The 72,089-nt window shown below is 40.9% G+C and overlaps 1 protein-coding gene across 1 annotated transcript; it reads right to left on the reverse strand.

Annotated features, from left to right (window-relative positions):
• Positions 1–4,312: 4,312 nt before the first annotated feature.
• LOC308087513 (uncharacterized protein) lies at positions 4,313–31,125 on the reverse strand. The gene is made up of 6 exons (XM_080431435.1): positions 30,986–31,125; positions 15,426–15,521; positions 13,087–13,386; positions 7,832–8,155; positions 6,358–6,538; positions 4,313–5,915 (listed from the first exon to the last, which is right to left on the reverse strand). The coding sequence occupies exons 2-6, from the start codon at positions 15,511–15,513 to the stop codon at positions 5,891–5,893; spliced, it is 918 nt and encodes a 305-aa protein (XP_080287561.1). The 5' UTR covers positions 15,514–15,521; positions 30,986–31,125; the 3' UTR covers positions 4,313–5,890.
• Positions 31,126–72,089: the final 40,964 nt, after the last annotated feature.

Below are 72,089 nucleotides of genomic sequence, written 5' to 3' on the forward strand. Positions count from 1 at the left end.
TGAAATGGACCTCTGCGACCCCTAGTGGGCCCTCAGAGTTACTACAGGAGGCAGTTAATTCTGTTTCTGATGCTGTATCTGTGTCTGAGTCTGCAGTTGTGTTGATGGATGTAAACATCAATTGTTTACATTGATATTGTTCTCAATTTTGTTCTTCTGACAAATTAGTTTAATTATCATGAATGTAGAATGTAAACAAAACCAGGCCTCTGATACATTATGACTAGAAATACATTACATTGAAAACTAAAGAGATATGGCTGGTTTGCAATATCTTGTCTCTGTGCTCCAAGTGCTATTGATACTCAGAAATGTAATCTGTCTGCAAATGCTCACACCACTGTATGCTCCATGTAGCCTATTTCATAGCATCTTATTTCATAATTAAATGTCTGCACAAAGTACATTAAGGGTCAAATTGGACGCTTTAGTCAAGCTTTGGGTGTGCGTAATGGTGTATCAGCGTGTTACGCACAGAGCTCATCACAGGTAACGGAATAGCCTGCACTGCAGACAGTGATTCATACCTGGTACATTTTGGGGTGCTGGTGCATGATGGATTATCGGCAGCTCTGTCAGATGGTCGGCTGAAATTGACGTTCAACCATTTTTGTGTCTCAACATTTTTCCTGGACATATCCCTCCACTGGTTTGGTGGAACCTCCTCCTCGGTGCGTCTCTGTCCTGACATCTCAACTTGATCTTGGAATTGGAAATAGTCAAGTAAAGTACAAATACCTCAAATGCACTTAAGTGCAGTACTTAAGTAAATGTACTTACTTTACTTAGTTACTTTAGTTTACACCACTGATTTTGAATGCCCCTGATATGACCAGGAGCATGATCAAATAACATGAGGATTGCAAAATTAGGATGATATCATTCAATGACTTAAACATTATAGGCATAATGCTATTATATACAAATAAAAGACAAACAGATCCAACTATGAAATATAATTTTTATTGAGTAAACAAGATTTTACAAACAAACATAATTTAATCTACTTTGATTAAACCCGGTGACCATTTTTTATAAAAGTAGATTTGACCAGAGCTGCTATAGTTCGTCCGTACAACTGGGTTGCGCAGTGAGCATAGCCGATCTAAAAGCCCTCAAAGCCCTGAGGATGCGTCGCGTTGTGGGCTTGTAGATCGGCTAAGTTTACTTTGTGACACTGTCGGACGGACAAAGTACAAACCAGGTTTTACCGTAATTCCTCCAACAATCGTGCATGGTTCTTTACCGTATATGAAACCCACAGCCCCTCTTACACCAGCAAGCAACCCTGGCTGTGGCAACCAGATTCTTTGTAGCCACAAATCACAGTATAAAAATAGAAAGGATTGCCAAGCCATTTCAACAGCAATAATAATAACTAGAAAATATTGTTCCTATAAAGAAACAATGTGGGCTCGCTTTAAAGCCAAAAAAATGTAGTTATAAAAAGTACAAATTCAGTTTGACCTGTTATCTCTGTCTTTGTGTTGTGTGTGGGTGCAGACGTGCCTACGGTTGATCAGATCGGGAGCACCTGTTATCATTCTCCTAATTGTCATCAGTTAAACACCTGCTTGCATAGCTGATGGTAGTAAGGGGATGGAGGGGTATAGTCCATATTCACACGGTGGCCATTTTGGAATTTAACATTGTGTTGCTGTGGCAACTGGGGTGGCAACTGGGGTGGCAACTGGGGTGGCATTTCATTGACTAAATGGCAATATGGCCGCCATGTGAATATGGTCTATAGGGGGCAGGAGTGATGGGTGTGGGGTGCTCCCCCTGGCTCCAGTGAGCTTGTGATTGATTGATTGATTGAATACTTTATTTGGAAAGACATGGAAACAGTACATGGAAGTACAATTCACAATGGTCACAAGGTCCTCTAAACTGGATCGCTCATAAAAGCACAATGGCTTATTTAAAATTAGATCCCCGTGCACTCAAATCATGATGACATTTAAGAACATAGACAGATATACACTACTATGCAGAACGTCATACAATCAGCTTACTGGTATGAAAAACAAGAAATATGTACAATAGACAGTTTTAGGAGGAGGGGGGGGGGGGGGGTCGGTTAAGACTTAGACAGGGGCCAGTTTGGAATGTCAGCCTCCTGAAAGTGATTCTTTAGGGCAGTTTTGAAAGTGAGTAGGGTTTTACACTCCTTTACTCCTTTGGGATTGGCATTCCATTCCATTCATTGTAGATATTATATATAGCTATAGCTTTTTCCGATGGTTTACTGTGTGTGTGTGTGTGTGTGTGTGTGTGTGTGTGTGTGTGTGTGTGTGTGTGTGTGTGTGTGTGTGTGTGTGTGTGTGTGTGTGTGTGTGTGTGTGTGTGTGTGTGTGTGTGTGTGTGTGTGTGTATGTATGTATGTATGTATGTATATATATATATATATATATATATATATATATATATATATATATATATATATATATATGTATATGTGTGTGTGTGTGTGTGTGTGTGTGTGTGTGTGTGGGGGGTATGGGGGTGGGGGGTAGTTGTGTCGGGTTATGTTGACCAATACAGGAGGAAACCATGCAAGGCACCTGCTCATTGAAGCAATTAGGGGTTCAGTAATCTTGTGTGGCCAGACTGTTGCCTCCCACAATGTTCAAATGTTTCCGGTCATACAGTCTACTCCCTACATTACAGATCGGCTGTATGGGATTATTGTAGGTTTTGAATTAATAATACAATCTGCAAAGTAACAAGTAACTAAAGCTGTCAAATGCTGTCATTGTAGTGGAGTAGAAGTAACAAAAATGGAAAGTAAAGTAAAAGTACCTCAAAATTGTACTGTGCATTGTAAACATTTGTATAGTACTTGAGTAAATGTACTTAATTACTTTGCAGCTTCATTGAGCAGCCAATGACTGACAGGTTAGTATCCCCACCTGCACTGATTGCTAGAGTGTACAGAGAAATGGGTGTGGAATAATCCATGATTATGAAAGATAACTGTGTATTATTATTGGTGTTACAATAAGGTGCTGTTATTGTTCCTGCAGGAAGTTACCGAAATGTTCTATTTAAGTTGGGCCTAGTGTGACAAAATAGGCAGCAGTAGAGTGTCTGCACCGAGACGACACCCTGCTGCTCAAAGGAACCTCGCATTCTTAGGCGGGGGTAGGGTCCTAGATAAGAGACAAAAGCTTTGTGTGAGAACAAAGCAACTGGTTTAACTGCATAATGCAGTCTGGGCTACTGGCAACAGGAAATGGCAGCAAAAGCTAGGCTTTGTGGGTAATCAGAACTTCCTGTTGCAGTCTCCTCCTTGAAGGAGGACTTAATCCAAGAAACTGATAAAGGAGCCTGTCTAGGAACAGACTTCAGATTCTAATAAGTAACTGGCCGTGGGTTGTTCCTCGAATATGGGTTCTTGAGTGACTCACTGATCATCTGGAAGAGAGTGAGAGATCAATAGTAAGTAACATTGTAAATGATTGTATATCTTATGTGTTCATAATGGAGTGAAGTCATATCCTTAATACTATGTATGTTCTTTGCTTGTTTTCTCTCTTACCAGGTTTTATTACCTAACCTTTAAATGTGTTGTATGTGTTATTAGTAAAATAAATCACCTTAAAAGACATTTGGTTCGAGTAATGCCTTAGACTCACTCCTCTCTCTACCCTTTCATTTGGGTTTAGTAACCGTTGTTTAACTCTGCACAAAGCAGAAAACTACGGATAGCTATAAAAGTGAACAATGGGTTTATATTAATGGTCTTATCTCAAAATGTATATGTCACAGGTAAATTGGCATTCCAGGGAAATTGGAAGGGGGGCGCTTGTTTTTAGGCGCGGGGCGGGGCTGCGAGGCGGGGCTTTGATGCGAGGACGACGACGACGACGACATGTATATACATACATACTGGCCTCAGTGGCGCACTTCGATAATCATTGGACTCCCCATCCACTATCACTGGGAGTCTGGGTTTGACTCCCGCTTGGGACATTACTTTTTCAAACAACCGTGGACTACTTTTTTTCCGCCGATAAAGTATAGTTTTGGACCATGACGGAGGCGCGCCGACTTAGCAGACCTTGAGGCCGAGGAGTCGCGCCCGAGCGCCTCCAGGCGCGAGTGCCCGCAACGACCGGCCGATGGTCTGCTAGTCGACTAAGCGCCGTCCGAGTTATGTACCGATAGGCACAGAATCGTAAATGATGTTGTGGGGACTGCGTTTGCCCCTCTATGGTTTGCCCCAACTGCCACTCACTGCACTAACATAGCCCGCCATCCCCGCCTCCTCAGGCTCGCCCCCTTGTGCTTCAACTGCATGGAATAAGGCTGTTCGTGGGTGTGTGTGTGTGTGTGTGTGTGTGTGTGTGTGTGTGTGTGTGTGTGTGTGTGTGTGTGTGTGTGTGTGTGTGTGTGTGTGTGTGTGTGTGTGTGTGTGCGCGCGCACATGCGTGTGTGCGTGCATGCGTGCGTGTGTGGTGTGGGACTCATGTCTGGCTTGCATTGCCCTCTAGCGTTGGTTCTACAGAATTGCCTGGGGGGCGGTGAAAACAAGCGCTTCTTTTCCAATTTACCTGGAATGCCAATTTACCTGTAACATATACACAAGTAAGACACGCGAACGCTGGAAGCGAACGCAGCTCGAAAATATTGTGTATTTACGGACTTGTAATCCGTGTTATTTCACTGTGATGGGGAGAGAACATTGACTGTGTGTGTGTGTGTGTGTGTGTGTGTGTGTGTGTGTGTGTGTGTGTGTGTGTGTGTGTGTGTGTGTGTGTTTTGCAGGCTCACACAGCTTAGATCTTTGTATTAAATCGGAGAGCAGACCCATGCGATCTTGGTGATGTAAAAAACATATCCCCCACTTCCAAAATTAGCACTACAACACTGTATAGCGCCACCTTTTGAGGACGTGCGATTCGAATTCGGTGCCGATCGGATCCCGCGTTCGTGACACGTGCTGTTTTGATTTGAGGAAATAGGCCCCTCCCACTAAAGAAACAGGCCCCTCCCACGAATGTAGCGGGCCAATGACATCGTCATGTCACTCCTGAGATCACTTGCTTTTCTTTTGGAGAGAACTGATCCCCCCAAAAATCATGTTTTTGCATCAAACGGTTACATTTTGCGCATTTGTGGCGCCTCCTATGGATCAAAGTGGAAATGCTTTGAGGATTCGTTGAGTAAACCACCCTCGAAATTTTCGTACGTTTCGTTCGTGATCTTTGGCATTCTTTGTAAAACGGGCCCCTCCCACTAACTTTGGAAGCCTATTACGGACGAACGGTAAGGACTATCAAAATGCCGTCTGGATATGTTTATCGCTAGGGTGCAGAGATCATGTGTTCCGAGAATCCAGGGAAAAAGATCTTTTGATTCTACGACCTACGGTTCAAAAGTTATAGACCAAAAGGTAAAGTGGGCTGTTATAGCGCCACCATGTGGCTGACTTGTGTAATTATTGTTTTAATAATTTGGCAATAAACTATGAACCTTCCCTCAAAGTCCTGTAACTCTAGCCCTTACGGTTTCCGAGAAAAGAATACTTGAATGGGAGTTTTTTCATTTTCCCATTAAAGTGGATGGGTACATTGTATGCACTAATAAATCAATATCAATTAAAGTATGTAACTAATCTCTAAGCAAAGTACAAGCAGTCGGTGTCCGGTGAAGCCGGTCAATTTGACATATGGCACGAGTGTGGGAAAAATAAACTGTGGGAGAAATAGCGTGCCAAAATAAAGTTTATCTAGAATAAAGATTAAGAAGAATAAAGTCGGAAGATTGTGTGGTTGCCCTGTTCGGGCAACCACACTAATGAGTAATCTAATAGCATTGTAGCAGACAGAGAGCAGTGCAGCAGGAAGACAGGACTTCAGGTGAAGAGTTTCATCAACTTCAGACTTCAGATCATCTCATTGGGGTTAGATCTGGACAGATGATAGAGGGGATGGTGGTGAGGGGGGGGGGACAGAAAGATTGTATTAACACATTAAAAGTATCTGTGTCATTAGATTTAGTTATTTTCGTTAGATGTCGTTAGATTTTAACCACTTTGAACACTATTTCGTAACATTTTTGAATATATATCTTTGAACATTTTTAAATCAAATCTTTGCTTCAGGGGGTCCCTGGATCAACATATTTTCAGATGGGGGTCCGCGGACCTTGACAAGTGTGAGAACCACTAATATAGAAACATACGTTTTTCAGGAAACAGTTAGGATTTAGAAGACATTTGTAGAATCAGCCTCAGGTCTTAATGGGTTAAAGTGTAGAATAATTCAACCTTTTATTATAATGTGATGAAAGATTGATTGTAAATAACAGTGAGATGAGTTGATATGAAATAAAACATGAAACATTCTGTACCTGTTCTTATCATCAGGTGGAATTGTATTCATCAGGTGGAACCTTATGTAAAGGAGGATGCTTCGTCTCTTATAAAACAGGACACTGATGATGATGATGATGGTGATGATGATGATGATGATGTTGATGATAATCCATCCCCACCAGGGTAAAGGTTCAACTGAAGAAGACTCTAGAAAGACTAGAATAAAAGAAGAAGAGGAGGAAAGAGAGAGAGAGAGAGTGAAATAGGAAGTAGATTCCGTTCAGATTGACTCCTTACAACTATTGTTACAACTCAATAATCAATATCTTTTATAGATCAGTGATTTACCACTCAACATGATACACAAGTACATACGTTCATTCCTGAATAAAAATACATGTTTAAAACTTTTCACCAACAATAGTTTCACCATTTAGAGGAGAACATCTACCAAATAACATGTATTGATCAACAACAGACATATTTTTGCAGGTGTCAATAACGTTAATCTTTTATAATAATCTTTTGTGCTGTTTTTGTAACACTAAAAACTTGGTCACCATTTTTTCAATTGTTTTGAATATCTGTGTATTCAATTCATCAAGATTTGTTAAATGACTCATTTATGTATGTATGCTGTTGACTCCTCAGTAACAACACAGCTATCAGTATATCATATAATATTATTATATTATATTTATATATTATTAATATAACCCTCAGTAACAACAGAGCTACACTATCAGTATATCATATAATATTATTAGATTATTTATATATTATTAGTATAACCCTCAGTAACAACAGAGCTACTCTATCAGTATATCATATAATATTATTAGATTATTTATATATTATTAGTATAACCCTCAGTAACAACAGAGCTACTCTATCAGTATATCATATAATATTATTAGATTATTTATATATTATTAGTATAACCCTCAGTAACAACAGAGCTACTTTATCAGTATATCGTTGTCAGGTAGAAACCTTGTATAAAAAATGTATATGTCACAGGTAAATTGGCATTCCAGGGAAATTGGAAGGGGGGCGCTTGTTTTTAGGCGCGGGGCGGGGCTGCGAGGCGGGGCTTTGATGCGAGGACGACGACGACAACATGTATATACATACATACTGGCCTCAGTGGCGCACTTCGATAATCATTGGACTCCCCATCCACTATCACTGGGAGTCTGGGTTTGACCTTGTAAGTCCAAAACTCGTACTTTTTAAAGAGAAAAAGAATCTGTGTTCCAATGCATTTAATATAGTTATTATTAATTATTATTCATATAATAATCTGTGTTCCAATGCATTTAATATAGTTATATTTAGTCACAAGCTCTTATTGATACTTTTCATTGGTTCCATATTTATAAAAAACAAAGACACACTTAACCTCTTAAACTTTCATTTAAATGCTAAAATATAGCAGATAATGCATTGCATTTATCACAGCAACACTTCTTTTTACACAATTATACTTTCTCAGAACAATTGTCTTACCAACAGTGAGATGAACAGTGGATTCCTTGTTGAATTCAGGAAGGTTGCAGATGTAGATTCCTTCATCAGATGGTTTCACTCTGGTCAGTTTCAGGGACACGTTGCCTTTCTTCACTTCATCCTGGAAGAGAGAAGTTCTTCTCACGTAGGAAGGACCTTTAGCCTCAACAAGTTCCCCCCCGTTCCTCTGGTAGTAGACATATTGATCATCTGGTCTGGTCCACTTTATGGTCAGGTCAGTGAGGTCGATGGTGGGATCAGTGGTAGGATCAACCTCACATGGTAGAACAACATCCTCTCCAACTGCTTTCACCAGAATATGTCCTGATAAGAAAAGAAAAAGAAAAATATGTATTGATCCTAGAGGGACATACTGGTGTCACAGCAGCAATATGAAACACAGCAGATGTACAGGTTAGACAAGAACCAAAGAACCAAAATACAGTAATTATTCTACTGCGTGAGCTGAGCGATTCATCACGTTTAATACACTTAATCAGGATATAATATGAAAAATCGGACAGATAGAGACTATAGAGATACTGTGTACCGATGTGCGTGATGTTTGGACTAAATCTGTAGGAGTAATATAAAAAAAGTTTGTTTTAGTGCAGCGGCTAAAAGCAATATTTTGGGAGAATCGTTCACTTGGTGATACAAGCGTGAAACTTGGTACAGATCATCTTTAGAGGTCATTTATCGATTTTTTTAATCGAGCCACTTGAAAATCAAAGATGGCGGCCATTTTTCAAGATGGCCGACATCTTAGTGGGCAGTTAAGTGATATGATGGTTTATTTGGTGATACAAGCATGAAAATTGGCATGAGCAGTCTCTGTGGGTCACTTGACAATAGGCCACCCACAGCTACTTGAAATTTGAAGATGGCGGCCATTTTTCAAGATGGCCAACACTTTAGTGGAGCAATTAAGTTATATAATGGTTTATTTGGTGATACAAGCATGAACATTGGCATGATCAGTCTCTGTGGGTCACTTGACAATAGGCCACCCACAGCTACTTGAAATTTCAAGATGGCGGCCATTTTTCAAGATGGCCAACACTTTAGTGGAGCAATTAAGTTATATAATGGTTTATTTGGTGATACAAGCATTACATTTGGCATGAGCAGTCTCTAAGGGTTGCTTGACAAGAAAACACTCCCAGCCACTTTACATTTCTATTTTCAAGATGGCCACCCCCTGGATCCTCAAAAGATACATTTTCTCATAGAAATGTATGTTTTTTTTTCATTAAGGACGATTATTATTATTATGCTAAAGAACAACTTTTAACACATCACAATATAGTTGTGTTGATTTGTTGATCATAGATAGATTAGATAAGAGTGAATATCTGCACTACCAGGGCACACTGGTGATATATCACTGGGGTTCAATGTCAGCTAATTGAAAGTTGGTATCCCAAATGCTGTCTAATTTACCCCAAAACAGTTAGATAGCCGCACCTGAATTGACAGGTTGTGCCAGCACGGGAGAGCCGAGCCAAGGTTAATGGGGTTTTAGTTAACCGGATGGTGTACAGATCGCTCAGGATTTAAATGGCATTGGATGAACGATCGAACTAAGTGTAGGGTTAAGGCACGAACTTAGTTGTATCCCATACATCAAAGTGCTTGGTAAAAGGTGGTAAAAGGATAAACCCTCGGCCTCTGCCTATGCTGCAGACATGGCAGAAGCCATCATAACAGTTGTGAAAACTAACTGGGACAGATGTTTAATTTGTCAGCAGGTCACCAAGGAAAAACTCATTCAGCCGAGTTTATTCAACAGAGAGCACGATCGTACTGGTTATGATACCATTGCAAGAAATGTTCCATTATTTCATAAGATCAATGCTCTGCCTATCTTACTTAGTCCAACCCGACTAGATGAAGGTGATGGCATAGAAAGCACATCGACAAGAAACAGAGCAAAATATAATTCAAGCTGTAAACTTAGGTTCAACAACACAGAGCTGGAAAGGACCCAAAAGAGAGCATCTACATCTGCTGAAGACACTGAAGATACCAAAGATATCCATGTCAAGAGGCCAAGAAGATCTAATGTATGACCGGTCCAGCGATGTCACAACTGTGAACGAGGCCAGGCTTGATCTCTTTGCCAGAAAGCAAAGACAATATGACTTGATCCCACCAACTCAAGCAGCACTCAAAGAGCATGCCAAACATGCTTCTTATGAGGCTGGATACGTGTGGGGACAGGCATTGAAGCGACATCCACAAATGCCGAGCCCATCTGACTGGGGATGGGTGGAACAGGACGAGAAGTGGAAAGTCTTCTGGACTCCACTTCCACCTATTGCGGAGAGTTGTTGGGAGTTGACCAAATGTGGGTGCTCCAAGGCATGTACTGGAAGGTGTAACTGCTTCAGATATGGACTCAGTTTCACATGCCTATGTAGTTGCCCCTGCTAGAACCTATTTGCATGTTTATTTTGCCAGAGTTATTCCCTGTTGTCCTCTGTGTTTTCAAGTGGAGGCCTATGGCTCGGCTTCCCCTCGTCACATCGACGCATCATGTTTTACTTTTTATCTAGTCTATTACTGTGTAATTTTCAGTTGTTACTTTGTAACATTGCTTCCACTGCCTTCCACTGCCATATCTAACAGTGAAGCACATTTTCAGTTTAGTTCCTTAGTATCGTTTGTCATGGTTCCGTGGCTATTGCCATTCAGTATTAGCCATTACTCATAATTTTGGAGCACTGTCCGTTCAGCACCACAACTGTGCTTATCAGCACCACAACTGTGATAATTTATTCATCTTATTTTTTGTTTCCCCACCCCTTAGTATTTATTTGACACATGTAATGGCTGTTAGTTTAAAAAAAACAATATATATATATATACATATATATATATATATATATATATATATATATATATATATATATATCCTCCCTTGTGACTGTTACCTTGTCGTGGTAAGGGAGCTTGTTTAGGCCTACCTCAGTGAACCCTGAGAGCTATGCCGGTGGGAGGCAACTCCTGACAGGTCTTACCAAACTGGACAGGTCGTGGGCGAGGAGTCAGACAAAACACAGTCAAACAACCTCTCTTGACAGAGCTTTTTGAGGAACCCAATACATTTCTATGAGAAAAGGTATCATTTAAAGATTGTCAAATGACCTTTTGAGACGGCTCATGGCAATTTTCATGCTTGTATCACCAACTAAATGATTTCTTAAGCTTAACTAGTCCACTAAGGTGGTGGCCATCTTGAAAAATGGCCGCCATCTTGACATTTCAAGTAGCTGTGGGTGGCTTATTGTCAAGTGACCCACAGAGACTGCTCATGCCAATTTTCATGCTTGTATCACCAAATGAACCATTATATAACTTAAATGCTCCACTAAAGTGTTGGCCATCTTGAAAAATGGCCGCCATCTTGAAATTTCAAGTAGCTGTGGGTGGCCTATTGTCAAGTGACCCACAGAGACTGCTCATGCCAATTTTCATGCTTGTATCACCAAATAAACCATCATATCACTTAACTGCCCACTAAGGTATCGGCCATCTTGAAAAATGGCCGCCATCTTGGATTTTTGAGTGGCTCGATTAAAAAAGTCAAAGAGTTGACCTAAAGGAATGTTCATGCCAATTTTCACGCTTGTATCACAAAGTGAACGATTGTTCCTACTATCCGCTCTACTATTTAGCAAAAATCTGCCTCCTGATGGCACTATAACAGGACAATGTGAAAAGGGTGGCATGTGTTCCTCGGCCTAGTGGGAATGTGCGTGCAAAGTTTAACGGCAATCGCATGCTGTGTTGATGATTTGAGGCATTTTGTTCAGAACGGGCCACTCCTGCAAACTTTGGATGGCAATCTTAGCCAATCAGGATGGAATATGAAGAATCGGACAGATCCGTGTTGATCACATGACTATAGAGATCATGTTTACCGATTTGCATTATGTTTGGTGGCGCTATAAAAGGCCAATGTGCAAAATGCAGGCCAGGTTTTTCCTTGGCCTCTAAGGAGTTTCACGCGGATCGGTCCATTTATAGGTAAAAACACAAATCGGCCTGTTATAGCGCCACCATAAGGCCGATTTCACAGCAATCTCATGCTGCTGTTGATTGTACTACTTGAAGATCCGTGGATCCAGTCCAGGTTTTCTTCCACACAACTGAATGTATCAGACGTTTTTTTGTTTTTTGACATTATTTTAGCTAAAGCGTGTCTTGCTCAAGGACACTTCGACATTAACCCAAAGGGGGCCAAAAGGTAGAGCGAATGCGTAGAAATCGGAAGGTTACCGGTTCAATAACCACCATAAAGTGCTGGGAAATAGTCAACTTTGATGAGAATTTGTCAAGCGGACAGCATTTTTTTTAAAAGGGTGATATTTTCAAATATAATGAGGCCCTGAATCTTATTTTGTAACTCCCCCCGATGTTTCAGGATACTCCATACCAAATGTCATAGCTATTTATGCCCTTGTAGTATCTTAATATTAGCATTTACATAATTTTGCCAAAAACGTACTCCAAAAAAGGGGTTTTGGGGTCCCGAGACCAAAACAGCCCAGAGTTGGGGGTGTTCCCTATCAACTAGTGGTGGCCCAAGGTATGGACTAACAGGAAATAATTGTGGGAAAAAGGTAGCAGAAAACATCCTGAGAGGTGGACCAGGCTCCCGGACTAATAATGTGAATTAACATGACCGGGATGGTTTACCAGGCTAATTTTGTTCGATAATGATAATTATCATTAATAATAATAATAATAATAGGGAAAATGTAATAATACAAAAGTGTATTATTACATTTTTCCCGTTGACCCCCCCCATTTTTGTACATATATATATTTGTTTAATTATGCTTTTTTGTTTTGTTTGTAAACATAGTGTTATTTTCATGTTGATATTTGAACTGTTTGGTTGCTACTATATATATGTCTATGAAATGAATACCAAGGACCTCAATGGAAACAAGACCGCAAGGACTTTTTTGGACGGACCTTTTAGACAAAGTATTATAAAGGTAATTGTGATGTTTACATTTTTGCCTGATATAATCAATCAATGAATCGAACAACATTTTGGGGACGGATTACATTCATTTTGGGTTAAATGTGTATTGTGGGACCGTTCTGGGACGGGGGTGAACAAAGTTAGTCTATAGACTGGCTGTAGACTAGATATGTGTATTGAAAAATGTGGATATTATGATAAAAGTGCAACACATAACTATAACATTAATTGTTCACAGTACACAAAGCATACTTACTGATCACTTTAATGTAATGAGTCTTGCTCTGCCGTCGGCCGTTTATCTCCACAGAATATATTCCACCGTCTCTTATGGTCACATTGTTGATGACCAACTCTCCAGTGCCTTTATTCAATGTAGTGCAGTGTTTAAATGTCCCGTAGTAATCCACATCAGGACCAAAGACCTGATCCCATTCTGCAACCTTATTGAGGCCATGTTTCCAAAGGATTCCAGTGATGGTTTCATTAACAGAAGTAGTATCTGGAAGCAAATCAAGGATTCCTCCCAGTGGAATGTGTTTCACATATTGTTGGTCTGTGTGAAGAAAATAAAGTTTAACAGTTAAAACATAGATAAATGACCCAAAAGAACAACCTATTTCAGTGAACATGACATTAAATGTTATTGTCTTGCATGTTTTTGGCATATTTAGTCTTTTACACACAAAAACACATGGAACCCCTCACAAACATACTGTAATATTTAAACACACAATAACACAAACATACTGTAATATTTAAACACACAATAACACAAACATACTGTAATATTTAAACACACAATAACACAAACATACTGTAATATGTAAACACACAATAACACAAACATACTGTAATATGTAAACACACAATAACACAAACATACTGTAATATTTAAACACACAATAACACAAACATACTGTAATATGTAAACACACAATAAGACAAACATACTGTAATATGTAAACACACAATAAGACAAACATACTGTAATATGTAAACACACAATAACACAAACATACTGTAATATGTAAACACACAATAAGACAAACATACTGTAATATGTAAACACACAATAAGACAAACATACTGTAATATGTAAACACACAATAACACAAACATACTGTAATATTTAAACACACAATAACACAAACATACTGTAATATGTAAACACACAATAAGACAAACATACTGTAATATGTAAACACACAATAACACAAACATACTGTAATATGTAAACACACAATAACACATGGCCCTCTCAAACATACTGTAATATGTAAACACACAATAACACATGGCCCTTTCAAACATACTGTAATATGTAAACACACAATAGCACAAACATACTGTAATATGTAAACACACAATAACACATGGCCCTCTCAAACATACTGCAATATTTAAACATGCAGCAGAGGCTCCATCATTGGGGCAAAAGTTGGGGGACTTTAGTGGTGGGCGTGGCCAGACTATGATGTCATGAGGTTCACTGTCAGTTTTGGTGTAGCTCTAAAGAAGAATAGACCTCCTCTGAATTTAATGAACTAACTTAAACTATAACTAACTATAAGAACTTTAATGTGTTTTTAAATGACAATTGTAGTTCTGGATAAAGACCAGATTGTACATTTTAAAGCATTTTTCTGACTTTCTATTTAGGGAAATTCCATTTTAACTCCATTAAACTTTGCATTTCAATAAAAAAATATTTAATAAGGAAGGCAGAAGGAAGTGAGAATAAAAAATGAATATAATACATAGCCTATTATATATTATATATTATATTATACACCACTAGAGCTCTTCATGGGTCCAAAATGACCCTAACCCTAAAGGACCGTGGAATGTGTTTCTAGATCCAAGTGGACAAGACTTTTTTTTCTTTCTCTTTTTTTTTAAGACGGACCCGGACCCGTGAGGTTCGTTTCAAGATGATGATTAATGATTAATTTAATGATTCATTTATTAAATAATAATAATAATAATAATAATAATAATAATAATAATAATAATAATAATAATAATAATAATAATAATAATAATAATAATAATAATATTAGGTCAACGATTTAGCTATTTGTATTAATTGTCTGATGAAGTCCAATGTGACAAAGTAGATGTTACATCTTTTAAACACAAGGGGGCAATATTAGACAATGTAAGTAGTGTATGTGTAATGTTAGCAGCAAATCACATGTAGAAATCTCTCTGCCTTTCTTTATCTCTATCTTTGTTTATGTTTATGTTTATGTTTATCTCTGACAGGCCAGAAGGCAGACATTATCATTTAATACATATACAATGTTCAAAGCCGTTCAGTTTTCTGCACCAAACTACAAACTATTTGTTTTGTTGTGAATTTTGATGAACTAAAAACAGTTTGTGATAAAAGGTGAGTGATGAGCCCTGCAGTTATCACTATTGATTCATTTCACAGTGTTTACTATAGATTATTCACTGTTAGGGGCCTTCCATGCATCTGGGCAGACAGTCACTAGACTAGACTACTGTACTTTAGTTCTTGTGTGTGTGTGTGTGTGTGAACATGAACATGAACATGAACAGTAGGTTAGTTACAGTGTAAGGATTTACCTCCAGTGATGCAGAGATGATACAGAACTAACAGCAGAAGGAGACGTGATGAATGTCTCTGAGAGTAGATCACATGTGAGATCACCATGTTCACAACTAGAAACAATAAGAAAGAAAGAAAGAAAGAAAGACGTTTAGTCCCATGTATATCAATAAGATGATCATGGAAAATACTCAATTCTGATTGGCCAAAAGAAGATTATTTCCAGATAATTGCACAGCTTGGATGTAGTGACCTCATCACTGAGATAAACGAATAATGCATTATGAAAATGTTACTGTATCTAATTAACTATCCTTAAAAACAACATTACCTTATGTTATGGTGGAACATAATTTATATGTTTACAGACAGACAGACAGAGTAATAGTATGATAATTACATGGTAGGTTTGTCTGTTGCACAGCTTTGGTCCTGCCTGACATCTCACTTGTAAAATGTGAAATGTCAGACGTCTGGTTTAAATAAAGGTCACATGGTATCTGTGACCACAAGGTATCACTTTGAAGAATGTCAGTGCAGAGGTGGAACAATTACTATCGCTGGCACTATGGGCAATTCTTTTTTTTATTTACTTGGCACTGAATGAGTTAATAAACGCTACCAGTCTGTTTTGGTCTTGCATGTCAAAGTACATGCTTATTTCCTACTGAAGCCTGATCTACAAGCCTGATCTACAAGCCTACAACGTGGCGCGGATGCAACACGTCATAGTCTTGGAGATCTGTTATGTTCTGCGTGTGACAGTCATACGTCATAAATCAGGCATGAGATCCAAGACTCAGCAGCGTTTACATTGAACTACCAGTGGAGAGAGAGTTGAACAGATCCATGGACATGAAACAAGTGTCAAAGTGAACTCATTCTGTCCTCCAAAGGTGAGGAGATTGTTGACAAAATGTTAAACAACGTCCAATCGTCCATCATATTGAAGTGGTTTGTTTGGATTTCTCAAAAGTGACACAGCACAGTAAACAGACAGAAAGAATGCTGTCGGTCGGTGCAACAAAACTTGAGAAACACAACACATGTTTTGCATTACTGGCTTTACTTAACAGTTTCCCATCGACGTAGGTAGTATTTAAATGTGGATACAATATCCAACATGTGCCAGCCTAGCAAGGCTGTACCAAAACAATCACATCGTCTTTTGAATGATGCATCTATGGAAAGTGAGCGCAGTTTCACCCTTTATAACAGAATCAATACACAATCCCTCAGTACAGCAGAGAAAGACTTCTCTAGACTCCAGGTATGAACTCAAACTGTCTGCACTGTCTGTGAAGAGTGCTGTGGAAAAGCTGCACAATGATTCACTCGTCTTTGAGTTAACAATCATCATAGCATCACAGCTATCATCTCCCTCCACCTCTAGCCTTTTGTGTTTACATTTAGATGTTTCAATATATTATTTTTAGGGATGTGCGATATATCGGCAAACACATCGACATCGGCCGATGATAGATGTTTTTTAATGAATCGGTCTGATATTAAAATGGCCCCGACGTGAACAACCGATGATTGCTTCTGTGTCTCGCTGCTGCAGGAGTAGTGTGTGTGTGTGTGTGTGTGTGTGTGTGTGTGTTTGTGTGTGTGTGTGTGTGTGTGTGTACCTTGAAGTGGGTAGGGTCTAACTCCGAGGCGATGGCTGTCTCGGAGGAATTTATATCTGACCCCAGTATCTCTGTCAGAGCATCTATGACTGTGTGTGGAACAGAACACCAACTCCCACTGACTAATGCCCGAGGCCGCCTCTTATGGGCACAACATCACAGGCAGCGGCAGCATTGGACTGAGCTGAGACTGCAAGGGAAGACTGCATGTCTCCCCGCTGTGGACCATTCATGTCTCACCTCTGTGTTCAAAAATGTTGCTTTAGACGAATGCATTGTTGTCTTTACTCTGAAAGCGAGGTTGCAGGTTTTACCATCTAAACTTAACCTCTCCATCTGGTTTCCAGGCAACCATGCTCCTCACTGTATACATCATGGTCATGAACAAATAGCTGAAACCATGTCCCACATCTTAAATGGGTGCCATGTATACAGGGGACTCTACATAAGTAGGCATGACAAAATAATGGATTTGATATCTAAAGATATCACTTCTATTTTCAGGTCCTCCATCATGCTGTATAAGCATTCTACTGTGAAGCCGAGCATGTTTAACCTGTGTAACGATGATTCTGTGTTCTCTAACATTTCAGCTAACACCCCTGATGTCATTGTTGTTAATGAAAACCATAGGGAGGTGTTAATTCTCGAGGTCGGCTGTACTTTTGATTACAGCTTAGAGGAAGCCTTCCAAACCAAAGTGCTAAAATATCATCAGCTAGAGCAGACCATCTCTCAGCTAGGCTACATGTAAACTTTTGGTTTTTATCTTTGGTAGTCTAGGACACGTGCACAAGTTGGTTGTGAGGGGCCTGCAAATGGCCGGCCTCTCCAAAAGGAGGGCTAAACAATTAGCAAGGTAATGCTCAATATCAGCTATTATAGGAAGCCGCTCAATTTGGAGGAGGCGTTGCCTTCTTTACCCATGATTGTTGTCCGCTGTGTTCGACAGGTATGCCATCTTTTGTTTTGTATGTAACAATGCTCTGCTTTACATGCACTTTGTAACTGGCTGTTTTCCCTTCATCTGACTGCACTGGCATTGTTTATGTCCTTTGTACATCCTGTACTTCTTATAATGTGGACATGAATAAATATTTCAAATGTGTGACATTGCAGTCATACAGTCTTTTTATGACAATAAATGTAAAGATCACGGGCATAATGGTGATCTCCCCCCCCTCACCTTGGCACAGGGATGTGCCACCACCTGAACCTACATTCCTCCCTCACACAGAGCACTTTACAGTTGAACAGGTACAGGCTGTTTTACATGACCTCTCTAACAGTAAAGACAGTGTTATAGATGTAGAGGTACAGGCTGTTTTACATGACCTCTCTAACAGTAAAGACAGTGTTATAGATGTAGAGGTACAGGCTGTTTTACATGACCTCTCTAACAGTAAAGACAGTGTTATAGATGTAGAGGTACAGGCTGTTTTACATGACCTCTCTAACAGTAAAGACGGTGTTATAGATGGAGAGGTACAGGCTGTTTTACATGACCTCTCTAACAGTAAAGACGGTGTTATAGATGCAGAGGTACAGGCTGTTTTACATGACCTCTCTAACAGTAAAGACAGTGTTATAGATGCAGAGGTACAGGCTGTTTTACATGACCTCTCTAACAGTAAAGACGGTGTTATAGATGGAGAGGTACAGGCTGTTTTACATGACCTCTCTAACAGTAAAGACAGTGTTATAGATGCAGAGGTACAGGCTGTTTTACATGACCTCTCTAACAGTAAAGACGGTGTTATAGATGCAGAGGTACAGGCTGTTTTACATGACCTCTCTAACAGTAAAGACAGTGTTATAGATGTAGAGGTACAGGCTGTTTTACATGACCTCTCTAACAGTAAAGACAGTGTTATAGATGTAGAGGTACAGGCTGTTTTACATGACCTCTCTAACAGTAAAGACGGTGTTATAGATGTAGAGGTACAGGCTGTTTTACATGACCTCTCTAACAGTAAAGACAGTGTTATAGATGTAGAGGTACAGGCTGTTTTACATGACCTCTCTAACAGTAAAGACAGTGTTATAGATGCAGAGGTACAGGCTGTTTTACATGACCGTGTTATAGATGTAGAGGTAGAGGCTGTTTTACATGACCTCTCTAACAGTAAAGACAGTGTTATAGATGTAGAGGTAGAGGCTGTTTTACATGACCTCTCTAACAGTAAAGACGGTGTTATAGATGTAGAGGTACAGGCTGTTTTACATGACCTCTCTAACAGTAAAGACGGTGTTATAGATGTAGAGGTACAGGCTGTTTTACATGACCTCTCTAACAGTAAAGACAGTGTTATAGATGCAGAGGTACAGGCTGTTTTACATGACCGTGTTATAGATGTAGAGGTAGAGGCTGTTTTACATGACCTCTCTAACAGTAAAGACAGTGTTATAGATGTAGAGGTAGAGGCTGTTTTACATGACCTCTCTAACAGTAAAGACGGTGTTATAGATGTAGAGGTACAGGCTGTTTTACATGACCTCTCTAACAGTAAAGACGGTGTTATAGATGTAGAGGTACAGGCTGTTTTACATGACCTCTCTAACAGTAAAGACGGTGTTATAGATGTAGAGGTACAGGCTGTTTTACATGACCTCTCTAACAGTAAAGACAGTGTTATAGATGTAGAGGTACAGGCTGTTTTACATGACCTCTCTAACAGTAAAGACGGTGTTATAGATGTAGAGGTAGAGGCTGTTTTACATGACCTCTCTAACAGTAAAGACGGTGTTATAGATGTAGAGGTAGAGGCTGTTTTACATGACCTCTCTAACAGTAAAGACGGTGTTATAGATGCAGAGGTACAGGCTGTTTTACATGACCTCTCTAACAGTAAAGACAGTGTTATAGATGCAGAGGTACAGGCTGTTTTACATGACCTCTCTAACAGTAAAGACAGTGTTATAGATGCAGAGGTACAGGCTGTTTTACATGACCTCTCTAACAGTAAAGACAGTGTTATAGATGCAGAGGTACAGGCTGTTTTACATGACCTCTCTAACAGTAAAGACAGTGTTATAGATGTAGAGGTACAGGCTGTTTTACATGACCTCTCTAACAGTAAAGACAGTGTTATAGATGTAGAGGTACAGGCTGTTTTACATGACCTCTCTAACAGTAAAGACGGTGTTATAGATGTAGAGGTACAGGCTGTTTTACATGACCTCTCTAACAGTAAAGACGGTGTTATAGATGTAGAGGTAGAGGCTGTTTTACATGACCTCTCTAACAGTAAAGACGGTGTTATAGATGCAGAGGTACAGGCTGTTTTACATGACCTCTCTAACAGTAAAGACGGTGTTATAGATGCAGAGGTACAGGCTGTTTTACATGACCTCTCTAACAGTAAAGACGGTGTTATAGATGTAGAGGTACAGGCTGTTTTACATGACCTCTCTAACAGTAAAGACGGTGTTATAGATGTAGAGGTACAGGCTGTTTTACATGACCTCTCTAACAGTAAAGACGGTGTTATAGATGTAGAGGTACAGGCTGTTTTACATGACCTCTCTAACAGTAAAGACGGTTATAGATGCAGAGGTACAGGCTGTTTTACATGACCTCTCTAACAGTAAAGACAGTGTTATAGATGTAGAGGTACAGGCTGTTTTACATGACCTCTCTAACAGTAAAGACGGTGTTATAGATGTAGAGGTACAGGCTGTTTTACATGACCTCTCTAACAGTAAAGACGGTGTTATAGATGTAGAGGTAGAGGCTGTTTTACATGACCTCTCTAACATTAAAGACGGTGTTATAGATGTAGAGGTAGAGGCTGTTTTACATGACCTCTCTAACAGTAAAGACGGTGTTATAGATGTAGAGGTACAGGCTGTTTTACATGACCTCTCTAACAGTAAAGACAGTGTTATAGATGCAGAGGTACAGGCTGTTTTACATGACCTCTCTAACAGTAAAGACGGTGTTATAGATGTAGAGGTACAGGCTGTTTTACATGACCTCTCTAACAGTAAAGACAGTGTTATAGATGTAGAGGTACAGGCTGTTTTACATGACCTCTCTAACAGTAAAGACAGTGTTATAGATGCAGAGGTACAGGCTGTTTTACATGACCTCTCTAACAGTAAAGACAGTGTTATAGATGCAGAGGTACAGGCTGTTTTACATGACCTCTCTAACAGTAAAGACAGTGTTATAGATGTAGAGGTACAGGCTGTTTTACATGACCTCTCTAACAGTAAAGACAGTGTTATAGATGTAGAGGTACAGGCTGTTTTACATGACCTCTCTAACAGTAAAGACGGTGTTATAGATGGGGTGACATACAAGACCCTTAAAACCACACAGTCATGTCAGATTTTAACATCAATCTTTAATGTCTGTGTAAGGTATACAAGTATTCTTACAAGCTTTTATTTTGAAGACTTGCATTGTCCTACGGGGGCAGTGTTATGTCAGACTGACCTGTCAGATTGCGAGAAGAAAGAGGAAGAGGCGTATGCAGGAGGAGAAAGGGAGGAAGAGGAAGAGAGAAAAGAAAGCGAGGGAATCCACGTTTGATCTGGGTGGCAGTAAGCTGTTAATGTGTTACAGTAAGATACCTAAAAACGAGAGGTTAAGCTGCATAATGATGACAGACTGAGATGCGCTTTACTGACGAGCACGGGTGATTAAATAATACCGCCGAACGTGCATTTATTGGAGCGGGCTCGTATCCCGTCGGAGAGACAGCAAGAGACTGTTTGTGTAACTATTGGAAGCGGTGCGGCTGTATCGCGTGTTGAAGTAAGATTCCAGTCGGAAGAAGTTTCGGGGATAATATTCAGAACGTTATTGCGTCTGAGACAGAGACATTGGTCATGTGAGGAGGTGAATGGAGTTCGTTGTGGACCAGGGAAGAGTTCTAGACAGTGAGGTCTTCACGTCAGGCGAGTGTGACCGTGATTGACAGGCAGACAGCTGTCGTGAGGATTTAGTTTGGGAATTGAACAGAAGTATTTCCCTGCCAACCAGACTACACTCTCCTTGTGACTCATCTCATCTACCCCTGCTCATCCCAGCAGACTGGTATTTCGTTTGTTTTCCATGATACATATGTTCTGCTGAACTTGACAGTAGTGATTCAGTCGAGCTCTCACTAAGTGGATAATTGCTACTGTGCATACACACGTTCTGGACTAAGATAAGATTCTATTCTACCGTTAAACTACGGTTGAAGTGTGCGTTCATTTTTCGGACTATTTTTGCACTCTATTTTTGTGGAAACTTTTGAAGGATTATTTTTGACTCAATTTTGGAACTTTATTTCAGGACTCTAGCTTTTGGATCCGTTGGATTAGGTAGAGACTAAATAAGGGTCATCTTGATTAATGTGAAGTATTGAATATCCTTTGGTTGTGTCACAGAGTGAACTGTGAAGAAGGTGAATTACAATTATTCATTTTGTTTATTGTGTTTTTGGAGTTTTTGTATTTTTTGGAGTTGTATTAGAATAGTAGTGAAGACAAATGTGACATTTCAATTTATTTATTTTTTTATTTTATTTCATTTTTGTCATGATTAAATCACTGGAGGAAATACAGCTGCCCCAGATATTTATTGATATTGTGAAAAATGTGTACAAGGGCTCCTTTATACAAGTAATCTGTGGAAAAGAGCAAACCCAGCCAACAGCTCTACAGATAGGCATTAAAACTGGCTGTCCATGAAGCACAGTTAATTTTATAATTGCCACCAATCAGTGGATAAAGTGGATGTGTCAGTGTGCTCCCCATGGTGTAATCTCCCCCAACCCGGTACAGGGCTACACGGATGATATTTTATTAGCCTCTAGGGAAGAGAGCACAATAAAGAACATGCTCTCCAGGACAGACCTTTTTTTAGAATGGTCAGGCCTAGAGGTTAAGAATACAAAATGTGCTGTCTTGTATGAGAGGAGGAGTGTAGGGAACCGGTGCTAACTGACACACCCCCAGTGTTCACCATAGCATCTGAACCCCTGTGTGTATACGCTCTCCATGAGACATACAACTACCTTGGACATAAAATCAACATCGCAGGAGAATGGAAGGAGCAGGTCAACAACATCCTGTCTGATTTGACATCTCGGCTGGACCTGATTGACAGATGTCCACTGTCTGCCTCTGACTATGTTGGAAGCTGTCAGACAGGGGGCGCTCTCTAAGATCCAACACCTGTTCTCCAATGTCCACATCCAACAGAAAGTACTGTGTGAGATGAATAACTAAACAGTGAGCCTGGTGCGAAAATGGTTTGGACTCAACTCACACAGCACCCGTGACATCATCTATCATCCACAGTGGGAGGGAGGGCTGGGGGGGCCAAACGTGGAATGGATTCACACCAGCATGAGGATTTCCCACCTCCCCAAAATGCTGAACAACGACGACAAGGATGTTCGGGAGCTGGCTCGATCCTCCCTGTTTCTGGACATAAGGAGGCGTATGGTCCCACTGGACAGGGAGTCAGAGCCACACTTTCTCTGATTTAGGAGGAAACCCAGAGGGAAACTTGACACCCGTTCCGCTGGTTTTGGGGTGTGGTCAGATTGGCCAGATCTGAACGACCTCTGTACCCGCACTGGAGTGTCCTTGGAGTGGGTGTGGTCTGACTCTGGGACTGTGAGGGTCTCAGAGGACATTACAACTGACCCCCTCATCCAGGTCAGGGCAACAGTCACCTTTGCTGGTCACAGTCACCTGCTAACAACTACAGGTGCCAGACGAGTCCTTATGGATCTACAGCAACATCAACAAGGTCGCAGCACAATTTACGGTACACTAATTTCACATAATAAGCCTTTATTACAAATAATGTGTTTCTTATTAGCAATAATGTTTTGTTATTAGAAAGAAACAAACGTTGTTATACCCTTATTTTCCACTATTATCCCTTAATTATGTTCTAATTAGAAATTGAATGAAACGTAACAAAAGGCGTTATTAGAAATGGTGTTCTCCGCTATTCGACAGATTCCTAGAGGCTAACAAACCCTAATAAGAACTAACAAAGCCCAATAAGACCTAACGAAGCCTAATAAGAAATAAAAGTTCTTTATAATGCCTAATTATTTCCACTTACTTGACCGTCACATTACAACCCCGCAACTACTAACGACATGATGTGATGTTAGGCTACCATCAGTCTACTGTAAGGGTTTCGTTAGAACAAATGTGTTCTTTATTAGGCCTTTATTTAATGTTATTTCCACTTACTTCAAGTTACTTTACATATAATTACAACAGAACTGTACCGTAAATTGTACATCAGCCATTCCGGTCTAACTTCATGACACATTATATTATTCCTACCTTTTTGCTTAATAAAAAATATTTTGTTGTTATTAGGAACAAATTACCTCTCATTACTACAGAACTGTACCGTAAATTGTACATCAGCTATTCTGTGCCAACATCAGGACACATACCTTATTGCTTCTTAACACATAATATGTACTTATTAGAAACAAATTAACTCTCATTACTACAGAACTGTACCGTAAATTGTACCAGCCAGTCCATGCTAACGTCATGAAAGGAGAATGCATGCTCGTTATATATCAATATTCGCTGATTATTAGTCTAATTTCTGACAAACTGTAGGCCTACTTCCAAATAACTTACCTGCTCCAGAAATGTTATGGAAGCCCATTGCACATGACTGCTATACTGCTCACTATTACATATTATAAAACACTAGCCCATACCCGGTCAACCCAAGACGGACACCAAGACGGACGGACAGACAGAGGTTACTCCAATTATATAGTAGGATGAGGCACATTAACTTAGGCTACTTTCTCAATACATTTGGCTAGGTGAAGACAAAATAGCCTAAACACACCCTAGTGGCTGGTTAGGTCATATCAACTCGGAAAGCTTAATAAATTGAAACAATTGCTGCAGCTTATTATTTTATTTTCACTCACTGCGAAATAAGCCATTTTGACAATGAAATCCAGTATTATGGACACATTTCTTTTAAGCTTTGCCACTCCAAGCACTTTAGGAGAAAAAAATGTAAGGACACTAAAACAAACCTTGACAATTAACAATAATACATTTCTCTGACAAACGTTGAATAAAATATATAAAACAAGTGTCCGAAAGTCTTTATATTCCAAAACGATCCCGGTGTTGCTTCTCACACTGGAGGTTAGCTCAGCTAGCATGAGAGGCTAACAACAGTGTAACTCGAGACGCCTGCTTACTACAGTAACGTTAAACCAGGACTCGTCTTGACTCCAAACAGGATAAATATTAAACACTATCAATACAGATGAGTAAACTCATTCATCACTTATGCACTAAGTGGTACGATTGTCACGTAATGATCCCGTTTAAATACACTATGTGAGTCCTTCAGACACACTAAAACCTCTCCGTCTAAAATTGGCTAAGCACACACACATCCCAGCTCGTCCCGCCCCCCAACCAATCATATGCTTGGAAAAGTGATGGACCGTCATGAAGACCAATCAGTCAACAAGTTAGATAGCCCCTACAGGAGCTACAAGTTAAACTGATCTCTTAAAGTGGTACTAGCTTCTAAAGACCTGTTGACTTATTAAATTGCCTGCCTACTACTAAGGTTTTGAAATATATATACATATTAACGCTGGGGAAATTACCCAGGGGTTACAAACATAATCATTTTTATTAAGCAAAAAAGGTAGGAATAATATAATGTGTCAGAGAAGTTAGCCCGGAATGGCTGATGTACAATTTACGGTACAGTTCTGTTGTAATTATATGTAAAGTAACTTGAAGTAAGTGGAAATAACATTAAATAAAGGCCTAATAAAGAACACATTTGTTCTAACGAAACCCTTACAGTAGACTAATAGTAGCCTAACATCACATCGTGTAGTTAGTAGTTGCAGGGTTCTTATTAGGCTTTGTTAGGTCTTATTAGGCTTTGTTAGGTCTTTGTTACGTTTCATTCAATTTCTAATTAGAACATAATTAAGGGATAATAGTGGAAAATAAGGGTATAACAACGTTTGTTTCTTTCTAATAAAAAAACATTATTGCTAATAAGAAACACATTATTTGTAATAACGGCTTATTATGTCAAATTAGTGTACCGTAAATTGTGCTGCGACCAACAACAACAACACTGGACTGGACTAAAACTCCAAGGGAAACTTGCATGTCTTCCCTATGCTGATCACTCTATTTCACACTCATTTCTTAAGAACACTTCACTCAATGAGGACATCACCACATTCACAGTTAAAGCCAGACTACAAGTTCTTCCCACCAGACTCAACCTCTCCATCTGGTTCCCCAGCAATCAGGTTCCTCATTGCATGCACCACACCACAGAACAGATCACTGAAACACTGTCACACATCTTGAATGGCTGTTATGCATACAAAGGGATGTACATACAGTAGCACGTCACCATAGAATAGTGGAGCTCATAGCGAAGGACATATCAAAATATCATGCATCTACAGTGAGAATGTACAAACATTCCCGTGTCATTTCATCCATGTTCCATCTCTGTGATAACACAGACATCTTTACATATTTGACAGCTAATACACCAGATGTTGTTGTGGTGAATGAAGAGTCCAGGGAAGTGTCTGTGTTAGAGATAGCCTTCACCTTTGACCTTAGCCTAGAGGAGGCCTTTATGACCAAGGTCATTAAATACCAACCACTCCTACAGACCATCTCAGAGCTAGGTTATAGGTGCAGACTATTTGTTTTTATATTCGGCAGCCTGGGACATACCCACAGACTAGTTGTTAGAGGGCTTCAACAACTTAGGATGCCCAAAAAGGAGGCAAAAAGGCTGGCAAAGTATTGTGCTGTCTCTGCTATAATTGGCAGTCGCCATATATGGCGGAGACACTGTTACTTATACCCGTAGAGTACTGAGTGACATGCCTATTGTATCATGAAAACATATGCCATGATTTTGTGAATGTAACCTTACTGCACCTATAATATTTGTGTCCCTGTATGTATTATCCTTTATGTGGACATAAATAAATGGTTAAAATGTGTGTGTGCGTGTGTGGGGCAGGGGGTAGGTGTCGGGTTTCACATGGTGTGTGTGTGTGTGTGTGTGTGTGTGTGTGTGTGTGTGTGTGTGTGTGTGTGTGTGTTGATCAACAGTTTCAAAGAGAAGCAAAAAAGAAACAAAATATAATTCACAAATTCACAAAACCCAGGTTACGTATGTAACCCCTCGTTTTTAACGCAAAACACAATTCAATGCATTACCATCAGTTCACAACATCGCACAACACAAGGCCATCATAAACCAAGTTCTTTGATAGATAAAGTCACGTACCACGGGCTTTAATAGTCCGTGCCCGGTCCTTAATACGCACGCAGCACGCAAGACGCAACGCAACGCACGTTATAGTAAGTCCTCTTCACCGAGTATATCGGCTCCTTGTTTAGGTTCCCCCAAACAATAAACAAATAAATCAAAATAAAGTTCGCTCTCCCCAAAACAAAAGTAGGCCTATGAGCTCAAATAATAAGGGAAATACCAGTAAGGCAGGCAGCGGAGGTGATCTGGAACGGTTCCCTGCGTGTCAGTGACGGTCAGTCACAACAAACACTTTGTTGTTCGTTTAGCAGGAACGGCCAGAATGCGGGGAATCGCACAGTTGTTCAGGATCCGTTGGCGGGGTGTGTGGCTCCTTCTTTCGTGGGATCAACGTCCACTTCACGGCGGGCTACGAACACTGTTAACGGTCTAAATCACACGGTACAAACACTGAGGGAACGAGGGTCTGACTTCCTCGTCCTCCACGCTCACTCTCTCGCACCGCAGGTGCCAGCACCGGGACACTTAATGACAACGGGGGGTGACGAAGGGGTGATTGACGGTCGGCTCGCGGACCATTTCGGGCCGTCACAGTGTGTGTGTGTGTGTGTGTGTGTGTGTGTGTGTGTGTGTGTGTGTGTGTGTGTGTGTGGTGCTGATCAAGTGGCTGTATTTCTAATTTGGCAGTATGATCGACAACAACATTGCTCTTTAACTTTGTGCCAATGACTTTGATAAGCATGGAGCCTCCACCTGCCCTGTTCTATAGACACTACTGCACTGTTTCTGAAACTCTATTGTTAATGACTGTCTTTTCTGTTGGGGACAGATTCATGTGTTCTATACTGTATTGCCATGCCATGCCTTTCCTTCTGTTAGGGTCAGATTATTCCTTGGATAGTGAGTAGGGCTGGAAAACAAATGTGAAACATTGAGAACAAAAAAAAGTAAAACATGTAAAAGGAAATGGGATTATCAAAACGTTTTTGGAATAAACATTGCTTTTTCAAATTCAGTGTTTACACGTGTTTTTCAGAATGGATAAAACTGTTTTTTTAATCGATCATATTGACATCGGTTATATCGGTTATCGGCCATAACAGCAATATATTATATTGGATATCGATATGGGCCAAAATGTCACATCGGTGCATCCCTAGTCCATGAGGTTCCATGTGTACACTCTCAGAGTTACAGACCTGTAAGGGTCCATGTGGTTCTATTTGTACACTCTCAGAGTTACAGACCTGTAAGGGTCCATTTGGTTCTATTTGTACACTCTCAGAGTTACAGACCTGTAAGGGTCCATTTGGTTCTATTTGTACACTCTCAGAGTTACAGACCCGTAAGGGTCCATTTGGTTCCATGTGTACACTCTCAGAGTTACAGACCCGTAAGGGTCCATTTGGTTCCATGTGTACACTCTCAGAGTTACAGACCCGTAAGGGTCCATTTGGGTCCATGTGTACACTCTCAGAGTTACAGACCCGTAAGGGTCCATTTGGTTCCCAATTATCAATAATTTACCTGGGGATTCCCTGGGGAAACTAGCCGTGAGAACCGATGCATAATGAATCTTCTTAAGCATTTAGTCATTATCAGGATAGACCCCCCAAAATAATCATATTTGAACTGGGGCCCCCCCAAAATAATCATATTTGAACTGGGGCCCCCCCAAAATAATCATATTTGAACTGGGGACCCCCCAAAATAATCATATTTGAACTGGGGCCCCCCCAAAATAATCATATTTGAACTGGGGACCCCCCAAAATAATCCTATTTGAACTGGGGACCCCCCCAAAATAATGATATTTGAACTGGGACCCCCCAAAATAATGATATTTGAACTGGGACCACTCTGAGCCCGACCTCACGTCTAAAATACACTTTTTAGACGTAGATAAACTCCATAAAAAACGTATTTGTTTTAACGCGAGGTTAGAGCTCACACACACACACACACACACACACACACACACACACACACACACACACACACACACACACACACACACACACACACACACACACACACACACACACACACACACACATTAAAACTGACAGAAGACATTTACTGGATGACAGCATTGAGGAAAACATAAAGCAGAGAGAGCTCTGGGAGGTATTTAAACAGGTGGGCTACAGTAAGAAACAGAAACCCAGATCTACAAAGTAAACATCAACATTAATTGATGGCACACTCATTACAGATCAGCTGGATGTGGTTAATCGCTTAAACATCTTCATTACAACCACAACCTCAACACTGGTTAACATAGTGCCCTTACACTCTGGGCTTTATGGTGTAGTAGAGTACATCCATGCATTACATTAAAACCTAGGTGTACACAAAGATGATTTTAAACAGACGAGGTGTTTAAAAACTGAGCTTCCTACAACAAAACAATAATATCTCCACCAAATTCCTCAGAGCCTCAGCCTCTGTTGCTCCAATCATCACCCACATAATAAACATCTCTATCAGCCAGGGGCATGTCCAGCAAGAGTTAAACTAGTGAGAGTAACCTCTCTGTATAAAAAAATAAGTAAATTAGACCCCGACAACTACTACCCTGTTTCTATTCTATGTTCTATCTCAAAGGTTATAGAGGTTAGTATATGAACAGGTCCAGAAGTATGTTGCAGAAAAAAAATACGAAAATGTCTTCAGAACATCCCACTCCACTGACACCTGCCTACTTTATTCATTTAGTGAATAATAAATCATATTTGAACTGAGGACCACCCAAAATAATCATATTTGAACTGAGGACCCCCCAAAATAATCATATTTGAACTGAGGACCCCCCAAAATAATCATATTTGAACTGAGGACCCCCCAAAATAATCATATTTGAACTGAGGACCCCCCTAAAATAATCATATTTTAACTGGGGACCCCCCAAAATAATCATATTTTAACTGGGGACCCCCCAAAATAATCATATTTGAACTGAGGACCCCCCAAAATAATCATATTTTAACTGAGGACCCCCCAAAATAATCATATTTTAACTGGGGACCCCCCAAAATAATCATATTTTAACTGGGGACCCCCACACTGAGAAGCACTTGGAATTGTAGGAGTTGAGGCGTTACATTTAGTTTGACTCAGATAAACATTGTGAAAATAGTAGATCTACAAGCTTATAGATCTGCTATTCACAATGTTTGCTTTTTCTCATATTATTTGACAATTTGGCCAATGTTTTATAGTATAGTTTGTTGATTACTTGCGCTGCAGTAATGGTCTTATTTTAGGGGTTAAAAGTTTTTTTAAGTCTTAAAGTGTCACTGTACTCTGTACTGTCTCTGAGGAAAAGACAACCTCTGTAGAGAGTTACAGTACGCAGAACCACAAAGCCACTTCCTGTTACAAACGCTCCTCAACAGTCATTTAAATCAGTTAATATCACATTCCTTCTTTAGATAAACCAAGTGTTAATATCATGTTAAGCCTTTATCCTAAACTGAGCTGTTCAACATACATTTTACGTTCTAATACATTACCATATTTACAACAATACATTCACACAACATCTCTCTCTCACACACACACACACACACACACACACACACACACACACACACACACACACACACACATACATACACACACACAGTTCTCCACTACGATCTAAAGTGTAACTTACTCAGTTTTCACGTTGTAAAAAAGGAAAGTTGAGCCAAAACGTTTTAATCCAGTGACTGATCTGTTCACGTCCACAGGTCTGATGTAGACAGAATGACAGATTTCAGATCGTGTCAAGCAGGGACGCCGACTTTTGTGCGCGACCATGGGGGCTGAACTTGACCTAGACCAGCCCCGCCCCCCTACCCCCCCCCCCACCGCCGCCGCGACCGGCTTTATTTACAGTTTGCCAATAGTACAGCGGTACGATTTTAGAAGGACTTTTTATGACACACTACTCACTTTTCAGCATGTTTCAACATTTCAGCACCATATCAACAAAGTAGCCTATAGGCCTAATTAATTAATGGCACCGACATTCATGTCATGAAAGGTGCTATTTTTGTTTCATTTTAGTTATAGAGGGCCATTATAATTTATATAGAGGGCCATTATAATTTATAAGGAAGGTAAAGGAAACTTTACAGTAATTGCAATCAAACTTGCAATAAAAAAAACACCTTAAACAGTTTAATTATTTTAGAGATTTGAGCTAAAGGTAAAAGAGGTAAAAGAAACTTTACAGTAATTGCAATCAAACTTAAAAAAACAAACACCTTAAACAGTTTAATAAAGTAAAAAGTTAAGTCCGTCTGCTGCCTCTTGGGATGCAGGCTGGGACCGAGGTAGCCCTGGAAGACCCTGGGCTCTGCGCTTGTACAAGGAATTCCACTGTCTGCGAACAGTAGTGAAAATAAACAAAACCATTTCGCTACCTAAACAAAGGCTGTTTTGTGTTGTTGAAAGTCTGTTCTCGGAGGTGGGAAGCCTCTCAGCACCCCACCTTCTCTGTATAATACACTTTTTGGACAGCAAAGAACATTTTTTACCGGAAGAAAAAATCTGGTCAATAGAAAAATTCCATTGACCAGATCTGTAGAGGGCACTGTGGAGCAACCAAAAACATTTTTTCCTTCCGGTAAAACATTTTCTTTGCTGTCCAAAAAGTGTATTATACAGAGAAGGTGGGGTGCTGAGAGGCTTCCCACCTCCGAGAACAGACTTTCAACAACACAAAACAGCCTTTGTTTAGGTAGCGAAATGGTTTTGTTTATTTTCACTACTGTTGGAGCACTCGCAGGGCAGTGGAAAGGGAACTCAGTAGTGATGTGCGGGTCGGGTTTTTTCATGACCCGCCCCGCCCCAACCCGCGACGGAACGCGACCCGCCTCAACCCGCCCCGCGAACCCATATATAAATCTATGGCTCAACCCGCCCCGCGACCCGCGGTGGGAATATATATATATATTGCGCTCTTTTAAGTACCCAAAGTCCCTTTAAATGTCTACAGTAGCACAACATTGTCATGGGCTGAATAAACAAGCATGTTGGTCAAAATAGGGTTTTTTTTTTTTTTTTCGTGGAGAGCGGCTGACCCGCTCACCCTCAGCCCGCATAATTTTCTCTGAAATCCTGACTCGACCTACCCGCGCCGCGGGTTGACCCGCGGGTCCCGCGGGTTACGGGTCGACCCGCTCATCACTAGAACTCACTAACGCTCTGAACCAGGGTCCGGGTACTATACTTTAGTACCCGGACCAACCAGGGCTAGGACCGAGCCTACTTGGGATGCTGCCAAGAGGCTCTCCCAAACAACCACCAGGGTTGCCAGGTCCATGAAAACAAGTCCAAAGGAAGCGAATACAGGCCACATGAGCACATTAAACCTGTATGCAGTTTACAATCGGCTGTTTGGAAATAGCCGATCTACAAGCTCACAACATGTTGCATGTAGATCTGATATTTTACAAAAAATATTGGGAAAAAGTGAAGAATTTTAAATATTGTAATAACACGAATCTGGTTTCCACTGAATACTTTATTAACAGTTTGCAACTTGTACAGAGGTACAGGGTACAGTTTCTGTTTATGATGATTGTTAAAAGGATAACACTGGGGGCGTTTCCATTGTGGTCCTGGGTATTCAATTCATCAAGACATTTAAAGATATACAATTGTAAAATTGTCTAACTCGGTATGTGGTGAAATAATACTCAGGCATCAGGATACCCTTCAAAGTATAACCAGTTGACCAGATGGATATATAAAAGTCAGATATTTATTTCGGCAATTACAACAGTACAAGCATTGATTGAGGATGAAGGTGGTGATTGAAATGGTGATGATGATTTTAAACTATAATAGAAACAAAAGGAAACCAATCAAACAATGTACACATAACCAAATATTATCAAGGAGAACATAACAAAATAAGACAAACTAACCAAGGAATACTTACTTAAATAATGCATCAAAAGAACTCAGGATAACAGGGAACAGAAGGAAACCAGATACTCACTACATGCCTCTCTAACAACTGCACCAAATGAGTGCCTTTTGAAGGCCTTTTGCAATCAGTTCAGGTGTGTACAAATCATTAAGTGCAGGTGTGTTACCAATTTAAGCAAGTGCCCGGTCTGGCTCCTCCCACCTAGGGCTGAGCAGGAGGGGATTTTCTACAGCCGCCCCATCAAATATAGTATTTGATAATAAACAAAATGCCCTTGTCAACCAATGTCATTTCGGGGCTGGCTACACCCCGGAAGGGAAAAGTCTGTCCTCAGCCGCCCCATGAGGTGCACACGACCCCAGGCAGGGCGGAAGGGTGGCGTGAGTCTGCTGGTTGGGGCCACTCTAGTGGCCGCAATTGTTTTGGAAGGGGGTCTGGAGGGTGACCAGGAGGGTGGAGCCACGCAGAGGCCCACTGACGTTGCCTGGGCCACTTCGGGTGAAGGTCTGGGGGCCGACCAAGGGGGTGTAGCCAGTCAAGGGGCGGATGTCGGGGGAGCCACCTTGGAAGAGGGCCTGGGGGAGGCCCTGGACATGCCTGGACTCGAGCAGGGTGCGCTTGGGTGTGCGGCGCTGGTGATGGAGGCCTGGGTGGTGGCACCGGCTGGAGAGAAGGTCCGGGTGATGGCACCGGCTGGAGAGGAGGCCCGGATGATGGCACTGGCTGGGGAGGAGGCCCGGGTGCTGGCGAAGACTGGGGAGGAGGCCCGGGTGCTGGCGAAGACTGGGGAGGAGGCCCGGGTGCTGGCGAAGACTGGGGAGGAGGCCCGGGTGCTGGCGAAGACTGGGGAGGAGGCCCGGGTGCTGGCGAAGACTGGGGAGGAGGCCCGGGTGCTGGCGAAGACTGGGGAGGAGGCCCGGGTGCTGGCGAAGACTGGGGAGGAGGCCCGGGTGCTGGCGAAGACTGGGGAGGAGGCCCGGGTGCTCGCGAAGACTGGGGAGGAGGCCCGGGTGCTGGCGAAGTCTGGGGAGGAGGCCCAGGTGCTGGCGAAGACTGGGGAGGAGGCCCGGGTGCTGGCGAAGACTGGGGAGGAGGCCCGGGTGCTGGCGAAGACTGTAGAGGAGGAAGAGCTGGAGGAACCACTTGAGGAGAAGGCGCAGGAGTCGCCCGTAGGTGGGCTGGAAGTTGCTGGGCCGCAAGCTGGACTGGGAGGTGCTGGGCTGCGTACTGGACCGGAAGGTGCTGGGCTGCGTACTGGACCGGAAGTTGCCGGGCTGCGTACTGGACCGGAAGTTGCTGGGCTGCGTACTGGACCGGAAGTTGCTGGGCTGCGTACTGGACCGGAAGTTGCTGGGCTGCGTACTGGACCGGAAGTTGCTGGGCTGCGTACTGGACCGGAAGTTGCTGGGCTGCGTACTGGACCGGAAGTTGCTGGGCTGCGTACTGGACCGGAAGGTGCTGGGCTGCGTACTGGACCGGAAGGTGCTGGGCTGGGTACGGCTGGGCTTGAGGCTGGGCTGCGTACGGCTGGGCCTGGTACTGTGCTGCTGCGTATTGCTGGGCCGGAGGTTGGAGTTGGTACTGCTGGGCCGGAGGTTGGAGCTGGTACTGCTGGGCCGAAGGTTGGAGCTGGTACTGCTGGGCCGAAGGTTGGACCTGGTACTGCTGGGCCGAAGGTTGGACCTGGTACTGCTGGGCAGAAGGTTGGACCTGGTACTGCTGGGCCGAAGGTTGAAGCTGATAGGCGTACTGGTGGGAGGTGTACTGCTGGGGGGTTGGTGCATATTCGCTGACCCCATGACTCTGTGACTGGGAGCAGCCATTAGCCGTGGTAGCCTGGGCTATAGGATAGCCAGGTGCTGGCTGTGCATACAAGGTTCGGTAATAGGAGCTCCAGTACTGTTGCCATAAACTTTGCCATACTGTTTCCATCTGGTCAGTTTTAATATTTCTGGTCTATGCCTGATGGCCAAATATCCCGGTTTCGAAGGACCATGTAAAATTGTCTAACTCGGTATGTGGTGAAATAATACTCAGGCATCAGGATACCCTTCAAAGTATAACCAGTTGACCAGATGGATATATAAAAGTCAGATATTTATTTCGGCAATTACAACAGTACAAGCATTGATTGAGGATGAAGGTGGTGATTGAAATGGTGATGATGATTTTAAACTATAATAGAAACAAAAGGAAACCAATCAAACAATGTACACATAACCAAATATTATCAAGGAGAACATAACAAAATAAGACAAACTAACCAAGGAATACTTACTTAAATAATGCATCAAAAGAACTAGGATAACAGGGAACAGAAGGAAACCAGATACTCACTACATGCCTCTCTAACAACTGCACCAAATGAGTGCCTTTTGAAGGCCTTTTGCAATCAGTTCAGGTGTGTACAAATCATTAAGTGCAGGTGTGTTACCAATTTAAGCAAGTGCCCGGTCTGGCTCCTCCCACCTAGGGCTGAGCAGGAGGGGATTTTCTACAACAATAATATACAATAATAAACAAGACCGGTTCTCTTTTATGGCGGTTTTGAAGGAGGGTAAAAGGAGTCACACTTGTTGATGTTTGTTGGAAGGACATTCAACATGTGCAGGATCCTGGCATTATATTTTCAGATGGAGGTACGCAGACAATTAAATATTAATTTGGGGGTCCATACCATGAAAATGTTTAAGAACCACTGGTTTAAACAACATTAGGAAACAAGCCCAAATAATCAACTACACTTTAGAAACAAACCCGCGACCACCAATATTTACAAGCAAATGTACAGAAAAACAAGCCCATGATCGCTTATAATAAGCAGACATGGCAACACTGACTGAACACTGTCAGGGCAATATCACAACCAATCGGTGGACGGGCTCTGCCTGCCCTCGTCCGCTGTGTGACAGACAGACAGAGAGACAGACAGACAGGCAGGCAGGCTGCGTGCGAGAGAGCATCACTCTCACTCTCTCACACACACACACACACACACACACACACACACACACACACACACACACACACACACACACACACACACACACACACACACACACACACACACACACACACACACACACACACACACACACACACACACACACACACACACACACACACACACACACACACAGCCTGATGTGATGCTTTAGTAGAGCAGAGGTTTCCGTTTTCACACCTTTGTGTTCTTTAGAGACAAATAGGAACGCCCTGAACCTGATGCTGTGTGTTCACATTGTTTTGTCCTGTCACTCACAATGTCTTCAGTTTGTCAGATTCTCTTATTTATATGAATGACAAAACACTTTGACCATGAAACACCACATGCATAGTTACTAATATTATGTTATGCACTCAATGCATTGTTTATTATGATCAATATAATGCATAATGTTATTATATTAATGTGCTACGATGAACAATTTAATAAAACCATCTCAGGTCTAAGCACATGCCAGGCAGTAACATCAAAGCAGCTGCATTTGTGGTTAGAAAGTTTCCTATGAGCTCAAACCACATGGACAGGATGTGTGTGTGTGTGTGTGTGTGTGTGTGTGTGTGTGTGTGTGTGTGTGTGTGTGTGTGTGTGTGTGTGTGTGTGTGTGTGTGTGTGTGTGTGTGTGTGTGTGTGTGTGTGTGTGTGTGTGTGAGGCTGAACTTGAGCCGTTGTGGTTTTCTCTACGTCTTCAGCAGAGACCATGTGACTCTGTGTTTCTAACACTGTGCTCAGTTTAGCTTCTACAAGCTGCTCACATTACTTATAAAAAAGATGATAAAACATACATAGTCCACACTAAACTACTGCAGCCCTTTGTTTTATCCTCCCTTCAGATGAATTAATATGTTGTAAACTTAAAATGTGAAATAAATAAAAACAGTAACTATGACATATACCTGTGAGGCCTATTGTTCTTTTATTTACACAATCAGAATCAACATTATTGTCACATCACAGATCCATGTTTTTGTTGTTTTCAGAAAGAAAAAAAGAGGGGGGAGGGGGGGGATCTAACCGTGAGAATAAAAACATGTCAAGAAGAGTCAATAATCAAAGATACAGTACATATTACATGTATACACACAGCATAAAGCCTACAGTATGTACATGAGGTTAGACATACAGTAACAGGAGGTTATTACAGGTCCACATTGTCAGCAGGTATGTTCTGTACATAAGATAAGACAGACTGGACACCTTTTAGTAAAACTATGTCTAAACCTAACCTTAATCCTAACCTTAACCTCAGTAAAACTATGTCTAAACCTAACCTTAATCCTAACCTTAACCTCAGTAAAACTATGTCTAAACCTAACCTTAATCCTAACCTTAACCTCAGTAAACTATGTCTAAACCTAACCTTAATCCTAACTGTAACCTCAGTAAAACCATGTCTAAACCTAACCTTAATCCTAACTGTAACCTCAGTAAACTATGTCTAAACCTAACCATGACCTCACAGAACTATGTCTAACCTTATCCTCAAACTAATCTAATAATGTGAATCTAGTTACATACACATGTCAGACAGGTGCACCATGCATTCTGTGGACACAAATCCTAATTCTGTGGACACAAATCCTAAAACACGTTTTGGTGCCCAGATTACCCCTAATGCCCACTCTTCCAAGACCTGGTGCCGACTCTGTTTAGGTGCCCAGGTTTCTCTAGTGCCCACTCTTCCTAGGTGCCCAGGTTTCTCTAGTGCCCAGAATGTTTTGGTGCCCACCTTTCCTGTTACCTTCTGATGTCATAACAATGTAGGTAAATATATCTGATGTATGAAATGAAAAACAAATGTTGAAATATGTTCCTGCAAGTAACGTATCTGTGTATAAAAATATATATAAAAATATAAAATAAAACATTCTGAGCACATTTATTAATTGAACCACTGTGATATAAAAATATAGGTTTTTAAGCGCATTTCTTATTTACACCTGCATCTGAATTGTAACCAGCACTACAGTGAAGCAGTTAGTTTATGTTTAATGACAAAACTAAGAAAGTTTGGGAGACGCTGTTCCCACTGAGCTTCCCAAAACAAATACATAACTTTAAAATTGAATACCAAGGCCCTCATTGGAAACAAGTCTGCAAGGACTTTTATGAACGGACCTGTTAGACAAAGTATTTTAAATGTAACTGTGCTGTTTTACATTTTTTGCCTAATAAAATATTCAATCAATCAATCAATAACTAGACGCGTCGCAATTCTGGGAAATTGCAAAGTGTGGTTGCGCCGACGCCGGTCGCGGGCGGCCGCCGGGACGCGAGGATTACGCCGGGAGGATTACCGTCGGAGGCCGCGCGACGTGCGATTCGAATTCGGTGCCGATCGGATCCCGCGTTCGTGACGCGTGCCGTTTTGATTTGAGGAAATAGGCCCCTCCCAGTAAAGAAACAGGCCCCTCCCACAAATGTAGCTGGCCAATGACATCGTCATGTCACTCCTGAAATCACTTGCTTTTCTTTTTGAGAGAACTGATCCCCCCAAAAATCATGTTTTTGTGTCAAACGGTTATATTTTGCGCATTTGTGGCGCCCCCTATGGGTCAAAGTGGAAATGCTTTTAGGGATTTGTTGAGTAATCCATCCTCGACATGTGATTCAAATTTGGGATTGACTGGACGTTTCGTTCGCGTTTTTAGGCATTCTTTGTAAAACAGGCCCCTCCCGCTAACTTTGGAATCCAATTAAGGCTGAACGGTATAGACTATAAAAATTCCGCTTGGATATGTTTATCGCATGGGTCCATAGATCATGTGTACAGATTTTGGTGAGATTTGGACAAAATCTGTAGGAGAAGGAGATAAAAGTGTGTTTTGAAGAAAATTCAAAATGGCGGAAAATCTATCCAGACAGAAATGTGTGGCCTATATGGGGAGTTGCGTCATGACCCAATGAATCCAGGGCCAAATATAAAATATATTTTTATTCTACGACCTACGGTTCAAGAGTTATAGGCCAAAAGGTAAAGTGGGCTGTTATAGCGCCACCATGTGGCCGACTGGTGTGATTCTTTTTTTAATAATTTTGCAATAAACTATTAACCTCCCCTCCAAGTCTTGTAACTGTGGCCCTTACGGTTTCCGAGAAAAACATTTTCCCATTAAAGTGGATGGGGAAATTTAATGCACTAATAAATCAATGTCGGAAAATCTATCGAGGCGCAAATGGGCGTGGCCTATATGGGGAGTTGCGTCATGACCCAAGGAATCCAGGGGTAAAGTTTTTTTTCATTTTACGACCTACGGTTCAAAAGTTATGGCCAAAAGGTAAAGTGGGCTGTTATAGCGCCACCATGTGGCCGACTGGTGTAATTATTTTATTAATAATTTGGCAATAAACTATGAACCTCCCCTCCAAGTTTTTTAACTCTAGTCCTTACGGTTTCTGAGAAAAAAATACTTGAATTTGAGTTTTTTTATTTTACCATTAAAGTGGATGGGGAAATTTAATGCACTAATAAATCAATATCAATAAAACTATGTAACCAATGTCTTAGCAAAACACAAGCAGTCTATTCCCGGTGAAGCCAGACATTATGACATATGGCACGAAATTGGGAAAAATAAACTGTGGGAGAAATAGCGAATACGAAAAAAGTTCATCTAGTGGAATAATAAAGTGGGAAGAGTACTATAGTGGGGTTGCCCATTCGGGCAACTACACTAATAAAATGCTTCACTTAAAATGCCCTCAACAGCGCCCCCTGCAACCAGAACAGCTCGGTCCTTTATCATTCAGGAGAGAAAGACAGAATTGTCAAGTTTTATGAAACAACCTTTAGAAACACGTTTGAAGGACCTCAAAGCTGTAAGATGTAACCTTTGTTTTTGTAAATACAATGTTGTTTTTTATGTAAATACAATATAACTTCTACTATTGTTGTGGTTGTTTGTGTCTATTGAGACATTTAGATCCTATGTCTGGTTTCAATGGTAAATGGTAAAGGGTGCATTTATATAGCGCTTTTATCCAAAGCGCTTTACATAGATTGTGCATTACATTTACCCATTCACACATACACACACACACACACACATTCATACACCGATGGAGGAGGAAACCATGCAAGGCACCAACCTGCTCATCAGGAGCAATTCGGGGTTCAGTGTCTTGCTCAAGGACACTTCCACACTAACTCTGGAGGAGCCCGGGATCCGGCCACTCTACTCCTGAGCCACTACCGCCCCTACAGTGGCTCAGTGGCCTTGTGGTTAGCGTGTCCACCCTGAGACTGGGAGGTCGGGGTTCGATTCCCCGGTCGGGTCATACCAAAGATGCCTCTCTGCTTGGCACTCAGCATCAGGGGTTGGATTGGAGGGGGTAAGTCCCTGTGACATACTAGTGTCATGTCCAGAGGATGTACTCGTACATCAAGCAACCTAACGCTACTGAACACCCTCCAAAATAATCATATTTGAACTGGGACCCCCCAAAATAACCATATTTGAACTGGGGACCCCCCAAAATAACCATATTTGAACTGGGGACCCCAAAAAATAATCATATTTGAACAGGGCACCCCCCAAAATAATCATATTTGAACTGGGGACCCCCCAAAATAATCATATTTGAACTGGGGACCCCCCAAAATAATCATATTTGAACAGGGCACACCCCAAAATAATCATATTTGAACAGGGGACACCCCAAAATAATCATATTTGAACAGGGGACCCCCCAAAATAATCATATTTGAACAGGGGACCCCCCAAAATAATCATATTTGAACAGGGCACCCCCCAAAATAATCATATTTGAACTGGGGACCCCCCAAAATAATCATATTTGAACAGGGCACACCCCAAAATAATCATATTTGAACAGGGGACACCCCAAAATAATCATATTTGAACAGGGGACCCCCCAAAATAATCATATTTGAACAGGGGACCCCCCAAAATAATCATATTTGAACTGGGGACCCCCCAAAATAATAATATTTGAACAGGGGACCCCCCAAAATAATCATATTTGAACTGGGGACCCCCCAAAATAATCATATTTGAACTGGGGACCCCCCACCCTGATTAATTGTTTGTTAGTTTGACTCGGTTCCACAGATAAATATTGTGAAAACAGCCGATCAACACGAGGCGTTGTGAGCTTGTAGATCGGCTATTTTCACAATGTTTGCCTCTTTCTTATATTATTTGACAATTTGGCCAATGTTTGAGCAGTTTTTATAGTATAGTTTGGTCTTTTTCATTTCTTTCTTATTTTCTTTCTAGGTATTAAAAAGGTCTTAAAGTCCTTATATTGTCACTGCATCAGAAGGACAATATCAGTCACCAGAAGCAAGGACTTGTGTTTTCAATGAATCTATCATGGTTAAAATGGAGTTTGAACTTACAATGGGTTTGTATAGGAAGGGGGCGTGTCTGATAAAAAGAATATCAAATATCTAAATATTGAACCATGCAACTTTCGTCTGGGGTGAAACATAAAAGTTCAATTAAACGTTAAAATGACCCCAGAAGTATTTTAAAGTGAAATATACTTTTAAATAGCGACATGTGAAACCATTGCTGCAGAATACGCCACTATACCACTAAGCTCATTGGTAACATTGTTGCCATAGCAATGTGATTACAAACATGTTTCGATACCACTAAAAATACACACTTCTACTGAAGGATGTGTGTGTGTGTGTGTGTGTGTGTGTGTGTGTGTGTGTGTGTGTGTGTGTGTGTGTGTGTGTGTGTGTGTGTGTGTGTGTGTGTGTGTGTGTTAGGGCTTTCACGACTAGAGATTTTTACTGGTCGACTAATTTGACCCAGTGGTGGTCAAGTTGAAAATGTACCTTTAAAATAAATTTACAAAACAAAAGATATAATAATATATATATATATTTTTGTGTGTGTGTGTGTGTGTGTGTGTGTGTGTGTGTGTGTGCGTGCGTGCGTGCGTGCGTGCGTGCGTGCGTGCCTGCGTGCGTGTGTGCGTGTGTGTTCAACAGGCAGTAACCAGGCCTTTAGAAGTCTTCCCGTCTTCTTCACTCAAACATCTGCTCCTGTAACAATAAAACAATAAAACATAAAGTGTAACATTACAGCACTGACACACATGATGTATTTGTTTTAAAAAAAAAATCTTAGACCCTCCCCAAGTGATTAAAAAAAAGGATTAACCCTCCCCTAAAAAAATAACAATAACATTTACCTCAGTAAATGTTGGCTTATTAACCCTAAACTTATTCCTAACCTTAACCTCAGTAAAAGTACCGTTTTATCTGCACCATAATATACAGTAGGCTGTAGGCTAATAGCAAACACAAATAGGCCTAAATTAATTAAATAATTGTACAAGATAAATAAAAACAAAATAATGTTCCTAAAATATTGAAGTTTCAAGCCAGGATAACGGGCATTTAATAATGACATCAAAGTGCATGAGTGAGCATTACTTTCTGTTGATAAACATTTCCAGTAGTTTATAAATCGCCATCATTTTGGTCTGTTACCTGTATGTGCCACTTACGGTAAGTGACTTACCATAGAGGTTATTATTCCATAAATAAATGAAAATATATAATAAACAAAGCACGCACACCCAGAGATCAAATGCGCAGCAACATCATCGCACTGGATCTGGCTCCACAGGTGTTAGTAATTAAATAAATCGGTTATGACCCTTATTCACAGTGGCTGACTATTACTCTTTTTAAAATGATATTAACATTTACAGTGCAATGCAAACTGCTGCCGGCCCATTTAGGAGGTTATTAGGCTATTCCATTAAGAAAAAATAAATAAATAAACAAAGCACGCACATCCAGATACAAGTGATCAAATGCACCAAGATCAGTGCACTGGATCAAGTTCCACAGGTAATTAAATAAATCAGTTGTGATGCTTATGAAATGTTGACTTACTCTACTGCGCCCCCTACAGATCTGGTCAATGGAACCTTTCGATTGACCAGATTTTTCTAGGCTAGGCTGTTGGGAAGTACCATTGAGAAAGCAACGAAGGGGTATCGTTGACCACAGTTCTCCTGAATTCTGAAAAGCTGTAGTAAAAAATTTATATAAAAACTCGGACTATTTTATTAATTCAAATATGACCCTCCCTTGGACTCAAAGTAAAATTAGCTGACCCTTCCTCAGACTAAAGTTAGAAAGGCATGACCCTCCCCTATTTTCCTCCAGGCCCCCTATTTCCTAAATTTCGATCCCAATACATGGCAGAAATAGCCTATGTCTTCTTTTTTTTTTCTTTCTGCAATATCTGGTGTCATTGTTACATGTAGGGAGTATGGACTGACTGTATGTAGTTACTGTGTTCATTAATATGTATGTCCTGTCCAAAAGAACTAAACAAAAGAAAAATGATAAAACATTGTGGCTGAACAGTGTGTTTCTGTACAGTAGAGTAGACGTCTGGTCCTGCAGAACTCTGGTGTGGCTGAACAGTGTGTTTCTGTACAGTAGAGTAGATGTCTGGTCCTGTAGAACTCTGGTCTGAAAACAAACTTGATACGTCATACGTGTGTGTGTGTGTGTCTGTCTCTCTCTCTCTCTCTCTCGTACTGTCGGAGAAACTTTCAGAGCAGAGCCGCTCTGTTTCACAATCACAGGAGAACCTAATGTGAAGTTCCACGTAGAACTGTCTTGGAAAATTCAATAAATACACAAAAACACAGCTGTGAGTAGCCTATATTTTGATTAATTTCTGGCCATATGAATCTATCAACCTTATGAGAACTTTGCGCAGACCCGACTTTCAGGCTTTTGCTCATTATTCCCAAGAACATGTGTTAGCATGAAACTAATGATGCAACATGTTGAGAAATCTTTTCGTACACAGCCTTTACATTCAATTCATTTTCACTGTTATTAGCTACGCTTGTGCACCTGTTAGTCATTCATGCATTAAAAATTATATCGGTTATTCAGATCAGATGTCCGATACATTTGAATCATTCCGGTCACTGTGACCGGGAGTTTAAAATCCTAGCGCGACCTCTGATTGGTAGTTTTGGATGGATGGATGGATGGGGATGGATGGATGGAGTTTACTGTATTTAGGCAGCAAAAACATTTTGGCCAATGACCAAAGGGCCGAAGTGGCTAAAGCCACTAATTTGCGATTTAGTTCAGATCTTTGTGTCCTTCTCTGACCTGTTCTACAGAGGCATGTAGTGTGTGGACTACAGGAAGGAGACAGAGGAGAAAACACTCAGGGCAGAAAGGTCAAACTGAGGGTCAAAGGAGGCCATAGCCTTCATGGCTGGTCCAGTGGTCTATGTGAATATCAGAGTACATTATGACTGACCTGTGTTGACCTGCACAGTGGAGTAGAGGACTTGTCCTGCAGAACTCTGGTCTGACAAAACACAACAAAACAAACACTAAATGTTAAAACTGTTGCATAAATGGGTTAACACATTGGGTGCCAGAGGTTTATTAAAATATTATACGTTGAGTGCCTGCATTTCTTCCATCCACTTGCGTTATAAGTTTCGTGCTGTGAGAAGCCCCGACGAGGAAGTGCATGTAAACAAAGCGTGCGTGCGAGACGGCGGAGGGTCCCGACTAACGCCTGGAACAATAATATTTCCAACGCGACCCTCCATTGCAGCGTGATCGCCGATCGAAAACGGCTCGTTTCCACCACATTAAAAAGAAATGGAGATATTAAGCTTTTAATCAAGGAGATAACATTGAAAACGCCGACCGGAAGGATTTTTGACATGGAGCCAGATCCAGCCTCTTCTTCTCAGAAACTCATTGGGTGATGTCAAAGTTTCGTTTTAGCGCCCCACGTGGCCCACATGTATAAAAATAGAATTGGGTCAAAAACGGTCCGGACCGTTTTCGGCACTTCTCGTTTGGACCCTCAAAAACGGTCCGGACCGTTTTTGGCATTCAATGTGTTAATAAAAACAGAGATTAAACAACAGAATAAGTACATGTGATCACAGTGTTTATGTGTTGTAGAGAGACGTTACCTCTCTCCTTCTTCTTCTTCCTGTGAGGATCAGCCTGCTTCACTCTCACATCAGAATACGTCACATCTACACACACACACACACACACACACACACACACACACCATTAACGCCTTGTAAAATAATCAGGTCAGTACTGTGTGTGTGTGTGTGTGTGTGTGTGTGTGTGTGTGTGTGTGTGTGTGTGTGTGTGTGTGTGTGTGTGTGTGTGTGTGTGTGTGTGTGTGTGTGTGTGTAGGCCTACTGTGCAGGTATTTCCCTGGCCTAGTGGCAGTGTGCACAAGACATTTGGTGTCATCCTGGACTCACATCAGAGCTGCCCCCCCCCACGTTTAAAACCACACTCAAACCCACCTTTTCAGACTCCCTACATAAATCCCAACACTTTGTTTACCTTTCTTTTATAGTTGTTTAACCTTTCTAACTAGTTTTTCTTAATAAAGTTGTTTTTATTTATATTTTCTGTAAAGCAACTTTTGAGAACCTAGAAAAGCTCTATATATAAATCTTATGTATTATTTGGCATCAGGCCAATATGGAGTTACATTTGTGTCTTTATTAACCAAACAAAAGAAAAACATTTGAGAGAGAAAAAATATAAACAGAGCAAAGAATAGTTTTGAAAGAAAACGAATTAAAACAGCAAGCAAAAAATAATAATTTGTAAGCAAAGGAAATTATATAAACAGAACAAAAAATATTTTTAATTAAAACAAATTAAAAACGCAAGCAAAAAAATATAAGATTTGAAAGAAAATAAAAAATAATTGAGAACAAAACTTTAAAAATTCAAGAGTAAAAAAATAAGGAAAAACGGTTTAAACTACATAAAACAAAATACTTAGTAAAATGTTTGGGTAATAAAATGTGTTGTGCTAAATAAAATGTTTTTAATGTTTTTTTTCCTCATTTGCGAATGAAAGTTGTTTTTTCTGATTGCAAAATGCCTTCTCTCTCAAAACCTATGTCTTTGGTCTCGATTTCTTTTTTCTCTCTCTTGGATTTGTTTGTGTGAGGGGTTAAAGTTCAGAAGGCGGGTCCTACGCTGATAGATAGACACCTCTCCATTGGTCACTTGGAGTCTGAGTGACAGCTCCCCCTTCCTTATGTAGCTTGTTGAATGCAGGGATGGAGGTGTGTTACGGCCAGCATGGTTTTTTGATTATTATTATTATTAGCAGTTTGCAAAAAAAACAAAAAAACATGAAAGTATAATGCAAGGTCAGCTAAGAGTATTTAAAACCTAAGAAAGATGACTTGTTTCCATTGGGGTCCTTTGTACTCAATTCATAGAGACATTTAATGACAGACAGATATACACTACTATGCAAAACATCATAAAAACAAAAACAAAAAAAATATGTACAGTAAACAGTTTGAGTAAACAGATTGATGGAATACTTTATTAACAGTAGGATACAGAGGTACAATTGTACAATGATTGTTATAAGGATAACACAAAAAGGCTTGTTTCCATTGTGGTCCTCTGGGACTGAGGTCAGAGCTCCATTCCAGCTCTGGACGCTACACTATTCGTTACAATATTGAGCATTTTAGGCTATTAGCAATTCAGATGATTCCCTAATGTTAGGTTTCTGTTCTACTACAGTTTGTGATCTGTATTTAAAATTGTTGTATTGTTGTTACTGTTATAGTAGGCCAGTGGTTCCCAAACTTGGGATCGGGACCCTCAGAGGGGGTCCCCAGATTAGCTTAATGGGCAACATTGTTTTCTCTCTCAACAGTAAACAAACCAACCTATACAGTATAAGTGTATACAGGGTAACACATTTCTAAAGTGACAATTTAATGACTTTTAAGACCTTTTTAAGGCATTGTGCGGTTGTAGTTTGGCTATTTTCACAATATTTATCTGTGGAACCGAGTCAAACTAAATCTAATGCCTGGGTCAGGGTGGGTGGTCCCCACTTCAAGTATGATTATTTTGGGGGGTCCCCAGTTCAAATATGATTATTTTAGGGATTCACAGCCTCGGAACCCTTTGAAATTATAAAATAAAGCTACATTATTTTATGTTATATTCGTTATTCTAATTAAGGCAAGGCTGAAGTGACTGGCCTATTGGCCAGGCCCATTCCAGATAGACTGCTTTGGAAACGTTTCGTCTGATAGTGTGCTTCAGGCTGTGAATCCCTAAAATAATCATATTTGAACTGGGGACCCCCCAAAATAATCATACTTGAACTGGGGACCACCCACCCTGACAAGCACTTGAAATTGTAGACATTAGATTTAGTTTGACTCGGTACAATTGTACCTCTGTATCCTACTGTTAATAAAGTATTCCATCAATCTGTTTACTCAAACTGTTTACTGTACATATTTTTTTGTTTTTGTTTTTTATGATGTTTTGCATAGTAGTGTATATCTGTCTGTCATTAAATGTCTCTATGAATTGAGTACAAAGGACCCCAATGGAAACAAGTCATCTTTCTTGGGTTTTAAATACTCTTAGCTGACCTTGCATTATACTTTCATGTTTTATAGTTTTTTTTTGCAAACTGCTAATAATTCAATCAATCAAAAAACCATGCTGGCCGTAACACACCTCCATCCCTGCATTCAACAAGCTACATAAGGAAGGGGGAGCTGTCACTCAGATTCCAAGTGACCAATGGAGAGGTGTCTTACATCTATGGCTGTAGGCTCAGGAGGTAGAGCAGGTCGTCCATTGATCCGTGGGTCGGCGGTTCGAATCCCAACTCCTCCTGTCCACATGTCGAAGTGTCCTTGGGCAAGACACTGAACCCTACATTGCCTCCAATGATTCGGTCGGCGCTAGCTTGCCACCATTGGTGTGTGAATGTGGGAAAAGTGGGGACGCTGGCGTCGACTGTTCGCCGCTCCACCTCCCAATGCCCCCCCCCCCTGTATGAATGAATGAACCATTGTAAAGCGCTTTGAGTAAGTTTGAGTACTTAGAAAAGCGCCATATAAGTGCAATTCATTAATTCATTATTATTATTATTATTATTATTATTACATCTATCAGCGTAGGACCCGCCTTCTGAACTTTAACCCCTCACACAAACAAATCCAAGAGAGAGAAAAAAAAATCGAGACCAAAGACATAGGTTTTGAGAGAGAAGGCATTTTGCAATCAGAAAAAAACAACTTTCATTCGCAAATGAGGAAAAAAAACATTAAAAACATTTTATTTCCCAAACATTTTACTAGTATTTTGTAAAGTATTTTGTTTTATGTAGTTTAAACAGTTTTTCCTTATTTCTTTACTCTTGAATTTTAAAAGTTTTGTTCTCAATTATTTTTTCTTTTCTTTCAAATCTTATATTTTTTTGCTTGCAAATATATTTTTTTGATTGCGTTTTTAATTTGTTTTAATTAAAAATATTTTTTTGTTCTGTTTATATAATTTCCTTTGCTTACAAATTATTATTTTTCGCTTGCTGTTTTAATTTGTTTTCATTCAAAACTATTCTTTGCTCTGTTTATATTTTTTCTCTCTCAAATGTTTTTCTTTTGTTTGGTTAATAAAGACACAAATGTAACTCCATAGGCCAACACTTTACGAGGTTAGCCCAGGCACACACACACGAAGCACTTCTGTGGAAGTGGCCAAGGGCGTATATATAGTGATATCACACGCGCACGCACGCACGCACACACACACACACACACACACACACACACACACACACACACACACACACACACACACACACACACACACACACACACACACACACACACACACACACACACACAGGGCGTATGTAGTGATATCTAAACATGTTCGTTAACCACCGGACTTAAGGTTGCTATGGTAACAGTGAGATAGAAGGAAGAGACCATTGTAAAGATGAGTTGAGGTTTTAAGGTGTGAAGAACACCCTGTTTCAGTCCTCTGTATGAACACTCACTATGTGTTCACTGTTTGATGTTAGAGAGGACAATAACTATTATTATACTAATAATAAATAATAATAATAAAAATAACGATAATAATGCTCTTTTTTTACTTATTAAAATGTTTTTTATTTATTAGTGTTCATGTGATCACTTCAATAAAACAGAGTGAGTTTGACTGTTAGAAACAGGTCTGTATAAAAAAAGGTTGTGTTGCCATTTATAAATGTGTAGTTCTAGTGAGGACAATGTTTGAATCTGAATCGTTCCACTTTCAAATGCTTTATCTATAAAGCATCAAGTATATCTGATACATTATGACTGACCTGTATTCATGTTCACTCTGGAGTAGATGACTTGGTCTGCAGAACTCTGGTCTGGAAAACACATGAAACATCAAGTATTAAAACATTTAACACTCTGGTGAAATAGTGATAATATTAATAATATTAATAATATTAATAATATTAATAATATTAATTATTATTAAGTTAATCAATCACACTTTTTTGTTGTTGTTGATGCCTATCGTATCCCACGGGGGAACTTCAGAGTTTTCCAGCTTCACCCAGCTGAGTGCTGACCCACAGAGGAGTGCAGAGGGGAGAGCAGTGAGGGGTTAAAGGGATATTTCACTGGGAAAAAAAGTTTTTAAGTTGCTTGATGTTTTTAAGTTGCTTGATTCAGTATTTAGATATTTGATATTCATTTTATCAGACACGCCCCTTCCTATAAAAACCCATTCCAACTTCAAACTCCATTTTAACCATGATAGATTCATCAGAAACACCGTCCTTGGTTCTGGTGACTGATTGTGTCTTTCTAATACGTGAGGAGACCATGTTTTTACAATTACTTTTTTCATTTATTTAAAAAAAAAAAAAAAAAAAAAAAAAATACAATAAATAAATAAAATAAAATAAATGAATAAAGTAATCTAAAAAACACACCCCCTCACGTATTAGGAGGGCAGGATGAGTCACCAGAACCAAGGACGGGTGTTTTTGATGAATCGAACATGTTAAAAATGTTGTTTGAAGTTATAATGGGTTTGTATAGGAAGGGGGCGTGTCTGATAAAATGAATATCAAATATCTAAATACTGAATCAACTGTCTTGGGGCTCACATAAGCCTGAGTAGACAAACAAATTACCCACAATTGTTTTGAAAGTGAAATATCCCTTTAAGTGTCTTGCTCAGGGACACTTCGACACATTGCTGAGAGCTGGAATCGTACCTGAGACCTCCAGAGTCCTAGGCGGGCTCACTAAGCATTCAGCTATGACCCACTTGCAGGTAGCAGGACATCAGAATCACAGAAATGAGTTCAGTATTGAAACCAAACTAAAGGTAAGGGGGAGACTCTGGGATTGGCGTTGTCTCGTGCACACAGTCTAACATAATCACATGATGGACCAATCACACTGATTGATATACATATGGTAATGTTATAATACATTCTGATTATCACACACATATTTGAGCATGAAAAAGGTTCTATAAATGTCCACCAGCACGGGGCACGTTTGCTTTGCTGGTTCTCTAAAACTGACAGAATGGAGTAAACAACACATTAAATGTGATGACATGTGATGAAATGTGATGGCCCTCATTTATCAACAGAGCGTATAAACCAGCTTATATTTTTCCATATATTCAGCCCTACACCAACGTCGAAGTCACATTTATCAAAGGATCCTATACAGGCGATCCTAGCGTACATTGGGTCGGAGCCTTGATAAATGTCACGGCTGAAACCGAGCGTCATTTAAATAACACGCCCTTAAATATTCACAAAAGCCCCGACTTCACGACATGAAGAACCAGAATACGACCCAAAAAGGCATGAAAAGCCAATAAGAAAGAGTTTCCCCCGCTCGCCTCGCCGCACACGCCTCTCACACACACACACACACACACACACACACACACACACACACACACACACACACACACACACACACACACACACACAATCCGTAGCGTAGCGGTACAATCTTTGTTGTCACATAGGAATATATGAATGACATATTACAAGTAAGACGCGCGAACGCGGGAAGCGAACGCAAAAAAAAAAAAATAATAATGAAAAAAAAATATGTAAAAAAAAGTAACCAATAAAAAAATACAAAAAAAATCTGTGTTAAAAGGAGCATCTTAGAAAAATACAAATTCACAAAAAAAAAACTTTGAATGTTTTTGAACAATTCAACTAAGTGTTTGAAGTGCCTGTTTCACCCACTTCCGGGGGGCGGAGCCAAAATCCGAGCCCGATGTATTTGTTCGTAGACCCCCACTTAGGGGGGGTAGAAAAAGTTTCGGAGCGATTCGGGCACTTTTCATTTAACATGGGGTTTCAATGGGGAGTTTTTAGGAGCCTTCTCCGGGGCGTGGCTTCCGGGGGAAGGGGCGGGCTTAAACGCAACCTTGACAGGTGTGTTCAATTTTCAAAGACCTTTCATTTGATGTATGGTACGTCTAAATTGGACATTTACTTATCTCAGAGGAGCTGCAGAGAGGCAGTGCACACAGAGACACAGACAGATACACAGAGACACAACCCGAGCACGCACAGAGACACACACAGAGACACACACAGAGACACAGAGACACAACCCGAGCACGCACAGAGACACACACAGAGACACAGAGACACAACCCGAGCACGGTTTCATAGTAAGCTCCACTCCGTGTGTGTGTGTGTGTGCGTTTGCAATGATACCAATCACATCGCCATGAATGGAATACGTTTGTATACCCATTTATTTAACCCATACCGAGCAGTGCGTGTTCGAGTTACAGTAAATAAAGCAGTCATGAGACTCGGGCGGAATGCAGTGATCCCGTGCCGCCACGTTAATAAGAGATTGGAGCGTCGGGTTTATATCCTTAACCCAGCCAGGTTGTGTAGCCTACATAACTCTCTATGACATAACTCCATAACATAGGACAAGCTACTGTAAGTTTGTACACCTCACTGTCCATGAAAAGATGGTCGGTAGTCCCCAAAATGCGCTCACAGAAGTGCTCGTATATTTTAAAAATAGCAGATCTACAAGCTCACAACGCGTTGCGATGCGACCCGTTGTGAGCTTGCAGATCTGCTATTTTCAAATAGCCAATGCAGCCAGATATGCAAGGTTAACCAAATGACTGTTAAAGCAGTTTGTTTAAATTACTTTATAAAATGTTATATTTTCACAGAGATTATTAATTAGTGTAGATATACATTTAGGAGTGGATTATGTGTCCAGATGCCTGTCAGACAGTCAGACAATGCTGCTCCGCAGGTCTAGAATGGAATAAACGGGCGCAGCCAACGTCAACAACTGGTCTCTACCAGACGTGAGATCTCAGCGTATGGTAGGATGAAGCCCACGTCAGGATATATTGATAAATGCCGAAAGTTGCGGTGATCTCGTCATACGCCCATTATTTGGTCTTTATACTTTACCTCTCTTCTTCTTCCTGTGAGGATCAGCCTGCTTCACCTTCACATCAGAATATGTCACATCTGCACTCTGTCTGTCTGTCCTACCACCTACACACAACACACGACACACGACACACACACACACACACACACACACACACACACACACACACACACACACACACAGTGGTGAGCTGTGGATTTTTTAACTAAGGGGGCTATATTTTATGACGTCACGTGCACGCGCACGTGCACGCGCGCGGGCGCGGGCATGTGCACATAGCCACTCAGCTCAGTGCTAGTTGAAATACTGTATTCAACATGTGATTATTAATGTATTTATATTTCTTATTATTTTGTTGCATTGTTAATTTGTTGTTTTTATTTTTGTTTCAATTAATCAATTATTTTATTTTCCTTTACATAGACTCACCCACACATAAGTACTTAAAATAATCAGACAACTTTACTTCATCTTTACTTCAATGACTTTATTTTTTTTTAAAGACACAAGATGTCACTTACATTGCTTTCAACTTTCAACAGTGGTTTTAACAATCATATGAACAGTCACAAGAACTTCCAACAACGGTCAGGGATAACCGTGTGAGTTTCTGGTACAGCTCTCGTTCTTGGGTCCTCTGCTAAACGATGGTATCTATTCCAACTGATCACATAATCTGAATCTGATCTTCTACCACAGCCGTTTTGTTTCCCAACAACAGCTGAGTCGGAGCGTCCACAGGCACGTGTTCTTCAAGCAGGCGGGTAGGCGTAGCGAAACTGAGTTTCTTCTGGATGCATTTCTTCTTCTTCGGAGGCAAGGTGATAGTCGTCATCATTGTAGAATTCGCAGACAAGTGAAATACCTGACCGGTGTGGCTGTTAATACAGTGTAACTGAGGACCTAAGTGAGAACGCAATGTGCTTTGCATAACATTGCGTTCTCACTTACGTCCTCAACCTGGCCATTGTTGTGTTAATGATTGACGGCTCGCGGGCGGCTGACGGTGAGTGCTCGCGCGTGCATGTGGAGCTCGTGCATGTGGAGCACGCGCGGGCCCCCAGCCCCCATAGTGTCTGGGAACTAAGGGGTCGACGACCCCCCGTATAGCACCCCCTTCAGCTCAACCCTGCACACACACACACACACACACACACACACCTCATTGTTATTATAGTTAAGAACCATAATTGTCTCTGCCAGGCCGAAGGTGTGGCCGAGACTATGTTTTGACATCACGCAAATCGTTACACATTATCTCCATAGTCATGTGATCAAGATGGATCTGTCCGATTTATCATATTCCATCCTGATTGGCTAAGATTATGTGTGTGATTGGCATCTAAGGTCTACTCTGCAGGACCTGTTTTAAACAAAATGCCTCAATTCATGAACACAGCATTTGATTTGCCGTGAAATTTTGGACACACATTCCCTCTAGGTTGAGGAAGAAATTCCACCCTTTTCACATGGGCCTATTATAGCATTTGTTTTATATTACGCCTACAGATCGTGCAATAACTTTATCAATATTAATCCCTCAACTTCTACAGATTCCACAAACCTCTATAATGACGAACATTGCTGACCCACATTAACCTACCACACTTGGCGGAGACCTGTGCTGTACCCCGAGGAGCACTTTTTCTAGTTTAATATGTTTACATTGTCTTTGATGAGGTCAATATCAATGACTCCTGTCTAAAGTTTCTGAATCAATGGAAATACTAAAATAATCAGTCAGCCGTGTGTGTGTGTGTGTGTGTGTGTGTGTGTGTGTGTGTGTGTGTGTGTGTGTGTGTGTGTGTGTGTGTGTGGGTGGGTGGGTGGGTGGGTGGGTGGGTGTGTGTGTGTGTGTGGGGGGGGTTATCAGTCCAACACTTTACAAGGTTAGCCCAGGTTAGCCCAGGACACACAGGCCTGCGCCTCAGACCCGAGCCCTAGCGTACACAACCCCTCCCCCCATAGCACCCCCCACACCATGAGTCTGTGAACAAACAACTCATCCTGTGCACGTGTGTCCTCATAGTCATATCGAAACATGTCTGTAACCACCAGACTTAAGGTTGCTATGGTAACAATGAGATAGAAGGAAGAGACCATTGTAAAGATGAGTTGAGGTTTTAAGGTGTGAAGAACAACTAACTTCCTCCTGTTTCAGTCCTCTGTATGAACACTCTCTATGTGTTCACTGTTTGATGTTAGAGAGGACAATAATAATATTAATAATAATAATAATAATAATAATATTAATAATGATAATAATAATAATGATAATAATAGTAATAGCCTAATTAATTTTTTTTTATTTTTTTACTTTTTAAAATTGTTTTTTTCCCTGAATATTCTATTAGTGTTCATGTGATCACTTCATTTAAAAAAGAGTGAGTTTGACTGTTGGAGAAAAAAAAGGCCATTTACATTCACAACACACGGCACGGTGTACCTCTGTCATTTAAAATGTTTTTTTGCAGATTCCTTTTACATCTGATGATGATGATGATGATGATGATGATGATGATGATGATGACGATGATGATGATGATGATGATGATTTGAGAACAGCACTTCCACTTAGAGTGAGGAAGTGTCCGGGACGACACCGTATGACTGGAAGGGACGGGTAACCCCCTCCAGTCAAATGTTTGACGTTCGGTCACATTTGTCCCAAGAGGTCACCATAGGCCGTTTGGGGAGTGAGAGTGTGTTGGTAATACCAATAATTAAAGTCAATAATTTAAGTAGATTTTCTCCTTAACTGGTCGTGGTCCTCATCAAGTCACCTTTAGTCCACTGTGGTCCTCATCAAGTCACCTTTAGTCCACTGTGGTCCTCATCAAGTCACCTTTAGTCCACTGTGGTCCTCATCAAGTCACCTTTAGCCCACTGTGGTCCTCATCAAGTCACCTTTAGCCCACTGTGGCCCTCATCAAGTCACCTTTAGCCCACTGTGGCCCTCATCAAGTCACCTTTAGCCCACTGTGGTCCTCATCAAGTCACCTTTAGCCCACTGTGACCCTCATCCTGATATGAGTTTGATACCCTGGTCTATAAAGCATCAACACTATACAGCTGTGTATATTATGACTGACCTGTATTCATGTTCACACTGGAGTAGATGACTTGGTCTGCAGAACTCTGGTCTGGAAAACACAAATACAATAAAATAAAATACATTGAAAGAGAGTGATAATAATAATAAGTAGGAGCAGAGGTCTCCGCCAGGCCAGGTAGGTTATTGTGGGTCAGCAATTTTCAGAATTCAGTCATTACAGAGGTGAGTGGAATCACTGTGTTCATGATTTGAGGCATTTTGTTCAAAACGAGCCACTCCTGCAAACTTTAGATGCCAATCTTAGCCAATCAGGATGGAATATGATAAATCGGACAGTGCCGAAGATTAGCTGTTCACAGACAGACTGACAGACAGACAGGCGGACAGACAGGGGGCAAAACATAGTCTCGGCCACGCCTTACAGAGATGTAAACAATGATGATGATCTCATTCTACCTCTCTTCTTCTTCTTCTTCTTCCTGTGAGGATCAGCCTGTCTCACTCTTACATCAGAATACGTCACATCTGCACTCTGTCTGTCTGTCCTACCAGCTGTAACACACACACGCACGCACGCACGCACGCACGCACACACACACACACACACACACACACACACACACACACACAGATAAATGGTACATAAGGGAGTAAGTAAGCCTGTACAAATCATTGTTTTGTTTAGTCTCCAGGACTTATTGTGTTCATTTAGCCTTAATGTCTGACTGTACAACATGATGATTACATTTATGACTAATAAAGTATTCAATCAATCAATCAATCAAAGTCTTGTATACCTGTGTGTTTCTTCCACAGACACAGACCCAGGATCAGCAGAACTATGAAGACTCCAGACAACATCACAGGATAGACATATGGAGGGAGAGAGAGGGGGGGAGGGGGAGGGGGAGAGGCTGGTTGGAGAGAGAGAAAGAGAAAGAGAAAGAGAGAAAGAGAGAAAGAGAGAAAGAGAGAAAGACAGAGAGAGATATATTATCATTGATTAGTTGCCTACATGTATCCAGTAATATCAGTCTTATATTCATGATATCGTTGGTCATTTCAAACCCCCCTCCTTTTTTTATTTAAATGAATGAAAGAATAATGTCTTCTATTACAGCATGACAACTTTCCAGGAAGAGAACGGCTGTAGTTTCTAATTTAGCGCTGAATCCCCATCGATGATGTCACTGGTAGGCAGGTTTCTGAACCGTCCACACACAGCTCACCTTTAAGATCCAGAGTGTGTAAATATACTAACCACACTGTTGACCTCACCTTATCATTTTAGATGCATTGGTCAACTGCCCTAGAACCCTATGGAAGATATGGCTTTAGCTTGTATTGACTGGTCAGCTACAGGGCCGGATTAACCCTTAGTGGTGCCCTGTGCTACGACCTTTCAGTGCCCCCGCGACCGTTTTGTCAGTGCGTGGAAAATTGACGCTTCACGACCACGTTGCATCGTTTTAGCACTCCTTCTTTCACTCCCCCCCCCCCCAAGGTTGGTGCCCTGTGCTTCAGCACCTAAAGCCATTCCGTTAATCCTGCACTGGTCAGCTGTCATATCAGCCCTAGGGTTTATACAGCAGCTGACCAATCAGCACAGCCTCTCAGTCCTCATATAAAGTGTGTGTTTGTACCTCTCACATCCATCCTGCTCTCTGGTGACTCTCCACGGTCAGAGATGTTACACTTGTACATTCCTTCATCAGACTTAGAGACAGGGTGGATGGTCATCTGTCCTGTAGACTCAGTGCTGAGGAGGAATCCATCTTTATAGAAACCAGCTGGACGCTCAGAGGATGCTTTGGACAGGCAGTGCAGAGTGACATCACTTCCTGCCATCACAGGAAGTACAGGCATCCCCAGGATCACAGCTCCATCTGAACAATGATAAATAACATCATAATAAAAACATTTATTACGTCAGTCTGAACTGTATCATCACAACATGATGAGATTTTATCATGAAAGACTCTTTTTTAACACATTGGGAATACACCACTTGCCTGCCAAAAACTTTTAAAAACTAGAAAAAAAAAATATATATATATATTTCTAAAATGTTTCTATTTTTTTTTCTTTTTTCGTTTTTCACAAAAGAAAAAACAGGAGATCCAAAGATTTACTGCTCCATTCACATTTTTACTATGTTTTACTATGTATTTTTGAGTGAAACATGCTATTTTCAAACATCAAACAACCAATGTCAACGAGGTCGCGATGACCTCGTTGACATTTGTGAAACCACACCTGAAAACTCTCAGTGATTAGCAACCATCAGGGGATCAATCATACTGGAGATAAATATTCTGTGACTACTTGAAAAGGTAAAAAATCGTTAAAAATGCTGGCAGAGGCTGCAGCCTGTTTTAGAAACCCCCTTGCAGTGAATGTGTAGGGAAAAGTACATAGTTACAGAGGTATAGGCGTACATTTGTATTAATTTTTTTTTTTGCTTTTTCCCCTTTATCTCTGTATACATATTTTATTTTTTGTTAATAATAAAAAAGAAAAGAGTCACGTGATGTGGTCGAACAAGATGGCTGCGTAAGGCAGAGCAGCTCTCGCATCTAGTTACCATTCGCTTTATTTCATAGCAAGGAACGCGAATCTGATTGAACTTTTGTGCTAAAACAGTGCAGCAAGGCACAACAATGTCGAAAAGTACCAGAAATTCTAAGTATGGGTCTAAACTAAGCACGGCCAACACACGTGGGGGCAGCGCGTCGGCTAACGACGGTGCTAATGCTAACACCAGCCACGCTCAGACCATACCGGCGTCGCTGGCTGCGCCTCTCAAGTCCGGGGATCCCGGCCCCAGCCTTCTCTCTGGTGAGGTGACTAGGGAGTTTGCCAAACTTACTGCTTTGATTCTGGCTAAATCGGAAGCACACGACAGAAAACTGGAGGAGATAAGAGTTATAACGCGGGCCACAGACGACAGGCTGAAAGATTTGGCCACCCGCATCACCCAGGTCGAGGGCCGTTTGGACTTCTTGGACGAGGCGGTGGGTGAGATGCGTGCTGTGCCCCTGGCTGGGTCGGCGGAGGTCGAGGCATTGCAGCTGAAGATTGACGAGATCGAGAATTCTGAAAGGAGATGTAATTTACGCCTAGTGGGCTTTCCGGAGGACTGTGAGGGTACCGATACCATCGCATTCTTGTGCGAGGTTCTGCCGGCGGTTCTGAAGTTGGAGTTCCCGCATGGATTGGAGTTCCAGAGGGCCCATCGAATCGGCAACGTGCGTGGAGGTGCTGGCTCGGACCGATCCTCGTCAGGGAGAACCATCATCGCGAGATTTCTAAGGTTCCAGGACCGGAACCGGGTCGCCGAAGCTGCACGCAAGATGGGGAACGTCACTTGGGAGGGCCACCGGATAATGGTCTTTGCTGACTACTCGAAGATGGTCAACGAAAGGCGCGTGCAGTTTAAAGAATGTAAGCAGGTTCTGCACGAGAAGCACATTCGATTCTCTCTGAATTACCCCGCGGTTCTGGTCGTTCGCTCGACGCGGGGCGAGCGCCGGTTCGAAGACTCCACAGCCGCCCTGGACTATGTACAATCTCTCGGGTAACGGTGTACCGTCAATCTCTGATAGTTTAGCCGTGTGTATACTATTCTATTTTTTATTTTATTTTATTCCTAAAACCTGGACTGAGTGTTCGTTTTAGTTTTTGCTTCATTGTACTCAAAGTAACTAAGTTACGGTTTATTTGAGGCGTATGTATTTTATGTTATTGTCCCCGCCAGGCCGAAAGGCATGGCGAGAGAGTATGTTTTCCACCCCGTCCGTCCGTCCGTGTGTCCGTCCGTCCGTCCGTCCGTTCGTCTGTGACCAGCTAATCTCCGGCACCGTTATCTTGATCGCAGCGAAACTGTGCACACACACTCCCTGGATGCGAATTCAGAACCTTTGCCCCAAATTTTTCTCATGGGCCTTTTATAGCGCCACCAGGAGGCCGATTTGTGCAAAACATATTTTTTGACAGTACTCCTACAGATTGTGTCCAAAAATCATGCAAATCAGTACACAGTATCTCTATAGTCATTAAACGAAACAGGCCTTTCAGATTTCTCATATTCCATCCTGATTGGCTAAAAATGTCTTCCAAAGTTTGCAGGAGTGCTCCGTTTTGAACAAAATGCCTCAAATCATGAACACAGCATGCAATTTCCGTGAAATTTTGCACGCACATTCCCATTAGGCCGAGGAAGAACTGCCATTTGATTTTTTTCAAATCAGCCTCATGGTGGCGCTATAACAGGCCGATTCATGTTTTTACCTATAATTGCACCGATCTGTGTAAAACTTTGTATGCACAGTGCCTAGAGGTCAAGGAAAAACCTTTGCCCTGCATTTTTCACATCGGCCTTTTATAGCACCACCAGGAGGCCGACTTATGTAAAACACATTATTTTATACTACTCCTTCCAATTTTATCCAAATTTCAGGCAAATCGGTACACATGATCTCTATAGTCATGTGATCACGACGGATGTGTTTGATTTTTCATATTCCATACTGATTGGCTAAAATTGACATCTAAAGTTTGCATTATTATATATAAATATATAAATAGGCTTGTTTTGAACAAAATTCCGCAAATCATGAACGCACCGCCCAATTGCTCTCAAACTTTGCACGCACATTCACACTATGTTGATGAACAAATGCCACCCTTTTAACATTGGCCTGTTATAGCGCCACCAACAGGTCTAATTTAGCGAAACACATGTTTTTAACAAAATGCCTCAAATCATGAATGCAGTCAGTGTCCGATTGTCGTGCAAGGCCTAAGAAGAAATGGCACCCTTTTCACGTTGGCCTATTATAGCGCCACCAGGAGGCCACAATAGCCTACCTGACCTGGCGGAGACCTGTGCTCCAAGGAGCACTTTTTCTAGTTTTTGTTTTGCTCTTGAACCTGGACTGAGACTGTTTTGTTTTATTTTTGCTCCACTGTGCCCAAAATAACTAGGTTACGGTTTGTTTTGTCTATGGTGTATGAAAGACTTGGCTTTAAAAACTAAAGATGAACGTCGGGTCTTTATTATTAAAGGACTAGCCCCGGGCTTATACTTAAGTCCGGGCTAGAAACCGTCTCTTTAATGTTTTATGTACTTTTACTCTTTTTTTTTCATGGTGAAATTAGAAAGTTGCCTTAAATAATTCTGTTCTTGTTTTCATTTAAAAGACATGTGATAAGGCGATTGATTTGTATTATGTATCGATGTATAAAAAGAAAGAGGGGCATTAAATAGGAAGGAGCTCTGTTCACAGAGCAGTTTTAATTTATTGATGTTGGGTTTGAGGGCATTTCAATTGTTGTATCTCTATTTTCTAGTTTATTTTTGTACAAAGGCCCATGTCATTGCACTTTATCCAGACGCTCACCCCACTGAGGGGGCGGGGTGAGCGTCAGTTTTTCAGGCGTCTTTTGTTGTTGTTCTTCGTGTCTTTTTTGTTTTTCTGTTGGACGAGTGTATATTTCATAGGGATGCTTGTTTGTCTGCACAGTGGAACTAGTACCGCTACTCTTAAGAACAAATAACGAGGCTTTGGAGGAGGGCTATCTCCCTCCTTCATTAACTGAGGCGGTTATCACACTCATTCCAAAGCTATTTTCAAGACATTCTCAAAATTATTTGAAATTTGTATCAACCAGACGTTTTTTTTTGTTCTTCGTGTCTTTTATGTTTTTTGTGGTGACGAGTATATGTTTCACAGTATCTTATTGTTGATGTTTTTATGTTTTCACTGTATGTTTGTTTGTCTTGTGTGTATGGTTTGTATTGTCTCATTATGGTTGTTGGTGATATTGCTTTGACAAAGATTGTTTGTGTGATGTATGTTGTATGTTTTGTCTCACTATGCTTGTTCCGATGCTGAGGGTGATTATTTGTATGTCTGTCTAAAAAAAGAAATAAAGTACAAGTCATAAAAAAAGAATAAAAAAGAAAAAAAAGAAGAAAGATTAGACTGAGCGACAATAGAAAAGTGATTAACGGTATCCATGTGTGTCTTTCTTTGGGCGTATCAGATGTTACAGTTATTGCATGGTATGAGGATTTAAACTTACAAGGTTAGTAAAACTATTGAAGCACAGGATAAAAATTAAAAAAGAGAAAATAAGAGAAAATAAAAGGAAATAAAAAATGGAAAGAAGAGAGATAAAATTATAACTAGAAAAAGTGCTCCTCGGAGCACAGGTCTCCGCCAGGTCAGGTAGGCTATTGTGGCTGCTGACCTGCTGGTGGCACTATAACATGCCAATGTTAAAAGGGTGGCATTTGTTCATCAACATAGTGTGAATGTGCGTGCAAAGTATGACCGCAATCGGACGGTGCGTTCATGATTTGCGGAATTTTGTTCAAAACAAGCCAATAATGCAAACTTTAGATGTCAATCTTAGCCAATCAGTATGAAAAATCAAACCCATCCGTCGTGATCACATGACTATAGAGATCATGTGTACCGATTTGCGTGAAATTTGGATACAATTGGAAGGAGTAGTATAAAATAATGTGTTTTACATAAGTAGGCCTCCTGGTGGCGCTATAAAAGGCAGATGTGAAAAATGCAGGGCAAAAGTTTTTCTTGACCTCTAGGGAGTGTGCATACAAAGTTTTACACAGATCGGTGCAGTTATAGGTAAAAACACAAATCGGCCTGTTATAGCGCCACCATGAGGCTGATTTAAAAAAATTCAAATGGTAATTCTTCCTCGGCCTAATGGGAATGTACGTGCAAAATTTCACGGAAATTGCATATTGTGTTCATGATTTGAGGCATTTGTTCAAAACGGAGCACTCCTGCAAACTTTGGAAGACATTTTTAGCCAATCAGGATGGAATATGAGAAAACTGAAAGACCTGTTTCGTTTAATGACTATAGAGATACTGTGTACCGATTTGCGTGATTTTTGGACAAAATCTGTAGGAGTACTGTCAAAAAATGTGTTTTGCAAAAAGCGGCCTCCTGGTGGCGCTATAACAGGCCCATGTGAAAAAGTGGGGCAGAGGTTCTGAATTGGCATCCAGGGAGTGTGTGTGCACAGTGTCGCTGCGATCAAGCCAACGGTGCCGGAGATTAGCTGGTCACAGACGGACGGACGGACGGACGGACACACGGACGGACACACGGACACACGGACACACGGACGGACACACACGCGGACGGACACACGGACACACGGACGGACACACACGCGGACGGACACACGGACGGACGGACGGGGTGGAAAACATACTCTCTCGCCATGCCTTTCGGCCTGGCGGAGACAATAAAGAAGACAAGGTATGGGGGGAGGGGGGATGACGGGGAAGAGGGGAGGGGTCAGTCAGGAGGTAAAGTTTGTAAGGAACTGAAATAGTTAATAAAAGGGTTCCACTTATGGAGAAATTTAGCGGGGGTGTCCTTAACAGAAAAAACTCCAGCTTCAGAAAAGATTATTGGGCCGTAGCGTGACGGTCCAGGCACCCTAGGCTGCAATGCCAGCCTGACAGCGTGTCATGGGTTCGACTACCGATTCCGACGACCTTTGCTGCGTGTCACCCCCTATCTTCTGTCAGCCTACTTTCCCTATCCCTCTCTAAATAAAGGCATAAAAAGCCAAAAAGTTTTTGAAAGACTCTTTAACAGAACAGAGTAGTTTATGTATTGAACGTACCAGTTACAGTGAGTTTAACAGAGTCACTCTTTCCCTCTGGAGACTCACACCAGTAAACTCCTGTGTCTACTGAAGGGTGCATGGTCTTGATGAGACATCCTGTGTTCTCCATCTTCCCCCAGTGAACACCATCATCTCCACACTGTGAGGTTTTCTTATTGTTGGTTCTCTTCAGTCTCCAGACAGTAGAGTCAGACAGTCTGTCCTCACAGCTCAGAATGACAGACTCACGTCTCAAGAACTGATCTCTGTCTGGACTGAATGTGAGAGAGACTGTGGAGCAGAGAGAGAATTAATTAACTCTGTATGTGTTGTTACAGTTCTGTCATGTTTGTGTATCCTTTGATCATCTGATGGACAGACAGTCTTACCTCTCTGAACATCACCTGGAACTTCTGCTGAGACTATCACCATGGAAACCACTGGAGAGAGAGAGAGAGAGAGAGAGAGAGAGAGAGAGAGAGAGAGAGAGAGAGAGAGAGGGGGGGGGGGCATATTTTGATCGATCACAAAAATTGCTGACTGACAGACACAAGCAAGCAAATGCTTAAAATACTCAATTCTGTTGTTAAGACGTGACGTTGCGCCCCGTCAGAACAACTTCCGGGTCCAAGTGTGTATTTTCCCAATATGCACAGTGTTGTCCCTCACTGTTTTAACACATCTGAGACTAAAATAACAACTAAAGTGTCATTCTACGACAAAGAGGAGAGAAAATAGTTATTTTATATATATCTATATATAAATATATATATAAATAAATATTAAAAATATATATTATAATGTTAATAATAATAATAATAATAGATAAATATGTATATAAATACATATATTAGCCTACTTTTTACTAAGAGGTTATTGTAAAAAAGATTTACGGGTTCTGAAATGTTTGTTTACAATGAAGAGTGGACGGTGCTGGTGCCTCTTGGACCCGGAAGTGACGTCGGACTACAACATGACGTCAGAGTTCAAAACCGAGCTGCAACTGCTAATTTTACTTTGATAAGCAGTAATCAGGGCAGGCTGGGAGTTGTTGTGGCTCTTCTTGCAAAGATAGTTTTAATCAATGTGCCTCATGATCAGGACAACTAGGTTGTGTCCCACTGTCGTACAGTAATACATGCTGAATTACTCATATAGATCATCAGTAACAGTAACTTTTGTATGAATATTGTTCATGCTTGTGGAGTTTTATTTTCAGTATAATCCTACATTCCTAGTGTTAATTGCGTGCTCTCTGCATCGAGCACACACTACAGTAGTTTAAAATGAGATATTCCTCTAAATCTGGGTAGAAATGTAAAAAAAAATCTTTTTTTTTTTTTTAATTCCAGCCCCTGCCTCTCCAAATCCCTCTGAATGCAGAGCATTTAGAATTAAGACACTGGAAGAGAGAAAGGCCTTCTTGAAGGACAGTGGGATTTGCTACAAATGCTGTGCATCCTCTTCTCACCTAGCTAGGGATTGTAAAATCATTGTCAAATGCTCTGAGTGTGACAGCGATCTCCATATCGCCGCATTGAACCCTGGTCCAGCCCCCCAAGAGTCAGAGTCTCCCACCCATTCGCCAGAGGGCAGCGAGGAGGGAGATGAAGTCCACCTCAATCTGCCTGAAGTGAGCAGTCACTGCACTGAGGTTTGTGGTGAAAGCCAGGCACCAAAGTCCTGTGCCAAAATATGTCTCGTCAGAGTGTTTCCTCAGGACCAAAGAGACAAAGCGATCAAGGTGTATGCTGTGATCGACGACCAGAGCAACCGCTCCCTTGCCAGGTCACAGCTGTTCGACTTATTCAACATCCAGAGTCAACCTTAACCATACTCACTGAGAACCTGCTCCGGGCTCTCTGCCATGTCTGGACGCAAAGCAGAGGGGCTTCACATCGAACCAGTGAATGGAGGAGTGCGTATTGCACTACCAGCGCTGATCGAATGCGATCAGATACCCAACAACAGGTATGAGATACCTACACCTGACGTGGCTCTCCACCATCCTCATCTTGCAGCCATAGCAAAACACATTCCTGACATTGATCCGAATGTAGATATCCTCCTGTTGCTGGGGAGAGATGTCATTCAAGCACACAAGGTCAGACAGCAGATTGACGGCCCACAAAACGCTCCCTTCGCTCAGAGACTTGACCTGGGCTTGGTCATAGTGGGAGAGATAGGTCTTCAAGGCATGCTCAAGCCCAACGTAACCTCGCCAAACGGACGACCATCTCACCTGTCATCATGTAATGGGTCCCTACAGTTGCAAGAGAGAGTGCGCTATGGCGGGGAGAAATCGCATAGCTGCATCTCAAATCGGAAAAGATCTGCTGAGCACAACATAGGGAAGAACGTGGTCAATCAGACAGTTGACGACAGCAAGTTAGCCCCATCGTATGAAGATACAGTCTTCTTAAAGACTATGGACAGTCAAGTCTTCAGAGACAAAGACAACAGCTGGGTTGCTCCACTGCCATTTAGAGCACCCAGGACAAGACTTCTCAACAACCGGGAGCAGGCTGCAGTGCGTCTCACCTCTCTGTGCTGCACACTCAGCCGCAAGGAAGAGATGTCACAAGCCACAAACATCATCAAGTCAACACAAGCTGAGGCCTTCTCAGAGGAGATTACCACACTCACAACAGGGAAGCCCATCCCTAAGACTAGTGCTTTCGTTAAGCTCAAACCTGAGATTGACAAAGCTGGTCTCATCAGAGGTGGAGGCCGGCTGAAGAATGCTCAGCTGGAAAGCAAAGAGAAAAATCCTCTCATCCTGCCGAAGAATCGCCACATCTCCATGCTGAAGCATCAGGGACGGCGCAAGTGAAAGAAACTTTGTGTATAAAGTATGTTTAATTGATTAAGTGGCGTCAAGGACGCCAGACGGGGAGTGTTCTGCCCCCAGGGCAGATTTATTATTTAAACAAGTAAAACAGTGACCTCTATTGGCAGGTTTATTGTAGCACTCCTTACTTAACCTAAAGCAGGTGCAGCTAACACACTAATCAAAGCAGGTGTTGTTACTTTGCTAATTAGCAGAGACTGGGCAGACAGTGCAGTTTGCTTGTAGTGTGCAGACATGTTTTTTTTGTCACCTGATGTGATATTGACTTTCTTCATTGTTGAGTCCCTTCGATGCAATGCTGTAAGTAAGATTTATGCTTGTGTAGTATGTTACAGTATGTCTGGAATTGTATGTTTAAATAGGCGTTTACACAATTGTATGCGCATATCATGCAGTGATTGTTTGTACTGTGTGTTTGTATCGTTCCAGTTTTCACTACACTTTCACATATCATCCTATAATTTGAGTAACCTCTGTCTTGGGTCGTGTCTTGGGTGGGTCGTGTCCCCATGGTCTGGCAGTTAGGTTTCGCTTTCGGTTTGCATGCTGCAGTTAGGTTTCGCTTTCGTTTTGCGCGTTGCTAAATCAAGTGCTTGCTCTTCTGTCTCCGTCTCCGATGTGCGGGCCAGTGGGGTGACTAGGGGAGATTGGGGGGGGGGGGATGCAATAACCCCAAGTTTGCAACTACTTTCGCCTGCGCCCTTCACCGGGTATGGTCTAGTAAAAATAAAAGGAGCAAGAGTCTAATCCTGACCCTTGTGAAAAAGGGAGTTTGGCTACTGTCAAGTTTGTGGTATCAGGCACCCTAACTGGACAGAACAGTCTCTCTGTATTCTATGATCCTATAGTTTACTGAGACACTACACTGTCTCTCTGTATTCTATGATCCTATAGTTTACTGAGACACTACACTGTCTCTCTGTATTCTATGATCCTATAGTTTACTGAGACACTACACTGTCTCTGTATTCTATGATCCTATAGTTTACTGAGACACTACACTGTCTCTGTATTCTATGATCCTATAGTTTACTGGGACACTACACTGTCTCTGTATTCTATGATCCTATAGTTTACTGAGACACTACACTGTCTCTGTATTCTATGAACCTATAGTTTACTGAGACACTACACTGACTCTGTATTCTATGATCCTATAGTTTACTGAGACACTACACTGTCTCTGTATTCTATGATCCTATAGTTTACTGAGACACTACACTGTCTCTGTATTCTATGATCCTATAGTTTACTGAGACACTACACTGTCTCTCTGTATTCTATGATCCTATAGTTTACTGAGACAATACACTGTCTCTGTAATCTATGATCCTATAGTTTACTGAGACACTACACTGTCTCTCTGTATTCTATGATCCTATAGTTTACTGAGACACTACACTGTCTCTCTGTACTCTATGATCCTATAGTTTACTGAGACACTACACTGTCTCTCTGTATTCTATGATCCTATAGTTTACTGAGACACTACACTGTCTCTGTATTCTATGATCCTATAGTTTACTGAGACACTACACTGTCTCTCTGTATTCTATGATACTATAGTTTACTGAGACAATACACTGTCTCTGTAATCTATGATCCTATAGTTTACTGAGACACTACACTGTCTCTCTATATTCTATGATCCTATAGTTTACTGAGACACTACACTGTCTCTCTGTATTCTATGATCCTATAGTTTACTGAGACAATACACTGTCTCTGTATTCTATGATCCTATAGTTTACTGAGACACTACACTGTCTATGTATTCTATGATCCTATAGTTTACTGAGACACTACACTGTCTCTCTGTATTCTATGATCCTATAGTTTACTGAGACACTACACTGTCTCTCTGTATTCTATGATCCTATAGTTTACTGAGACACTACACTGTCTCTGTATTCTATGATCCTGTAGTTTACTGAGACACTACACTGTCTCTCTGTATTCTATGATTCTATAGTTTACTGAGACACTACACTGTCTCTCTGTATTCTATGATCCTGTAGTTTACTGAGACACTACACTGTCTCTCTGTATTCTATGATCCTATAGTTTACTGAGACACTACACTGTCTCTGTATTCTATGATCCTATAGTTTACTGAGACACTACACTGTCTCTGTATTCTATGATCCTATAGTTTACTGAGACACTACACTGTCTCTGTATTCTATGATCCTATAGTTTACTGAGACACTACACTGTCTCTGTATTCTATGATCCTATAGTTTACTGAGACACTACACTGTCTCTCTGTATTCTATGATCCTATAGTTTACTGAGACACTACACTGTCTCTCTGTATTCTATGATCCTATAGTTTACTGAGACACTACACTGTCTCTCTGTATTCTATGATCCTGTAGTTTACTGAGACACTACACTGTCTCTCTGTATTCTATGATTCTATAGTTTACTGAGACACTAAACTGTCTCTCTGTATTCTATGATCCTATAGTTTACTGAGACACTACACTGTCTCTGTATTTTATGATCCTATAGTTTACTGAAACACTACACTGTCTCTGTATTCTATGATCCTATAATTTACTGAGACACTAAACTGTCTCTCTGTATTATATGATCCTATAGTTTACTGAGACACTACACTGTCTCTCTGTATTCTATGATCCTATAGTTTACTGAGACACTACACTGTCTCTCTGTATTCTATGATCCTATAGTTCACTGAGACACTACACTGTCTCTGTATTCTATGAACCTATAGTTTACTGAGAAACTACACTGTCTCTGTATTCTATGATCCTATAGTTTACTGAGACACTACACTGTCTCTGTATTCTATGATCCTATAGTTTACTGAGACACTACACTGTCTCTCTGTATTATATGATCCTATAATTTACTGAGACACTACACTGTCTCTCTGTATTATATGATCCTATAGTTTACTGAGACACTACACTGTCTCTCTGTATTCTATGATCCTATAGTTTACTGAGACACTACACTGTCTCTCTGTATTCTATGATCCTATAGTTCACTGAGACACTACACTGTCTCTGTATTCTATGAACCTATAGTTTACTGAGAAACTACACTGTCTCTGTATTCTATGATCCTATAGTTTACTGAGACACTACACTGTCTCTGTATTCTATGATCCTATAGTTTACTGAGACACTACACTGTCTCTCTGTATTCTATGATCCTATAGTTTACTGAGACACTACACTGTCTCTCTGTATTCTATGATCCTATAGTTTACTGAGACACTACACTGTCTCTGTATTCTATGATCCTATAATTTACTGAGACACTAAACTGTCTCTCTGTATTCTATGATCCTATAGTTTACTGAGACACTACATTGTCTCTGTATTTTATGATCCTATAGTTTACTGAAACACTACACTGTCTCTCTGTATTCTATGATCCTATAGTTTACTGAGACACTACACTGTCTCTCTGTATTCTATGATCCTATAGTTTACTGAGACACTACACTGTCTCTCTGTATTCTATGATCCTATAGTTTACTGAGACACTACACTGTCTCTCTGTATTCTATGATCCTATAGTTTACTGAGACACTACACTGTCTCTCTGTATTCTATGATCCTATAGTTTACTGAGACACTACACTGTCTCTGTATTCTATGATCCTATAGTTTACTGAGACACTACACTGTCTCTCTGTATTCTATGATCCTATAGTTTACTGAGACACTACACTGTCTCTGTATTCTATGATCCTATAGTTTACTGAGACACTACACTGTCTCTCTGTATTCTATGATCCTATAGTTTACTGAGACACTACACTGTCTCTCTGTATTCTATGATCCTATAGTTTACTGAGACACTACACTGTCTCTCTGTATTCTATGATCCTATAGTTTACTGAGACACTACACTGTCTCTGTATTCTATGATCCTATAGTTTACTGAGACACTACACTGTCTCTGTATTCTATGATCCTATAGTTTACTGAGACACTACACTGTCTCTGTATTCTATGATCCTATAGTTTACTGAGACACTACACTGTCTCTGTATTCTATGATCCTATAGTTTACTGAGACACTACACTGTCTCTCTGTATTCTATGATCCTATAGTTTACTGAGACACTACACTGTCTCTCTGTATTCTATGATCCTATAGTTTACTGAGACACTACACTGTCTCTGTATTCTATGATCCTATAGTTTACTGAGACACTACACTGTCTCTCTGTATTCTATGATCCTATAGTTTACTGAGACACTACACTGTCTCTCTGTATTCTATGATCCTATAGTTTACTGAGACACTACACTGTCTCTCTGTATTCTATGATCCTATAGTTTACTGAGACACTAAACTGTCTCTCTGTATTCTATGATCCTATAGTTTACTGAGACACTACACTGTCTCTGTATTCTATGATCCTATAGTTTACTGAGACACTACACTGTCTCTCTGTATTCTATGATCCTATAGTTTACTGAGACACTACACTGTCTCTCTGTATTCTATGATCCTATAGTTTACTGAGACACTACACTGTCTCTCTGTATTCTATGATCCTATAGTTTACTGAGACACTACACTGTCTCTCTGTATTCTATGATCCTATAGTTTACTGAGACACTACACTGTCTCTCTGTATTCTATGATCCTATAGTTTACTGAGACACTACACTGTCTCTCTGTATTCTATGATCCTATAGTTTACTGAGACACTACACTGTCTCTGTATTCTATGATCCTATAGTTTACTGAGACACTACACTGTCTCTGTATTCTATGATCCTATAGTTTACTGAGACACTAAACTGTCTCTCTGTATTCTATGATCCTATAGTTTACTGAGACACTACACTGTCTCTGTATTTTATGATCCTATAGTTTACTGAAACACTACACTGTCTCTCTGTATTATATGATCCTATAGTTTACTGAGACACTACACTGTCTCTCTGTATTCTATGATCCTATAGTTTACTGAGACACTACACTGTCTCTCTGTATTCTATGATCCTATAGTTTACTGAGACACTACACTGTCTCTGTATTCTATGATCCAATAGTTTACTGAGAAACTACACTGTCTCTCTGTATTCTATGATCCTATAGTTTACTGAGACACTACACTGTCTCTGTATTCTATGATCCTATAGTTTACTGAGACACTACACTGTCTCTCTGTATTCTATGATCCTATAGTTTACTGAGACACTACACTGTCTCTCTGTATTCTATGATCCTATAGTTTACTGAGACACTACACTGTCTCTGTATTCTATGATCCTATAATTTACTGAGACACTAAACTGTCTCTCTGTATTCTATGATCCTATAGTTTACTGAGACACTACATTGTCTCTGTATTTTATGATCCTATAGTTTACTGAAACACTACACTGTCTCTCTGTATTCTATGATCCTATAGTTTACTGAGACACTACACTGTCTCTCTGTATTCTATGATCCTATAGTTTACTGAGACACTACACTGTCTCTCTGTATTCTATGATCCTATAGTTTACTGAGACTCTACACTGTCTCTCTGTATTCTATGATCCTATAGTTTACTGAGACACTACACTGTCTCTCTGTATTCTATGATCCTATAGTTTACTGAGACACTACACTGTCTCTCTGTATTCTATGATCCTATAGTTTACTGAGACACTACACTGTCTCTGTATTCTATGATCCTATAGTTTACTGAGACACTACACTGTCTCTCTGTATTCTATGATCCTATAGTTTACTGAGACACTACACTGTCTCTGTATTCTATGATCCTATAGTTTACTGAGACACTACACTGTCTCTCTGTATTCTATGATCCTATAGTTTACTGAGACACTACACTGTCTCTGTATTCTATGATCCTATAGTTTACTGAGACACTACACTGTCTCTGTATTCTATGATCCTATAGTTTACTGAGACACTACACTGTCTCTGTATTCTATGATCCTATAGTTTACTGAGACACTACACTGTCTCTGTA

Source organism: Gymnoscopelus braueri (genome assembly GCF_963280865.1).
Source record: "Gymnoscopelus braueri genome assembly, chromosome: 6".
Classification (NCBI taxonomy): Eukaryota; Metazoa; Chordata; class Actinopteri; order Myctophiformes; family Myctophidae; genus Gymnoscopelus; species Gymnoscopelus braueri.

Bases quoted from the DNA above. Each gene is read 5' to 3' on its own strand.
- LOC308087513 (XM_080431435.1), bottom strand. From the start codon at position 15,513: ATGGTGATCTCACATGTGATCTACTCTCAGAGACATTCATCACGTCTC. The intron at 13,387-15,425 runs GTAAATCCTTAC...TTCTTCACACAG, and splicing joins TCATCTCTGCATCACTGGAG to ACCAACAATATGTGAAACAC. The intron at 5,916-6,357 runs GTACAGAATGTT...TCATCTGTCCAG, and splicing joins CCACCTGATGATAAGAACAG to ATCTAACCCCAATGAGATGA.